Genomic DNA, 72,089 nt, shown 5'->3' with positions numbered 1-72,089 from the left:
AAATTGCTGCAGTAGAAGTCAAAGTATTCCTCTAAAGGTAGCAGATGAGTTTCTGCCAAAATTATGATAAACTTTGTTTCAGATATAATTGCATGTGAATTCCACCTCGTTATCTGTATATGTAGATAAAGTATGATTACAAACCATCCTACTATTTCTGGTAAATCTATCAATGGAAGCATTGTTTTGGGAAGGTAAAACATTCTCAGAACCTATGAAAAGGCTTTGGGTTCTCTGCTAAGTGCAGAACTAGAAAACATGAGTCATTACTCAGTTCAGTCACAGAGAGTTCTGTGGATCTGTTCCAAAGTTGGTTAGGTCAAAATTCAGTCCTTTTAACGTTTATTGCACAAGTACAAACCAATCAGAATAGTTACAATATTGCTGGAATCTACCACACAGTAATTGTGAGTTAATAGTAAGATTAAAACCAACCCCAACAACATAAACATTAAGAGTACAACACCCAAAAGCCCCAGTATTGTCATCAAAAGCATTAAATGAATATAGGGACAGATTGGGTGTGGTGGCACTAACAGGCACCATCTGCTACCGCTGAGAGTAGGTCAGACCCTGCCTCTCCTGAGTCACCAACCACTCTTTCTCCCGAGGGGACAACTGGCCAGTTATTCTTTGCAGCCCCCCACTGTTCTCAGGAGAGCGCACTGTCGGTCAAGGGCTGTGCTGTCTCTGTTGTGTGCAACCTGGTCTTTAAACCGGCTTTAACCTCCACCTTTCACACCCCAAGACACACAGGTTTAAACAAGGTAAAGTTTTTATTAAGGCTTCAAACAAGAATCACAGAATGGAAAAAAGAGTCAGTTTCTAAGCAGATAGTTACCAGCAATTCATAGTTGCAATTTCAGCAGCAAATGTCCAAGAAAGCAAAAACACACCTTTATACCATCCTTTGTTAAGCTGCCTACCTGCATCTGTGGGGAAAAGTAGTCCCCGTGGTGCAGAAGAAACCTCTGATGGACTCTGGCTGACTCTCCTCCTTATCAGCCTTCTCTGGCTCAGAGGCAGCTCCTCCAGGATCCCTCATTGTTTGGGCTCCTGGCTGACTGACCCAGTTAATGGGTTTGAGAGCTCTCCAAAGGGTGGGTGTGCGGGTGTTTGGTGCCTGACCCTGAGTGCACCACAGCCCGGGTGTTTGCATTTCAGCCCCACCATCTGTGGCTTTTAGCAGAGCCTGACAACTGATTGCAAAATGAAGGCTTCTTGCACTTGGATCCATGTAAAATCAAGTCAGGATCCACTGGCTGAGTGGGCAACTCCCTCCCTCCCTCAGATCACTGCATCTTAAGGAGTGCTTAACATCAGTTGATTGTGTGCTTAGATTCTTTTATAGTATTAAAGGGTGGTTCACATGGTCAGCTAAACAGTGATATTGCATGCAATATGTTTCCATGCAATTAATTTTATTCATATTTATTATATTTTAATCAGCCCATTTATTTATTTAAAGTTTTTATATACTGTTCTATAGCAGGCACTCTCAGAACAGTGTACAATTATTCAAAACTATATCAAACATAAAGCCATTAGCATGTTCACAATAATCATAACAATTCAAGTATAACAACAACAATTAAACAGGTAAGTAAGAATAATACACAACACCATAACAACTGATCCACAGCAGGCAAATAATAATGTTCTCTGTACAATATATACAATGGTTATGTGATATGTTTTTGCAACATGCCCAGATTCTGTTCCCATCCAGATTTGGGGGTTCAGGGCATCAGTGAAATTGGGTGTGCATGCAGTGACAGATCCAGGGAACTACTGTTACCACTTCACTCCTCATACAGTATTTTATTATGGATCTACCTGTGTCCCTGCTCCACTAAAAATATGAAATTATTCCTTGGCTGATGGTATGTATCATCACACAAGTCAGGTGTGTAAGATTTATGACTATGAATATTGAGTGAGTCTAGTGTTAATTAGTTTCACATTAGCCAGTAAGGAGAAATGAAATGGATCCATTATATCAGAGACAGGGAAACTGTCATCCTCCAGGTGTTGCTGAATTGCCATTCCCACCATCCCTTACTATTAACTATGCAGGCAGTTCTAGAACACCTGGAGGGTTGCATATCCCCCATCTTGGCATTAGACATTCCTTTGCTTTTAAATCTTATGCAAAGTAAGTGTTATGGCAAATTCATCACCAAACAAAACAGCTTTTCTGATCATCAGATTTTAGGTGCTGAACTCCAGCACCGATGTTGGTAGACAAAGTAAAAAAAGTCCTTATGCTACTGTATATAATTAAGAATACATTTACCGTGGTCTCTGTTTTTGTGGATTAAAGTCTGAGTTGTCACTTACATGAAATGGTCCCCTAGTTGACGGGTTTTCATAAACAAATTTACAAAAAACAATTTTGTACAACTGAGTCAAGAGAGCAAGAATGTATAAGCAAGAGCTTAATTGGGCTAGTTTTTGAAAAGCTGATTAAAAAGTCAAGGGAAGAAGAGTGTCTTCCTTAATTAGACATTGATCCAAAGGGAGCACCATGCAATTAGTCATTCTAAGATCAAAGCTGGGCAATTAGGAGGATGATCTTTCTTGAGGTATATGCATATATATATATATATATATATATATATATATATATATATATATATTTATTCAGTGAGTTTGCTGGAATTCTCTCCCATGGGTTGGAAAACTCATTTGGCTTTTCTACTCAGTTTGCTTACTTAGTAGGAATCAAAGTGATGGAGACTGGATGGAATAGGAAAGCCAGGCTTCACACACCAGCTGCACCTGGTTTGTAGGGAGAGATGCTGTTGTCACCTGTAGTTTCAATCCTCACAGTAGCTGGGCAGAGATGGGATGAATTTGCTAACAGTATTTTCACTTGTGAGACATTACTGTTGCAACGCAAACTATTCTGGGGCAGCCTGATCTTGAATGAGCAATTCAGATCCCGTGACTGGATTCAGACAACTGAGCCATACCAAAAGGATGGAAGCTCCAGGTTCTAGTCCTCAATCAGCCATACAGCTGCCCAGGTGGCTTTGGCCCAGTTGTTGACTCCCAGCCTAACCTACCTCTCCGTGTTGTTGTGGTGGTGAGGAGAAAGAGGAGGAGAAGGATTAAGTAAGCCACCTTCGGCTCTTTACAAGAGGACAAAATTCCTCACAAAATTCAGGATGTGAAGGTAATGTTGATAATAATATGAAATAAATAGATGCATTGCTGTTTTTAAAGGGGGCCAGCAAACAGGAAAAGCCTGCTGAAGGCTGACTCACTTGACACAATGCACATCTGTCATGCAAACATCAAGGAGCTGTAGCCGTCACTTGCTGCCTGCAGTAGGTCGCTGTTCAGCCTCTGGTATCCCAGGTCTGCTTGGCAAAGGTCTTGCCTGAAAGAAAAAGCTACTGCCGGTCAGAGTCAGCAATACTGAAGCAGACAGACCAAGGGTCTGATATGACATAAGGTGTAGTCCTACAAACACGGGGACTTCCACAGTTCCTGTGCCCTGTTGGGCTGAAGCTGGCAGGGCAAACAGAACAGAGGAGGGGACCATTGCCTCCCCACCCTTCATTCTTGGCATTTTCATTCAATGGGCATTTCAGTCTGTCTAGCAAGGGGGGAGGGTTCTAACAGGGTGGGGAAGGAGAGAATGCGGGATAAATGGTATCCTGGCACCTCCGGTCTCTTCCTAGTCCCACCTAGTCTTGTTCTCTGCTTGTACCAGCTGCAAGGGGGTGGGCTCTGGCGTTGGATCACCAACTTGTGAGGCTGGAGTGCTGCTACCAACCTCGTAAAGGGAAATTTGAACTATTCTATGGTTCCTAGCTTGTTTGCCCAGAGACCACAGCATGTAAATGTTTTAGCAATGATTGCAATGAATGAGACTTCCCTTGAAATAAATATGCTTAATATTCGTCTGTATGGTTGAATGGTTGTGCATTCAACATAGCTAGCCAAGGAGGAATTTGAACTTTCATCTACAGATCACATTGACTCTCTAAATGAAGGTTTATTAGAGACAGCTCTAGTGTGGATATTCTATGTCTGAACTTTGAACTATGACTGCAGAAAAGCAATACACACGCAGTGTGGGGTTTCATCTGGCTTCACATAGTCCCTTCAGTGTGCTAGGTAATATGCACTAGGCTATTGGAAAAGGTGAGGGGATACTTTAAGACAACATCCACCAAATCTGGAAACTATCATAATAATGAATGTAGAGAGAGGGAGAGATCTGAGTAACAGCCTGATTTTATTGTTTCAAAAGTAGGGGGAGTGGTCAACCATCATTGGTTGATTTCTTCATCCCAGCCCTCCCATGGGCAGGTGCAGGTGCAATATGAGCCCATCACATCTCCTTGTGAAGCTTAATTTGCATGCCTACAACCATCTCCCGGATTTTATCTTCCCCTTTCCCCACAACTTCTTCACAGCATCTTTTCTGATAAAGAGCTCTGCAATTCTCAGAATCTTGCATCTTTTTGACCTCTGAGTTAACCTAATAAAGCTATTATCCTAATAGGGAATTAGATATATATATAATGCCCACACTCATATATTAAGCTGACTGAAATCCTGTATATCCATCCACATGAAAAATCTCCACTGAACTCAATGAGACTTATGAGTCATTGATTTATTTATTAAAAGCTTTTGTATACCGTCCTATTATACAAGATCTCAGGATGGCTTACAATATTTAAAAAGACAATTAAAACAACATTTTCAATAAATAAACCAGAACAAAACAGTAAAAAACAACAGAGCAACTAAGCTTAAACTACTAAAGTTTAAAATACTGTTTGAATAAAAGGGTTTTGGCGTTGTGTTGTGTTAGTCATGAAGTCATGCCTGACCCATCGTGACCCCATGGACAACATTCCTCCAGGCCTTCCTGTCCTCCACCATCCCCTGGAGTCCACTCAAGCTCACACCAACTGCCTCAGTGACTCCATCTAGCCACCTCATCCTCTGCCATCCCCTTCTTCTTTTGCCATCTATTGTTCCCAGCATTAGGCTCTTCTCCAGTGAGCCCTTCCTTCTCATTAGGTGGCCAAAGTATTTGAGTTTCATCTTCAGTATCTGGCCTTCTAAAGATCAGTCAGGGTTGATCTAAGACTGACTGGTTTGTTCTCCTTGTGGTCCCCAATTGTGTGGGTCCGCCCCGGAGCCGGATGGATCCGGATGGATTCCTGAAGGCCCTGGGGGAGTTTCCGGCTGACAAGACTGGTGCTCCTGTCAAGGTTCTGGTCGAACTATGGAATGGGGAGATGACCAGGGCTGTGGACACGATTGCTCCTAAGCGCCCTCTCCCACTGGGCAGAGCCCGCTCTTCCCCTTGGTATACACCTGAATTGCGGGAGATGAAGCAGGTTGGGAGATGGCTAGAGCGTAGGTGGAGGAGATCACGGGATGAATCTGACCGAACACACTTGAGAGCCCATTATCGGGCCTATGCTGTGGCGGTGAGGGCGGCGAAAAAGAGGTTTTTTCCCGCTTCCATTGCCTCCTCACAATGCCGTCCGGTGGAGCTTTTTCGAGTGGTGCAAGGTCTGGTTCATCCAGGTCCTAGGGAAGATCGGGTTCCACCCTCAAAGGCCCGCTGTGACGACTTTGCCATGCATTTCAGGGAGAAAATCGCTCAGATTCGTCACGAGCTGGACACCACTAGTGATTCAGAGGGTTCTGGGGAGACACCAATGCTGCCATCTGGTCCAGAATTATTGGATGAATTTCAGTTATTGCGGCCCGATGATGTGGACAAGGTGCTTGGATGAGTACGTCCCACCACTTGCCTATTGGACCCTTGCCCGTCTTGGTTAATAAATAACTCCAAGCACGGGATTGGGATCTGGATCTTGGAAGTGGTTAACGCTTTTCTGAGGGAGGGTCGGGTGCCTCCCCTTTAAAGGAGGCGGTAGTCCGACCGGTCCTGAAGAAAGTGTCACTGGATCCAGAGATGGCCACTAGCTATAGACCAGTGGCCAACATCCCGTTTCTGGGCAAGGTGTTAGAGCGGGTGGTGGCGGGACAACTCCAAGCACTCTTGGATGAAACTGATTATCTAGACCCATTTCAGTCCGGCTTCAGACCCGGGTACGGTACTGAATCTGCCTTGGTCGCCCTGTACGATGACCTGTGCAGGGAGAAGGACAGGGGGAGTGCGTCCCTGTTGGTTCTCCTGGACCTCTCAGCGGCTTTCTATACCATCAACCATGGTATCCTTCTGGATAGGCGAGCGGGATTGGGGGTCGGAGGCACTGCTTTGCAGGTAGGTTCCGCTCCTATCTCAATGGCCAATTCCAGAAGGTGGTGCTGGGGGACTATGGCTCTGCACCATGGCAGCTATGCCATGCAGTTTCACAGGGATCCATTTTGTCCCCCTTGCTATTTAACATCTACATGAAACCTCTGGGAGAGGTCATCAGGAGGTGTGGGCTGCCGAATCATCAGTACGCTGATGATACCCAGCTCTACCTCTCATTTTCCACCAGTCCAGGTGAGGCAGTGGCTGTACTGAACCGGTGCTTGGCCGAGGTAATGGGCTGGATGAGGGCCAATAAACTGAAGGTCAATCCAGACAAGACGGAGGTCCTGTTGGTTGGCGGATCGGGCTTTGGAGAGGGTGGATTTAACCTAGTCCTGAATGGGATTGCACTCCCTCTTAGGGAGAAGGTCCGCAGCTTGGGAGTGTTCCTCGATCCGGAGCTTTCATTGGAAGCTCAGGTAACAGCGGTGGCAAGGAGCGCTTTCCTTCAGCTTCGGCTGATTCATCAGCTGCGCCCCTACCTGGAGTACAACTGCCTCGCAACAGTGACACATGCGCTGGTGACTTCCCGTCTTGACTTCTGTAACGCGCTTTACGTGGGGCTACCCTTGAAGACGGTCCGGATACTTCAATTGGTTCAAAATAGAGCTGCCAGGCTGCTGACAGGGACTGGATGTTATGTTCACCTGACTCCAGTTCTCTGTCAGCTTCACTGGCTTCCCATTGAAGTCCGGGCCCAATTCAAGGTGTTGGTGATGACCTATAAAGCCCTAAACGGCTTGGGTCCTGGTTACCTGAAGGAGCGCTTACATCCATATATGCCCGCCCACCCCTTGAGATCTGCGGGAGAGGCCCTTCTCCGGGAACCCTCTGTGAAAGAAATTAGGAGGGTAGGTACTCGGAGGAGGGCTTTCTCTGCGGTGGCGCCCAATCTATGGAATGCGCTCCCCAGAGAGGTTCGCCTGGCACTGTCGTTATTTGTTTTTTGGCGCCAGGCGAAGACCTTTTTATTTAAGCATCATTTTAATTGTTAACAGTATTTGCTTATTTTATCTGGCCAGGGCGACTTATTTTATATTGTTATTTATTTATATTGTTATTTTTATATTGTTATTTTTGTATTTTACTTCATGTTGTGAGCCGCCCCGAGGCTTCAGCGAATGGGCGGCATAGAAATGTTTTAATAAATAAATAAATAAATAAATAAATAAATAAATAAATAAATAAATAAATAAATAAGGGACTCGCAGGAGTCTTCTCCAGCACAATGAGATTTACTTCTAAGTAAATACCGACAGAACTGCACAGTGAATTCCTGGGATGATATGGCTGGTGCTCTTATTTAGAACAGATCCACTGAAATGAATGGGACTTAAGTGAGGGCAGGGTTTTTGTCCCGTGGGCATATTTGGCGATTAGGAAACTGTCACAGCCACCACCACAAAATGGTTGCTTTGAGAGGCATGGCTAATCACAAAGAAGAGACAACCTTCCCAAAAGACTTAGAGCAAGGCACAGGTGGGGCCTAAGCCCCAACCCACAAATCAACTTCTTAGACCCCATAGTTTTCAAGGCCAATAAAAATCTATAGCACAGAAGACAAACTCATTTTGTCCCCATCCCCTCTGCCTGCAAACACAATCCCCCGCTCCAGTCTTTTTCGCTCTTGCTCTAGGTCATCATCCATGTATTCTGTCTCACCCTCACATGCAGGCGTACATCACTCTGTCTTTTATTCAAATGCATGTGCACACACCCACATGCATACAGATCTCCAGCCACCTTAGCACATGTCAAAAAAGGTATCTGGACATGCATTTTTGCCTGCAGGTTGCCTACCTTTGAGTTAAAACATAGGAGACAAACTAATGGCTGACAAACTGGTAGGCATTCCCAATGTCAAAGATTCAGCAGTGAAGATCGAAAGCCAGCTAGATGTGATTGTCAACATACACTTGCATACAAACCTTCAGCTGAGCTTGGATATTTACTGTAACACAATGCCTCTGCAGGCCAAACGATTTGTTTAAGACTCCCTGTTCCATTGCATTTAACCACCAGTTAGACAACCCTATTGGCTGGCTCGGTGCTGAAAATTGTGTTTAAACAGCTGAACAAGCTGGGGAAGCACACCTGTTTCATCACAAAGGAGAAACAGAAAACTCTGAAAATGGTTCAATATGATTTCATCTCTGAAACTGTGACAGACTTCATAATTCAGCCTAATACTTCATGCTACACAGGAAACCTGCCTTTATTTCTATAGTGACTTCCCCTCAAATATTTGGTCAGATATTATCAGTGTATATTAAACAGTAAAATTACTCAGTGGTGAAAACGTCCCTACATATGAAATTGTCTTTCAGCATTTCAGTACTGTTTAGACATTCAATGAAATTGAGATAAGTTTCATTTTCTGCATGACAGTGACAAGTAAAGGAACCATTGTAGAAGGTGAAATAACAATAATCATAATAATATAGAAGGATATTGTGAAATTTCCTGAAGTGTATGCTTTCATTTTTTACAGAAATATTAGGTCAGGTGATTTGTTTGCTAGTGGAATGACTTCACTACAGGTGAATTTTTTGGTGGGAGTCTGTGGCCAAATCTATTACTTTTAGTGCAATCATTCTTGATCAGGCAAGTTCGGTGCACATCTGTTCACTGCTATCCACATTTAACCCTATCCACACCCACCCACAACAGCTGGAGGGCTACACATTCCCCATCGCTGGCATAAAGGAAGTTAGAAGATTAGGAAAATAATTCAGCAGTGGCTGGATATTTATTTCCTTTCCTTTGATGGGCTTCCTGCTTCACGCTGCTAGCTGAAGAAGCAACACTTCTTGGCAAGACGATTTGCATTTCTAACCAAAACTTACAGATTGCACCGTAGGTGACTGAAGATCTTTTGCGGAGGGCAGAGCAAGTTAAACCAGTGTGAGCAGAAGCAAGCACCACTGACCTCAGTGAAGCCAAACTCACACCATTCTGCAGAAGATTGTGATAAGAATGGTCCCAATGAACATGGTGTTGTGCGAAGCACTGCTGTGATGAATGCCTACACGTCCATATACAGAGCTATTCTTCTCTGAACGCTGTTTAGTTGTTCTTGTTCTTCATTTTTTTCTTAAAATGTTTGTATTTTGATAAGGCTTTATAACATTTTATTGTTTTATGTTGTACTGCTATTATGAGCTACTGTAAACTGCTCAGAAAGCTGCAGCTATTGGGCAGTATAAACATTAATTAACTAATAATAGTAGTAGTAATATGAACCACTCCATCCCTGCAATGCTTAAATGGGACATTGTTATTAGGAAGCTTCTTATGGAAGCATTCAGAAAGTGGAAAGCAGACTCGCTTCACTCCCTTCTCACCCTCAGTGAGATAATATGGTGTGAACTAATCTTTTTGCCACATCCAGTGTTGTTTTGAGTGAAGGTTACCTTTGGGTACTTCTCGCAGATGATTTTGATCATGGGTAGGCAGCCTTCAGGTTTGGAAGATCTACTTAATTACACAGGAAAGCCACCAACCAGAGCTTTGTGCAAAAGACATACTATTAGGGCATGATCTGATGTATGTTGAGACAGAAAAAGTCCTTAGAGTTCCCAGCAAGACTGGCTGAAAGCATACTCAGAGCTGTAGTTTTGTTTTGTTTTTAAAATAACAAAACATAATGAAGATCACAGTCCCCCACTCACCCAAAAATATCAAGGCTGGTTCCTCCAGGCTTTCTTCATTTCTTCTCCTAATCGTGGTGTGTATTGTCATTTTAACATGCTACTGGCAAACAACTGGCAGTCAGAAATCCTTATCAATTACCTGCATATCACCCGGATACCTATCAGGAGATCCAAGGCTAGCTTCTGACCACTTTGGATTTAGCTACCTTCCACTTCCCTGCTGGCCAATGCCATGCAACAGGAGCATTAGCACAGAGAAGGACAACAGTTTTGCTTTGGTTTTGCAGGGATGGAGTGGTACTAAAGGTCAGTAGCCTGGAAATTAGCTGTAATCTGTCTGCCCTGCCCTTCTACAATGCAGGGAACACAACTAACATGGGAAGTTCATGGGGCCGCACAGTCTCTACAGCACCAGTGGGGTAGAGGTGTATGTCATCCTTTGAGAGGTCCTGAGCTTGGGAGTCCTTTTTCCATTGGCCCACTTCTCACAGAACAGTGTCATTTCTGTTAAGGCATTTGCTAAATTCAAATAAATTGTCTATCTGGAAAAGTTTTTTAGCTTGCAAAAAGAAAAGCAGAGAACACCAAGCCTTGATTTTAAAGTTAATTGTGCTGGCTTTGAGAAGTGGCTATATATATATAAATCAAGAATGGTAAACCCTTTTTGGAACTGTGGCCAGATTCCAAACTGAGAAGTGTCTCAAGAGGTTGGATTCCAGCAGCTGGCTGAGCTAAGGTCACTGGAGAGGAGGCTATGGGACACAGCAGGTCGTGCACTCAAAGTGGAGTTGGCGGGACTGGGAGAATTCATACCTATCTGAAGATTTCCCCACCAAACACATGTGCCACTGGGAAAGACTAGACTCAGCTCTGAGCCCCACAACCACAGGCCAAAGAAAATAAAAAGGATTTGTCAGTCCTTTGCGCTATTTTTGGCTAGTGCGTTTTATCTCTGTTCTTCTCCTGCTGCATGGAGCTACCGCCGCCTTTCTGTTGCTATCCTTGGAAAAATGCCTCATTCTTAACAATACAAGGCAGATTACTGAATGATGACATTGCTATTTTGCTGCCTGATATAATCCCAGCAATGCACTTTGATTTTATTTTGGAAAGGGAGCTGGATTTGGTCTGTGAGCTGAATGTGGCTACATGCATATGAATGGTGTTGGACTGGGGTCCGGCCAAGCATGGCGGGGGGACATGTGCATAGTGAGATGAGCCATGCATGTACTGATGGTGCACAGCTCCCAGCAAACCTTTTTGGGCACTGTTTGGCCGGTGAACCAAAAAAGAGTTGCATGCCCCCTGATGCAGAGAGAGATACTCACAACAGCGTGTCCCAAACCTACAGAATCCGCACCCACCAGCAGAACCTGCCCCCCTTCCCACTGTCACAATGCTGCACTACACATGGTGAATGGCTGCAGTGTTTCACCCTGGATGCGGGGAACATTCTATGTTCAAATTTTAGCCATGAAACTCAGTGTGTGCTCAATTATCTTGTATCCTAAATTAGATTAAATAACAGTGCATGCTCCTTTGTCCTCTTGGGGGAGGGAAGAGTGAGAAACAACAACAAATTAGCTAAAGTTGGTTTACACATGATACATATTTCCTTGGTGGAACTGCAGCTTTCTTGCTTGTATTGGATCTAGTTCTCCCCCCCACCCCCGCCCCCCCACCCAAATTCATGCTTCTAAGCCATGCGAAGCTGAATGACTGACTAGGGCTCAGTTATCTGCAGCACAATCCTATGTATGTCTACTGAGAAATAAGTTCCACTGAGTTCAACAGGCCTGACCTTTCGTTGGGTAGGTTAGCTCCGGTGAACCCAATTATTTTGCAGCAGACATGTGGAAGATCGTTTTGCAACCTAATGCAATCCCAAGGCTATTGTGGCTATTTTCTTGCTTATGAGTTCTAATAAAGAGCCTCCATAAATACCCTCTGAATAAATGGAGAAAGCTTATCCAGAAAACATGTGGTGTATTTCTAGTGAAAGTGAAAAGCACTGTTTTAGGGACCTTGACTTTTTATTAAATTGCCTTCATTTAGGTACTTAAGAACATTTGAGCAGAGCATTAGGTTAGGGGAGACCACATCTCATTCATCACCTCATGGCCAACCAGATGCCCATGGACAACCAGCAGGTGGAACACGATTGCAGCAGTTCCACACCAGTAGCCATTTTTAAAGATTCAATAAATTAGATGTGCAGAAAAATGCCAACATTCCCCCAGCCCTCTAAAGGGGCTTGGTTTCCATGAATGGGAAAAGCTGTGGGGCTTCTTTATTTATTTTATTTTTATTTTTTTGATTTATATCCTGCCTTTTTCCTACAAAGGGCTCAAGGCAGCTTACATTATCTCTCCTCCTCCATCTTATCCCCACAACAACAACCCTGTGAGGCAGGTTGGGCTGAGAGACTGTGACTGGCCCAAAGTCACCCAGTTGGCTCCATGGCCGAGCGGGGACTCGAACCCAGATCCTCTGAGTCCCAGTCCCATAGTAACCACTACACCACACTGGCTCTGCCAGGTGTGCTAATAGGATTCACATCATTATCCTTGGCAGCACAACTTGCTGTGTCATGTGAACCTGGTCAGGGTGGTTTGTTGCTGTGTCTAACAAGCCACCTCAGAACCCTACAACAGCCCAGGATTATGGGTGGCTTGTTAGCTACGGCAACAGGCCATCTTTGCTGGGCTCACACCATGTGACAAGCCATGTTGTTGGCGGCAGTTATGCTAATCCTGCTGGCGCCCAGCTGGCACTTACAGAGTGCTTAACAAGACATTGTGGATATCAACCATCCTGTTACCATGCAAACGAGGTCACATGCTCCCTTCCAAGACACCAGAGAGCAACCTTCTCTCTTTTTCTTCAGATAAGTTCTGCTGCTCTGAGTTGGTGTACATGTAAGGTGGGATAGGGATCATTTGGCAGTAAGTTCTCTGGCCAGCTGGATCAGGCAGCAATTGGAATACTCAGCAGTATTCCCAGCTAACATGGCCTCCTGGGGGAACCAGCTTGGGGAAGGCTGCAGCTTCCCATCTATTGTCAAGAAAGGTCCTATCCTGACAGATGCCATTACAAGCTATAAGCAGTTGCTTGCAAACAGCGATCTTTTCAACACAGTTAATGTCATTCCTAAAGCTTGGGCAGAGATTCAATAGAGATATCTCGAGGTTTATTTTCTGAGTTGAAAATACACATGTTGGTAACTTATAATGCTTACCTCAAGCTCAGGGTAAGCACCACAGTCCCCAAAGTATAAAGTTTCAGATTTTAATCCAATCAGGAGATGAGGTTAAGGTTCCCTCCTACTTACCATCCTTGTTGCACCAGTAACAGTTGAAGGTTTGGATCTTGTCCTGCTCAAGCACCTGGTACACTCTCACAGCTGTGAGCCAGGTACACCAGGATGCATAGCTTTCCCAACAGCACTAAATCTGCTGGTGTGGAGTGGAGGGGGAAAGACTACACTGCACTGCAGCCAGTACACCAAGGCAAGTAAATGTGCAACCACACGCAAGTCTGGACAGAAAAAAGCCCAGAATTCGCAACATGTAACATGCCTTTTTGTCTAATTTGCATAGGATTGTGCCCTAAGCAGGTGTGCTGCAAAGGTAGCTCAGTGAACACGTGTGTGGTATGTGCATCTATCTACGTGTGCAACCCCACTCTGCCAGCACCAGCCAGAGCATGGGGTGGGAGGACAGATAACTGCTGGTGAAACAGCCCATTCTGGCACAGTCAGTGCTCCTGCGGTGTTCCCTGGAATACTGGTGGCTGGGCCAAGAGGGAAAGAGTCCAGGCAGTGTCTCGGGATCCACACTGTGCCCTGGCACAGCAAGCCCTCCAGGCAACTTTCAGCCCAGGATAGCTATTTATTAATAGATTACATTAACACTCCTTTTTTGTTGAAAGAACTCCAAGCAGCTTACATCATTCTGCTCCTCCTGCACTCAATCTTATCCTCACAGAAACAACCCTCTGAGGTAGGTTGGGCTGAGAGCCTGTGACTGGCTCAAAGTCACCTGGTTGGCTCCATGACTGAACCAGGACTAGAACCCAAATTGCCTAAGTCCCAGTCTCATGCTCTTAACCATTACACTGTACTGGCGAGCTCTTTCCATCCATCCATCCATCCATCCATCCATCCATCCATCCTAGGCTTAAAATATCATCTGAACTTCTGAACTTACCCTCTGAGCCTCTCTTCCCAGGGAAAAGACTCAAGCCTTTCAAGTCTGAATTGAAACCACTCAAAGAAAACTGCAATCACTAGGCTCTTGCTTGCCAGAGCAGGTGCCGAACTTGGGTACCTGGTCTCCCATAGCCAAGGTTCCTTGCTTTCCTTGAGACCAGGAGTTGCCACATTCACTAGTTCTTCTCTGCAGGAAAGGGCTTCAGCCCAGGTAAGGGTGTCCACTTTAGGTTCTTAGTGCAGACTGAACCCTCCAACCTTTCTTCAGCCTCTCCTTCCCATGGTCTTGAAGATCACTTTTAGGCCTGGAGTCCAGCTTTGCAAAGAATGCAGCTAATTTCCTCCATCAAAGCATAAGTCAGGGAAGGCTAGAGCCTTTCTAAATGGTGTGTTAACAAATGTAGTTTTTAATCTAATTCCCCCCAAAATGAGCTTTGCATTTGAACTGTGTAAACCTCCAGAAACGTGCCAAGGTGGTATTACCTTCTTCAACAGTGTCTGTGTGTAGATCAGTTTGGATGGGAATTGCCTTCTTAGCCATGAATGTTCTATGTGCAAATGTCTTCAAATTCCTTATAAGCAGGTGTGTGTGTCTTCGTGGAACATGCACTAGTTTGAAGATGAGTCTCTTGAGAGCCCATCATATAACACTCCTCACTGACCGACAAGGGCTCTTCAGGGTTTCCAGCTGTTTTCCTACCGACTGCAGATGCTAAAATCAGTTCTGGAACCACCTGCAGCATGCAAAGCATGGACTCTAGCATCAAACCATCTTGTTTCTGCAATCCAGGGTGCAATCCTATCCATGTTTACAAAGGAAAAAAAAAATCCTGCAATGCCTGGCTGGGAATTCCTGGGCAGTGTAGGACTTGTACCTGTCAAAATGCACACAGGATTGCACTCCAATACACAAGAAGGACTTTAGAAAACCATTAACTGTGGGAGGAATCACAAAATTGGAAAAGAAAGGTGACTACAGAATGATACCAGCACTGTTCTGTTTCTGGTTAAAGAGGTGTGGGTGGATTGGAACTGGCAAAAATGCTTTTGGCAGATAGGGCAGAAGGACCACTGTGCCGACCACAGGCAATAATGCTACCATCAGCACATGAATCCCCACCCCCCGCACACACATAAAATAGTGTCTTCCTCCCGCTGCTGAATAACTGTTTCAAAGTATTTCAAAAAGTTTGCTATGATTGGAACATCCGAACAACAGTACAAAACGGCTCCCTCAGAAGAACAATTACTGGAAAAGGACCTATATTGGGCCATTTTCTCACGAACTCTGTTTTGCATAAGTAGCAAAAAAAATAGAACTCTCTGAACAAAAATATGTTCTGCAATTTGGCTGCCAATGCTCAGAAACGCAACAAGGGCCACCGCCCCCATAGCCCGCGTTGAAGCGATAGAGCCACCGTTTACTCATCCTTCCAGGAATGAAAGTGGGGGGGGCTCCCACGGGTTCTGTGTACGTGTTCCAAAAGGCGGGGCCATTCTTTTGCGTCTTGCATGCTGGGAGTGGTAGTTGTCGAACCGTGCTTTAGCCTGGTGAGTCGATGAGTACGAGAACTACGAGTTCCAAAGGCGTTAGAGGTGTTATCTGGGGCAGATTTCTCGGCGCTTGGATTTTAATCACACGTGGGAGTGGTGAAGGCAGGAGGGTTGGGGTGTGACAGAGAAGCAATTCCTGGCACCACAGGCTTGTAACTAGTTCATCTGGGCTTTTATCCAGTGAAGTCTAGGGGCGGCCAAGCGGAAAAACCTCTGATACCTAGGAGGAAAGTCCCAGCTGATCTTAAGGGGAGGGGGAGATACTTAGAGACCTTGCATAGAACAACGATAGTTAACAATATAAACGCATCTCTCAGTTGATTACTTATACTGAGTAAATACCTCTCCCTCCCCACCCCAGCATTTTTATCTGCAGCTTCCAATCTCTGATGCTAAAGTTTCAGATCGCTTAGAACCATGGGGAATGGGATGAACAAGGTAAACGCTGCTTATTCTACTTTTCCTTAAAGATTGTGTTGTGCTCCCGTGTAAGGTCTTACGAGTGACCCACAAGAGTCGTGATGATCGCCCACCTTTTCGGTCGGTAGAAATGGGTGTGTTAAGGCACATTGGCTCCGGGAACTTTCTAGAGACTTAGAGATTTTAAAAGCGAACAAGCGTTGGCTGGGAAACGAGGGCGTTAGAAGAAATAGGGGAATGTACGCGAGATGCCTCCCTGAGCAAATATCCTGCGCACGTGTAGCCTAATCCCGTGTATGTCTGCTGAATTCGGAAGTAACTCAGACTGAGTTCAGTTAGGGTTCAGTGCGATCTGCTGCTCATGCACAGCGCTATTCTATGTATGCTTAGTGAGAAACAATGATCCCCACTAAGTTGAATTGGACTTACTCCCAGGTAAGAGGGTGCAGGATTGCAACTCAATCTCCTCCGCTAGAATTCTCGTCTTGGCTCTTGGAGGATCGTTACCCTAAAAAAATATGGGGCGGGGGGATCAATCGCCTGTCATATCGATCTGTGTAGTTGGCCCCGCCACAGCTAAATTAATCAACAGCATTATGTAAGTACGCATCTCCACGGCTAGTTTCCTTTCTTTGAGGATTTGCGTCTTGCTCATTTGCATATGCAGACGGAAACGCTTCAGCTGGTCGAAGAACTTGCAGCTGGTAATATTTCAGCAAGCGGACGGCTGGTGCCTTTAAATCCTTTAAATCGCTCAAAAAGAAATAGGAACCTCCGCTTTCTTCTAAAATACGTTGTTATTTCCAGTGCTGATACGGTACGAGAAGGGGGGGCCACCGCTTGCTTCTTTCGAGCTGTTTCGCATATTTCCTTTATTCTGCATCCCCGCCCACACAGGCAGCGTTCACCGGTGATGCGTGGACACGGCTTGAAGGTGTGAACTGCCCCTCCTTAAGAAGTATTGCGTTGAAGTTCGTGTGAATTCAGAGGTGTTTAAACCGTGACGGCTCGTGGTGGTGCCGTTATCAGGTGATGATATGCACAACCCAAAGTTGAAGAAGGACAAAGAAAGGAAGTTGGATGAACTCCAGTTCAAGCACTGGTGACATAATTGCATGTGTGAAATGTGCCTTAATGTCACCCTTGTGATATCTTATCCAAGAATGCATGCTCTGGGTACCCCAGTTAGCCACATCCCTTTCCCCTCAACCACCAATAGTTTTCTGACTTTTGTGCAGTTTCCCCCATCTGAGAAGATTGACATCTCTCTCCTAAGGCTTGACTTCCAGCAGCAAGAGCCTCAAGTCAAGATATTTATGTGATTGGCTTTTGTCTTCTGATCTATCCACTGTTGGGCAATGAGCCCCAAGAGCTTTTCTGAAATGCAGTTCTACCCTCAGACTGAAAGAAATTTATGCATGCCTGTAACTGTGTGCCTTGGTCCATGGCATAAATAGAAGCAATAAATACTTTGCACTTCATTGTTGTTAATTTCCTGAACCTCATTTGAAGAAAAGTAATTTAATTATTTTAATCAGTATGACCTGTCTTAGTTACCAATAGCTTGCAGCTAATAAATAGCTGTTTGAAGGGCCTTCACTATCTGAATGGTTGGTTAGAACTCCAATCACTAACATATCCTGGAAACGGGACTTGTATTCATTGCAACAAAATTTCCATGTAAATGGGTTTACTGCTGTGACCCACCTTTAATTCAATTTATGATCAAAAATGCTTATACCTTTCTTCAGAAAGTGACTGCAGGGTGGCTTACATAAAAGCACTTCATACAAGAAATAAGAATACTGTGTAAAAGTACAAGTAAATCAGAATCAAATAAAATATTGGACATAAGAAGACAAGCCTGATCCATCAGATCCAAGGCTTATCTCGGCCAGCATTCTGTTTCAACAGTGGCCAAGCGGATACCCACAAGCAGAATACGAGCGCAACTGAACTTATGTTCAGCAAGTGTCCTATGGAGGCATGTGGCCCTAATGACTAGGAGCTATTTACAAAGCCAGGAGAGAGCCAGTATGGAATAGGGTTAGGGATATAAATATAATAAATACACAAAGAAACACGCAATTCAAAAGTTTCTGGGACAAGCAAATGTCTAACAGACATTTAGACATGTCTGTGTGACAAACCTCCCTGGGGAGGCTATTCCAGAGGGCAGGTGCCACCCCCACAAAGGCCCTGCTCCTAGTGGCTGCCTATGGTGTCTCATTCAGCTGTGATACTTGGCGCAAGGCCTTCCATTGAAATAGATTACTGATCAGTGCAAGTCAAGCAAGGTGTAATATGCTCTGAATGGATAACACCAACTGAAAGTCTGGCAGCAGCATTTTGTAAGCAAATGAAGTGTCTGAAACTTCTGTGAGGATACTCTCCAGTGAGCCATGACAAGGCTTGACTTTGTCAGGAAGGATTGCAGTTTGTCAAAAATGGGATAAGACACTCCACTGGGTCATTGAGCAACCCACAGTCTAACTGGTGGGCTGAGGCCCCTTTCCTTGGCTTGTCGTAGTCAGGATGGACTGCTGTGTTATCCTTGTAACAGTCAGTTACAAGGATAGTCGGTCCTTTAGCCAGTTGTGTTAACAGTCAGTCCTTTATCCTTTAAAACTCAACCAATTACTTGTTATTACCTTTCTTGCTTATTTCAGTATGTGTACAATCATGGTTCACCTCATCTCAACAATATCACAAATGTGATCATTTATAACCTTATTAATTTTCTCATTAAATAAGCAGACATAAATATGCACCTGAAAAGTTGGCATGTTTCACAGTGCCCTTGAACTTGGGATCCCTGACCAGGTGCTTAGTTACCAGATGTTTGCTTGCTCCTTTCTTAACTAATAAAATAACTGGCCAGGAGCCAACCTTGACCATAGAACAACTAGTGGGGGGGGGGTTAATGTTGTGGGGAAACATTCACAATCAAGTAACTCTTCTGCAGAACCTGAGATGGCGTAAGTATGTTTAAAAGCATACTTGCTACTCTTGCAGTGGTACCTTTGCTGGCCTGCAAGTTTCCAAGCAAGGAGTTTATTAGGTGGGTGGGAACACACAGCACCTTCAGTACCTGGCCAACACAGGTCGGGCTTCACAGGGGAGGGGATACATTTCCATGGACCGACTTGGTACAAGCAGCCAGGGTCAGGGTCAGCAGCTGCCCTGCTGTGGCAAGGGTCATAAGGGTGCGCTTAGGAAGTGGCAGCTGAGTGCGTGGGCTGGTGAGCTGGGCTTTGGCTCTATCTTTCTTCAATGAGTTACAGTGATGCTATGCTGAGTGCCGTAATGCCATACTAATGTCCTATGGAGATCAGAGGCTGAACTGCAAAACCAGGTTCCCCTGGAGATGACCTGGCTTATCAGTATAAATGACCTTAGTTGGTAAATTGAGCGTCTCCTCTGGCCATAGCCGTGTATGGTGTGGGCAAGCGAAATCCGCCAGTGGTGGATTACTTCAATTTTTAGCACTCCCTTTGTTCTGAAGCCAGAGAGGCTTACTTGCTTCCCCTTAAAGTTTCTGATGAGGACAACCCCCAGAGACTGCGAGCACCTGCTGTTGCCACAATTGGTGCTTGGATCATCTGGCTGCTCTCTGCCCTTACTCTGTGTCCAACCGACTGGGGACGCTGCATGCAGTAGCCTGTCTGGCCTTGAATCCTTCCTGTTGCGAAGTTAATGACATTTGCTCACATTCTTCTCCCCATGCTCCTTTATCTCTTCTGCCCTTGTTCACTCCCTTATTTCATCTGGACAGTTCCTTGGGAGCAGGGACCTGGCTTGGTCATTTTGCAGGACATTATTCTAGGTTAGGTAGACCAGTGGACTATCTCGATCCTGGCCTGATGGGCAGCAACTCCCCTGACATTGAGGCAGGATGGTGCTGTGGACTGAATCAGGGACGCCTTTGTGTGCAGAACTTATGTTCTGCCCCTGAGTCACAGCCTCTCCTCTGGGTCATCACATACAGTGGTGGTGTAGTTTCAGTGAGTAATTATCCATAATCATACCTCCAGGAATTTGGTGCTCTTCTACCTCATGTATAAATCCTCAAGGCCGATCTTGCACACTGAGAATCATGGTATCCCCTAGATGTGTTGAATGTCAGACCCCGCTACTGCAAGCCACTGGTCATGCTGCCTGGAGTTGATAGCAGTTGTAGTCCCAAAAATTGAGAGGGTGCCAGGTCAGCGAAGGCTATGTTAGGATATGGGTTGCTTCTGGCCTGTGGGGAGAGATAAGGAGAGAGGAGATAGTGGGGGTGTGAGGGTTGATGAACTTAATCACATGTGTTGAACAAGTCTAAATATGGGCTTCAGTTCTTCCTTGATTTTGGTCCCTTTTGTTGCTTGACCCCATGCTTAAATCCACTCCTAAATGCCTTTTATCAGCTGTCAGTTCCATGGATTTCAATGTGGCTTATTTCTATGTACTCTTAGGATTTGGGATTATAATGATTGATGTGAGTGGTGCTTTATCTTTCCATTTTACCTTAAAAAGTTTGGGTGATGGATGTGACATCCACCATTACCCACATTAATGTACTTTTGTGTTCTTCCTGCCCCACATCCCCAACCCTAGTTTGTGGGAGCTACATTTAAAAGCTGATTTGGGAATAGCTTGTAAGTATAATAGTGGATGAAGACTTGCAGTTCTGAAGCAGACTTTCTCCTTTCCTTTATCCAGTCACAGAGGAGGAGGAAAAGACCTCCTCTCACTCATCTCAGAGGGTAGGGCATGGAACAATGAACTTAAACTGCAGTACACCAGGTGCAGGCTAGACACAAGGAAGAACTTCCTCACTGTCAAAGCAGCACAACAGCAGAACCAGTTGCCAAGAGAGATTGTGTGCTCTTCCACTAGAGGTCCACTAGAGACCTTCAAGAAGAAGTTAGACAGTTATCTGAGTGGGATGGTGTAACTGGCATCCTGCACCAGCAGGGGGTTGGACTCAATGCTTTCTTGCCCCTTCCAACCCTACTATTCTATGATCTTTTGCCTTAAAAGTGACAATTTGTTCAAGGAGAGGTTCAGTTGAATTGTAGTATCAGCCTCTCTCCAGTACAGTTTCCTAATGCCAGTGTTGATGCTTTAGTAGATATTGAAGTTATCCAGTAGTCCACGGTGTGGTTACCCTACTGCGCCAAAGGGTAAACAATCCAGGACACACTTACCTAAAAGTATGTCCCGTTGATATTAGTGGGTGTTTCCTCTGAGTCAGCATAAGTTGAATTGTTTGTCGCTGAGGGCATGGATGTATTGGCAATGGAGTCCTCTACATGTCTACTCAAAAGGAAGCCTTACTGATTTTGATAAGATTTTCTCCCAGTAAGGGTGTGTTTGCTCCCAGTCCTGCAGTGGGGAAGGCTGCTGAGTATAACTGTGTAGTGTTGCTTTTTTTAGTACATTCTGGCTAAGACAGTGAACTGGATTTGGGCCGTTTTAGGGGACTGTGGCATCCTGAAATCTAAGGCTGCTATCCTTTACCCACTTCCTTGGAAGGAAGCACCATTGAAATCAGTGAGACTTACTTCTGAGTAGAAATTATAGGATTGTGCTGAATTGCTCCTGTTCAGACAAGAACACCTGGTAATATTCTGAAATACACTGTGCTGCCTTGCTTAAGAGTATTTGAATTAAAGGGATGATCCCATGCTTGTTTAGGCAGAAAAAGCCCTACAGTTCCCAGCAGTCAAGAGTATTGCTTTCTGAAGGAAGGCTGTACAAACCCTAGACACTACAGTAATTGTTTTTAAAATGCGTTTACAGTTTGTTAAGTAGCATACAATAAAAAGATCTTGCTTGATGCCTGATCACAGTGATAATGGAAAAAGAGAGAGATGAATGAGAAGGAAAGGTTGGGTGGGGGGGGGGGATAGAGAACAAAACAGAATTGCAGAGTGCTCTAATGAAATCAAGTATTTGTTACCAAAACAGTTAGAAAATTTGCTTTCGAATCTAAAGTGTGAATATACATGATACACTGAAAGGAACCTCATAAGTGTCTGTCTGTAATCACCTCAAATAGTCCCATCCCCAGACTCATAGAAGACGAATCAAAAGCAGTTTGCATTTTGACATATTTAGGACCTGCACCCTTCTCATTGGATCCTTTAGTCTAGAGATGAATGTGTTAAAAGTATCGTTTACATCAGCCTTCCTCAACCAGGTGTCCTCCTGAGGCGATACTGGTTGAAGAATGCTGGGAGTTGTACTTCAGCACCACAGGGGGACACCTGGTTGAGGAAGGCTAATGTACACATTGCTGCCTCTAGCCTCAGAGCAAAGGGGAGCAAACAAAGTCTTTCTTAATGATGGACTGGCCAAATGGGTGGTCTTGGACCTTTAGGGTGTATTTTTTGGATTCTTTCTCTTTGGTAGTCTACCAACACATAATAAAGCAAGAAATCTACCCAAGTCCTGGAAGAGTGTTGTTCACATTGTGCAATAACTGCAGACTTTTTATGACCTACATATATACTGTTACATGATTTGTGGTCTTCCTCTTGGATTTGATGAGCTTTATAAGTATTCTTTTGACTAGCTATTTCAACAATGTTTATTAATTTATTCTAGTTAAGGTGGTTCTGTTCTTGAACTTAACTGGACTATATTTGTGCAGCCATAAAAAGACCCTTGGTTGCCCATTTCTCTGCTTTCCAGAGTCATTAGCCACCTAAATTAATTGTAGGATCACCATGTAACTATTTAGGGAAGGGAAGGTCACTTTGGAACTTCAGCATCTGAAATATGTGGGTCATCTGTTATTTTGGTGAATATAGGATGTATAGGAATAAGGATCCAAATATGAGATGGATTGACTCTGTAAAGGAAGCCACAGCCTGGAATTTATAAAAGCTGAGCAGGGCAGTCATGAATAGGTCATTTTAGAGGACTTTCATTCATAGGGTTACCATAAGTTGGAGACAACTAGATGGCACATTACAGCAGCAGAGATAAGGGATGCTTATGATATGGAACTCTGGTGTTCTGAAATGGGAGTATCTGGCAGACCTGCTGTTAATGAATTGAGACAGTCCATGACTTCATTTGGTAGAGCTTTAGAATTCAGTGAGCTTTGATGGTTATTTTTATAGCTGTCAGAAGGAACAGCTACTTGTATTGTGTAGACTGCTCAGAGAGCTTTGGGTGTGGAGCAGTATAGAAATGCAATTCATCATCATATTTTGGGACTAGTCGAATGCTTGCTGAGTTGCTTTCTGCTACTGTACAATGCAGCTGATCCAACTTTCTCCTTGAAACGAGGGCCTCATATTTCCATGCCAGCCTCTTCCAAGGAATATGTTTGACTGATGTGAAGGAATGTTATGTAGTGAGGATGCCTGGGACCATCTGTAAAGTATAGGCTAAATTAAGAGGAGAAGGGTGCAGAGTTGCAATAAGGAAGCTGAGCATTGGCTAAAATCAGGCAAAATGTGTCAAGGGCCTTCAAACAGGCGGCAACCTTTGTGGATTGTCCCTGTGTTTTAGCAGGGCTACATGTTAATGGAAATGACGAGGCAGCCTCAGTCCTGCACTAAGATCTGTGTTAAGTGCTCTGCAACCATGCTGGGTAAAGCTTAAATGGGGCTAGACTGTAATTTAGATACATTTTTTGTGGACAAATAGGTCCTGTACCTGGAAAAGCAAAAGCAAAGAAAATGAATGAAATGGGGTAGGGGTTGGAAATAAAAATGTGCGGGACATCACACATATGCTGCAGTTGTTATCAGGATCCCCTGGTGGAATATGACATATAAAAGCTCCTGCTACTTTAATAGGCATCCGCCTCTTGCAACTAGCCTATCTTAAAAAATTGTAAAGCATGTATTCCTTGCAAATGTCATGCCTCTGATGCCAGCATGCGTGCATTCCTGAAATGATGAACAAGTTTCCTGCCCCCTTCAGTCTCATTGTCAAAGGAGCCGATCTGGTAAAGATCATGAGAGGCAGGCTAAAATCTTGGGCACATTTTTATTCAGACTGACTGGCTTTTTAGAATGCGCCTTGTTGTTTATTAAATGTCAGTCCTGCTGGATTTCTTTCTTTCTTTACTTTAAGTCCTGCCTTTGCTCAGCAGTCAGCCATGATAAAACAGAGGTCCTGATTGGCTCCATGCATCAAGTGGTTTAAGTGCCCATTCAGTCTTGTGGTGGTGCTGTTGGCGCCAGGGGTAGCTTGAGTATGTGTTGAAGGGCCATCCAGACAACACACTCTGGACCAGTTCCCCCTCCTGGTGACCATTATTTAAATTAAAAATAGATGGTCTTTTTCAGACCTAGGAACTGCTATTCTGTGCATAAGGAGGAGGAGGTGGTGGTGGTGGTGGTGCTGGTCTGTGTGTGTGTGTGTGTGTGTGTGTGTGTGTGTACACGTGTATAGAGACTGGTTACTTCTAGCATTGCCTGGTGTCAAGGGAGGCATCATTCAGTATCCAGTTGGGTACTGATCAGAGTCCCTGGGCTTGCTCTTTCTTTTCACCATTGCAATGTGCTTGGTGAAAAGCACCTGACTTTTGTCCTGGTCAGTCAAACAAGCAAAGAAGAACAAAGATTACCAAAGATGAAAAAGGAGAGCAAGAACAACTGGTGACAATGGCAGTGAGAAGGTATCTCATGGAGGGAGAGGCCCCAATGAGGAAATCTTGCTCAAGAGTCATCAAACACCGACTTCCGGTGTCCTTTGCTTCACCAGTGCTGTGATGACTGAAAATTCTGTGGGGAGTGCCGTTGAACAAATTCATCTTCCTGCTGTCATGTGGAGTTTATTTTAACATGGACAAACCCTGCAGCTTGTTTATTTTGAATCCACCAAATGCAAAAGCAATGATTCAAACATTTTCTAGGCAACATATAGGGTAATTTAGGCAACATAAAACTGATGTAAGGTACTCTTATTATGGGGTAGAAAATAAATAGAAAAAGTAACTTATCCTCAACTCCTTCATTCTTGATTTGTTTAGATGTTTGTTTGTTTGCTTGCTTATTTCTTTTAGAAAATGGGTGTCCTCCTTTCTATACCCCCCACTCCCACCCCTGAAGTGGCTTCCAGAGTGAAAACACAGAAATGGGAGAAAAAGAACAAGAAAAACCCAGGTGCAATGCATCTATGTAAAGCATTAAATTACCAGAGCAAGAAGGGTATAATTAGGGTATAAACAACTGGATTGATTTGTAAATGCATTGTTATGGCAGGAGGTTAAAAAAGATTTCACACAGTGTGGAATAAGAAAATTCTTAGGTGCCTCCATTAGAATCAGAACAGCAGGGTCCAGCCAAGCCTCATATAGTAGGGAATTCCACAATCCTGTTGCCCTTCCCAAGAAAGCCCTTTTTTGTGTCTCCACTGAGTGACTCTCAAGGAAGTGAAACATGAAACAGGGCTACAGATGCTGCTTCTTATGGGGGGAGGTAGTCCTTCAGATTTATCTTTTTTTTCTACTCATTACTCTTTTAAGTGTTGTTTTTAAAGCCCTTTGCATCCCTCTCTCCATCTTTCACAAATAAAGATAACTGTTCTCAGATTGCTGTTTTTCTGTCTTGGATTCTAAAGAAAGAGTTCAGAGCGGGCATGGGGTTGACGCACACATTTTGAAATCTTACCCTCAACATGGAAACACTGCCCTGGACAGTAGATGGATTTATGAGGTGGCCCTTTTGAGGAGAGGGCATAAAGTCGTGTGCCAAGCATGGCCTCCCATATCCAGCAATCCTGTTTCCAGTGATTGCTGGACCACCAGCAGTAATTTCCTTGTTGCATCTGCTTGGTATCTTGAATGACCGGTTGCTCATCCTTTTTATCTTTGATGATTCTTACGTTAATCCAAGATGTGTAAAGGAGAGATTGCAGTAATGGGGAAGTGGTGTTGGCACACACTCAGGGACACATAGAAATGGCCGACCTTACAATTACCAGTTTTTGTTTCAGAAAAAGCTGTAAGGGCATTGGGTCTTGGACAATATTCGTTATTGACAGCTGGCTTGAGAAGGCTTGGACTTCTAAAATTGGCCTACAAATCTTTTCAATAAAATAAAATAACTAGTTGTCTAGGTTTAGTTTTTCCTTTTACTTGTTGTTGATATCTATCCATGGCCTCAAATAGCCAAATTAATGTCTTTCTTTTGTAACGTATATGATAGGCTATCAAATTAGAGTGTCATTTATTTTATTTTTATCCTATTATGTCACGGGACGTTGAAGCTGAAACGAAAAAGTTTCACAGCAAAGTGTTAAACAGTGGGCAACATTACAAGGAAAAACATGTTCACTTGACTGTTCTTTCAGACTTGTTAGATTTAAACACTGCTATGTTCCATCCTGTATGCAAATGAACTGCGTCAGATCACATTACCACAAGAGATCTACATTTGATATTATATTTCTTTCTCACAGATACTTCCTGGCTTGTTCCTTGGAAATTTTAAAGGTAAGATTAGTTTCATTAGCAGCAATGGTCTAGCACTATGTGTTGGTGGTTAACTGGGGTGTTACAGCCAGGGTCCTCTGGAGTGGTTGAGGGTTATCCTTGGCTTACCGTTGCATGTGTGAAGAAAATATGAATCCCCATCTGAACCAGTCTAGCTCTGTGCGCATTTCACTCAGACTGTCAAGTAATGTGTTTGCCCACCCTGTTTCCACTCCATGTGGCGCATCCTGTGCTGCAGAACCTTGCCTTTCAAGATGGCACCTGGACCCAATGGGCATATTCCAAAATCTGAAGAAGGCAGAATAGCGGCAGGGGTTGGCCAACCTGGTACCTTCCAGATGCTTGGGATGACAACTCCAAGAATAGTTAACCATTGGCTGTATGGGCTGGGGATTAGGGGAGGTGGAGTACAAAATACCTGGGTTGCAGCAGGTTGCTCAGCATTGTTTAATAGGATGTCAACGAACCTGATTTGGCAAATTTTAAAAGGGTGTGTGCCATGGGATGGAGCCCAGCAAGGGTATGCAGAACAATATGCGGGGACTGCCCAAGAAGCAGTACCTATCGCTCTGCCCCACTATCAGTTCGATGGTCATAGCAAACACTCTTTTCCAACAACCCAAGAGACGACTCTACACACGGACATCACCAGACGGTCAGCACAGAAATCAGATTGACTATGTGCTCTGCAGCCCAAGATGGAGAAGCTCTATACAGTCAGTAAAAACTAGACCAGGAGCTGACCATGGCTCAGATCATGAGCTTCTCATTGCAAAATTTAGGCTTAAATTGAAGAAAGTAGGGAAAAGCACTAGGCCACTCAGGTATGACCTAAATCATATCCCTGATGAATATACAGGAGGTGACAAATAGATTTAAGGAATTAGATCTGATAGACAGAGTGCCTGAAGAACCATGGATGGAGGCTCGCAACATTGTACAAGAGGTAGCAACTAAAACCATCCCAAAGAAAAAGAAATGCAAGAAAGCAAAATGGCTGTCTGAGGAAGCTTTACAAATAGCTGAGGAAAGAAGGGAAGCGAAAGGCAAGGGAGAAAAAGAAAGATACACCCAATTGAATGCAGAATTCCAGTGAATAGCTGGAAGGGATAAGAAGGCCTTCGTAAATGAACAGTGCAAAGAAATAGAAGAAAACAATAGAATAGAGAGGACCAGAGATCTCTTCAAGAAAACTGGAGATATGAAGGGAAAATTTCATGCAAAGATGGCCATGATAAAGGACCAAAATGGCAGGGACCTAACAGAGGCAGAAGAGATTAAGAAGAGATGGCAAGATTACACAGAGGAACTATGCAAGAAAGATCTTAACATCCCTGATAACCATCATGGGGTGGTCACTGACCTTGAGCCAGACATCCTGGAATGTGAAGTCAAATGGGCCTTAGGAAGTCTGAGCAACAACAAAACTAGTGGAGGTGACAGTATTCCAGCTGAGCTATTCAAAATCTTAAAAGAAGATGCAGTAAAAGTGCTACACTCAATATGCCAGCAAATCTGGAAAACTCAACAGTGGCCACAGGACTGAAAAAGGTCAATTTACATTTCCATCCCAAAGAAGGGCAATGCCAAAGAATGTTCAAACTACCGCACCATTGCACTCACGCCACATGCTAGCAAAGTGATGCTCAAAATCCTACAAGCTAGGCTCCAGCAGTATATGGACCGAGAACTACCAGAAGTACAGGCAGGGTTTCGAAGAGGAAGAGGAACTAGAGATCAAATTGCCAACATACACTGGATCATGGAGAAAGCTAGGGAGTTCCGGAAAAACATCTACTTCTGCTTCATTGACTATGCTAAAGCCTTTGATTGTGTGGATCACAACAAATTGTGGCAAGTTCTTAAAGAGATGGGAGTACCTGAGCATCTTATTTGTCTCTTGAGAAACCTACATGTGGGTCAAGAAGCAACAGTGAGAGCTGGACACGGAACCACTGATTGGCTCAAAATTGAGAAAGGAGTTTGGCAAGGCTGTATACTGTCGCCCTGCCTGTTTAACTTATATGCAGAGCACATCATGAGAAAGGCAGGCCTAGATGAATTACCAGTTGGAATTAAGACTGCTGGGAGAAATATCAACACTTTCAGATATGCAGGTGATACCACTCTCATGGCAGAAAGTGAAGAGGAACTAAAGAGCCTCTTGATGCGGGTGAAGGAGGAGAGTGCAAATGTTGGCTTGAAACTCAACATTAAGAAAACTAAGATCATGGCATCCGGTCCTCTCACTTCCTGGCAAATAGATGGGGATGAAATGGAGGTAGTGACAGATTTTATTTTCCTGGGCTCCAATATCACTGCAGATGGGGACTGCAGCCAAGAAATCAAAAGACGCTTGCTCCTGGGGAGGAAAGCTATGGCAAATCTAGACAGCATACTAAAAAGCAGAGACATCACCCTGCCAACAAAAGTGCGTATAGTCAAGGCTATGGTTTTCCCAGTTGCAATGTATGGCTGAGTGCTGAAGAATTGAGGCCTTTGAATTGTGGTGCTGGCAGAGATTCCTGCAAGTCCCTTGGACAGCAAGGCGATCAAACCGGTCAGTCCTAGAGGAGATCAACCCTGACTGCTCTTTAGAAGGCCAGATCCTGAAGATGAAACTCAAATACTTTGGCCACCTCATGGGAAGGGAGGACTCCCTGGAGAAGAGCCTAATGCTGGGAACAATAGATGTCAAAAGAAGGGGAAGGCAGAGGATGAGGTGGCTGGATGGAGTCACTGAAGCAGTTGGTGTGAGCTTGAGTGGACTCCAGGGGATGGTGGAGGACAGGAAGGCCTGGAGGAATGTTGTCCATGGGGTCGCGATGGGTTGGACATGACTTCATGACTAACAACAACAACAACTATCAGTTTCTCCTGTTTGGTCTTTTGTTATCCTCAGCTATTGGGTGTTATATAAATTAAAACAAACATCAAACAAACAAACAAAACAAATGCTTTACTTTCCTTAACAGAGCAGAGCTTGTGTGCACAGCCATAAAGGAATGGATGAACAATGTGCATGCTTTAGACTTTCTCTTGGGAATATGATTTCGTATTGCTGTAGGAATGTGTTCAACATCTGATGCCACTGGACATGTGTGTGGACCGTGCAATTCAAGCATGTTCACCAGCTGGAAATATTCTTGCTGTCTTTTTCACATATAAAGTCTGTCTTTGCTCAAATCCTTTTGGCAAATGACTCCCAAATCTCAAAACTGGCAATTTGACCTACAGTAAGGAGGTTGTATTGGTCTTCTGCATTGCATCCAAATAATAGATCAGGTAAGGACCAGATGGTGTTTTACTGTAATTCTCATCTTGCCTCAGATGCACAGTGTCCTTTTTTATTCTGTTGGAAGCAGCTGGGAGGCCTACTCTGAGTCAGGACCATCATTCATGAATGGGAGAGGCACCCCCCCCCCCACTGCTTCCCCTTCCTTAAGATTTATCCAGTCCTCAGGGGCTAATGAAAGGGGGAAAGCTTCATTGGAACAAGTGACTTCCTCCCTGGTGAGTTCAGGGGAAATTTGTAGGGAAAACCTTTCAGTAGGAAGGTAAGAACATTCGAGCCATGCTGCATTGGGTTAAAGGCCTATCTAGTCCAGTCTTGTTCGCACAGTGGCCATCCAGCTGCTTACAGGAAGCCCACAAGCTGCACACAAGCACAGCATCTTCTTGCTAATATTTCCTGGTTGCTGGTATACTTAGGCAAGGGCAAAAGCTTTTCATTAGCATATGGTGGTCCCCATCCTGTTTTGGACCTCCACTTATTTACACTAGAATAAAAAAATTAGGATGACCTACACTATGCATTTAATGTAGCATCTAGTTTAGCTCTCAGAAGTAATCTTAAACTATGGTTTAATGTTACTTGAATGAGACCACTTGAGCTGCGGGCTTACTTGCTCACCCATCCTTTTTTTTCTCCATAACGATTTTGAAGAGAGAGGGTTCCATTTTAACTAAAGTTTATTATTATGTCCAAACCCAGACAAAGTATAGGTGGTCTTAACTATGCTTTACTGAATCAAGCCTGATTCAAAATAAGGTTTATGGAGCTGACTTGTTTTAATAAACTGTAGTTAAGATTAACCATAGTATAGGTTGCAGATGAAATGTTAAACTGTAGTTAAAACTGAAGCAGAAGAGTTTTATCTCCTCATTGTAGTCACACTGGAGGAGGAGAGGAGGAGAACAAATGCAAGTCTGCATAACAAGCCTGGCTGAACCTCAGGGTCAACACAATACCAACACACCCTTCCCCAGTGCGATTCCCCAAATATTGCATGCTAAAATTCTGATTGGCACTAGCCAGGATAATGGTTACACATGGTGGGAACTATAGTCTAAAATATACAAAGCTCACCAGGTTGGTGAAAGCTGAACTGACTGAGGCCAGCTGTGTTTACATCAGCACTGAAGTGAAACTGTACATCAGTTCATATTTTAATTTTACAGTGTGAAATTTAGGAGCTTTTCCCATTCATTTCTGCTGTTACCCAATTTTGAGGGATGGCATTTTAGAACAGGCAAACAGTGGAGATACACCTGGGTCGTTAAGGAAAAGCAGAGTTATGAACTGTTACCAGATTGCTAGCCATTCCTCCAGACCAGGTAGCAGTACATCAGTTCAAACCTGAAATGAGGGCCACCACAATGACACCTGGAGAAACTGGTAAGCATACTGTAGCATCTGAGTGTGTAATTGCTATTTCCTTGTGGTTTGGGGGACTTGGATAAGTTCAGTGTCTTATTTGGTAGGCTGATTTTATTAGAATGTAAAAGTTAAACTGTATTGCAAATGCAGAATAAAATGGTGGGTAAAATAGCACTATAAATATAATTGAATAATGAACCTGGATCAATTAACATAGGATATCTGGTTCTATGTTTATAAGGCAGAAACACAGATAGGGACAGGCACAATCTGGTTGGTAGTATAAAGGATGCAACTTGCAATTCTGAACCAATCTGCTCTGTGGCACCAGCCCTTGGCGGCAGAAGTCGGATATTCGATGAAACTGAAATCTTGTCTCTGTTTCCCGATTTGGTTCATTTTAATTTCTCTCTGTAATTGAGCTGAGACAAAATGTTGGCTGAGATAACCAAGTGAGTCAGCACTTCAGCATTGATTATAACTCTGTAGCCTTCCTGCTTGGGAGCCTGTGCTGGGTTTTGCACAAGTTGGTTTATGAAGTATCATCAGCTGTTCATGCAGAGGTGAGCTATAAATGGGCTGATGGCAAAGCTGCAGTATTTTAATCCTTCAAAAGGCTGTCAGATTAGTTTGCCAGGAAAGCTGTTAGGAAATATCAACATTAAAATAGGATCTTCAGCTGATTAATTTAGATACCTCCCAATAGCTGAGGCACTCTGTTTCTGTATATTAACTGAAATGTAATAGACTAATTTTTTAAAGTTAGTTGTCATTGCTATGGACTAAAAATGAAAGTTCATTCTATTTTATAAGTGTATTTTAATGGTTATGATTTCTAGCATCCTCATATTTGTAAAAAGAATGACTCATGATTTTGAGATGTAGTATTTTTCTGTTGGCAAAAAAAACTACTACTGATTGTGATCATAATACTTGTCTTTAGACAGTGTCAGATAAACTTGAAGAAAAGTTGAATGAACAAATATTTTATACTTTATTTTATGCAATATGAGCATTAATTATAAATGTTAAAAAAATTGGTACCAGTGGATGTTAGAAAAGGTCCTTTGTTGCCTTCCACACTGTTGCCTTCTACAAAGTTGTCTTGAAATGCATTGGGAGGTTTGTACAGTTGGAGGTGGTACTTTGTTCCCCTGTTTTGGCACCAATGTGGAAGGTGCCATGATCTCTCTGGGATGGGTCCAGCATTCAACGGCAGCCGTCTATGTGCAATGTCTCCTTTTGTGGAAATTGTGAATTATGCAAAGGCTGCAACAACTGAATTCTTCCAGGCTCTTCTCTAATAGAATTGCAGGTTCTTCAGCTATGCTGCTTTTCACCCACCTGTACATCACTTAAAAGCAAATGGAATATACCAAAATATGCCTTAGTATATACTGAGTCAGACTTACAAACATAGAAACAGAGCGAGTCAGAAGGAGCCTCCTGGACCATCTAGACTGACCCCTGGCTCCAGCCGGCTCCACTCATGACATGCCTACCATGTGCATGTCCAGCCTGTCTTTAATCATCCTCACTGATGGGGCTTCAACCACCTCCCATGAAAGTCCATTTCACACCCTAGTGGTCTTAACCATCAGGAAGTACTTCCTGGCATCCACCTTGAATCTTGGTTCCCTGAACTTTGCTCCACTGGAACACATCCTACCCTCCACTGCAAGGGGAAAAAGGTCACATCCTGGCCCATCTTACTCAGTATTTCCTACAGCAGACCAGCAGCAGGAGGGTACCAGACTGGGAAGGCCTTGTCTAACCTGATTTGGCACCTCTCTACGGTTTCAGGTATGAGTATTTCCTTACCCAGCCTGGAAAAGTTGGGGATAGAACCATCCGCATATGGAACAGGTGCTCCATCACCAAGCCAGAGCCCTTTCTCCAACAATCGAGGTTGTCAATCTACACTTTCCACAAATCGAAAACTGAATCATGTGTGGCAAGAGACAAGCAGCTGCAGACTCTCAAGTACCAAAATGCAGTTGCTTAAAACATAAAATTTAAAAAGTTGTTAGAGCCTGAGAGAGATTTGCAGACGATAAAATGGATCTCTAGTGCAAGCATTTGAAAACAGTTGAACAATTTGAAGGGCTAGGATTGCCTCTCTCTTTCTACAGAAAGGAAAAAGAGGATAGTAACATGATACCTACATCACAATCATATAAAACATAACATCATATAAAAATAAAGAATTGCACCAGGAAAAGGTTTTGCAATAACTCTGCTACATTGCAAAGAGCAGTGATATTCAGATTAGCCTGTAGCTTATCCTATAGATAATTGAAGAACAGAAAATCAAATGGAGAGCCTGCTAGTAGCAAATCTCATGCTGGTTGTTACACCTGCTGGCGTAGTTGTTCAATTCCTTCCCTGAATAAGTAATGAAGAATTGATGAGAAAGAGTTGCTGCGATCTAATGACATGACTGTAGACCAGTAAGAGTGGACAAATTCAGGAGTATAGTTCAGTGCAGATATACAGAAGATTTCAAGGTTATGGGCATGTTATTACCTGTTTACTCTCAGTAAGAACAGAGTGAACTTGACAAAAATCAGCATGAGCTTCCCTCTGTACAGGTTGTACCTCATACCTAAAATATGAGGTCCAGGATCATGGAACAGAAGCTGTCTCTAAGCCTGTCCCTTCTGCCAAGTAAAAAGAAAAGACTGGCCCTGAGGCACTTAAATAACTTGGGATCCAGACCTACAGGGTACAAACTGCATAACAGTTTGCAAATGTTAATTTATACTGATCAATGCAAATTTAGACATAATTAATGGAGTTTATTCTAATTACACAGAAGGCAAAGCCAGCCAATTAACTTCTTATCCAAGTCATCTCAAATAAATTCTTTAATTTTCATCCCACGCAGGCCATCTGGGCTCTGTTTCTTGCTGCCCTGACTTCTTTCCCTTTGCCCTGTAGGAAAATTGTCCCTCAGTTAAGGTTGAAAGAAGATCTTTTCCTGGCATCAACAGAAACTTGGTGGATAGATCCAGAGTCCCATGGACCTGGGCCTAGGAAGACCCTATCTTCAATAATTCCTTAAAATGGAATGTCCCTATTTTAAAAATGAAAAAAAAATCCTCCACCATCTTATTTATAAAGAGGGATTACATCCCATTTTTTCAGACAACTGCCTCTCAGTACATCTAACAAAGCTTCTGAAAAATTAAAAATCCAAATGGCAAATGTACAAAGCGCACCATGAAAGCAGCTGTGGTCACAGCAGGAAAATTTGGTTTTTACATTCTGTATATATGCCAAGATAGAATGTTGCATAAAAATCGAAAGATCAGAAGTCTTTTCTGGTGCTGCAAAGTTATCATAGTCAGCAACGTGCAGGCATCTCTGGGAGGCAAATCCCAAAAGTTGGGGCAACAGTCAAAGTGCGCTCTTTTTCCTGTTACCTTCAGTCTTGCTTCTGTAGGCCTTTCATGGGACAATCCATGTGAATGATCCAAGTATTTTATGCAAAGAAGTGGAGAGGGAAACATTTTCAGCACCATTACTGAACCGCACCATTTTCAGCACTTGCCTGTCATGTATCTTGCAGTCATATTTCATCTAAGAGAGCTTCAGATGTGGGATGGCATAGAAATGAAAATAATAACTGAACGGCTTAGAGCGCTTTCCCGATAGGAAAAGTGCACTGGTCCCTTAGTTGTTTTGGCTGTTCTTCCGAGTATCCTTCTGGCCTGTATGATATCCCTTCTGAGCAGAGGTGACCAGAATAGTTTTCAGAGTTCCAAATGTCGTGCTCCATAGAAAATATTTATGAGGTTCGGCTTTAAAGCCTTAAAGTTTTGAGGACCAAACTGTGAAGGACCACTTTTCCCTATAGCTGCATGCCTGCGCTGCAGCAAAGGTCCTTCTCACTTGCCCTCATTTTGAGGGCAGTTGGGAGGATAAGTACGGAGCCAGTGTGGTGTAGTGGCTAAGAGCCTGGGACTGGGACTCAGATGATCTGGGTTCGAGTCCCCGCTCAGCCATGGAGCCAACTGGGTGACTTTGGGCCAGTCACAGACTCTCAGCCCAACCTACCTCACAGGGTGGTTGTTGTGGGGATAAGATGGAGGAGGAGAATGATGTAAGCTGCCTTGAGCCCTTTGTAGGAAAAAGGCAGGATATAAATTGAAAAATAAATAAATAATAAAATAAGCAGGCGCCTTTTCTGCCATGGCCCGATGCTTCTGCAATGGTTTGCTCTGCACCAAACTCTAATCTTCAAACTATGCTGTAGGCTCACTATTTTCTTAAATGTGTTTTTTTTCACTGCTACCACACGATGGGTTAATTTATAGTGTGGTTGGCATTGTGTCACTATGTTTCAGCCATTTCCTTGCCTCTTAATTAGTTGCTTCAGATGTAAAAGCAAATTATGGTTTATATTTGCCTTCCTAACAAGGACTGTAAACCACAGATTGAAGCTGTATTGCAATCCTGGTTTGGATGTTTGGTAAGTGCAAACATTGGTCTGCTGGCTCAGTGGAAATAACAAACTATGGTTTGCTTTGACCCAGGAAGTAATCAAACAAAATCCATGAGGAGCCCAGCATGCAAGCTCATTCCCAATCCAGTGTACTATGGTTTGTTATTAAGTATGCACTGACCGTTGAGTTTGCATTTTCACTGAGGTATCTCTTTCCTAAACAGTCAGTCTAGTGACAGTGTTGCACTTTTCCAAGTAGATTTAAGATCCATTTTGGTTTCTTTCAGCAATACATTTTGAAACGAAGGAACAGTCCATTTAAAATATATTTATTTAATCATTTTTCTGATGAAGAAATTTGTGGGGTGGGGGGAAACAAAGCAAGAGTTTGCTGAGAGATCAGGAATGCTTTTTCCATCAACACTTCCTTCTTGAAATTTTTCAAAATTTCCCTCAGAAATCATCCTGTCTTCCATATAAGCCTGAAGTATTTTAGGGGAACACTCCAAACTTTCCACCTTGCTTAGAATCAAACATTATCGTTTCCTTTTGCTCTACTAGAGGAAGACTTTAAGGTAATAAGTTAGTCATAAACTAGATTCTCTCCCATTTCATATTTCCCTTTGAAAAAGAACAGCCACACCTTTTAATAGAAAACAAATTAAAATCAGATTAACTATGCAGTTGCAGATAATATTTTACCATACTGAATTGCTTTTCTGCTTATAGTGGAAGAAACTGGGGGGGGGGGTTTCCCTTGTAAAAAAATAGTTTCCTCTACTTTATATATTCAGAAGCTTTTTTTCTGCAGTAGAAGTACTGTAATTAGAGAAAGCCTAAGCTTTCAGATTTTGGCATCTCAGGCAACTTGAAAAACAGGGGTGGGCAGCTTTTGGGCGCCTGGATAGTTTGGTTGTCAACTCTCAGCACCCCTTACCATTAGCTCTGCTGGCTCTGGAGACATTTAGCTTACAAGTTCTCCACCTCCCATTTTAAAGGCACCTGAGCTCACGCACACTACGGTGGCAAACCCAGAGGTCATATAAAGTGTTGTGTAGTGGTTAAGAGTGCAGGCCTGGGACTCAGGCGATCTGGGTGCTAGTCCCCACTCAGCCACGGAACCAGCTGGGAGACTTTGGGCTAGTCACAGACTCTCAGCCCAACCTACCTCACAGGGTTGTTGTTGCAGGGGTATGACTGAAAGCAGGAGGAGGGGAATTAATGTAAGCTGCTCTGCGCTCTTTAAAAAAAGGGAAGAGGCAAGATATAAATCAAATAAACAAAGCAACTAGTGCTATTGCCTTTACAAAAAAGAGCAACCTAGAACAATTTTTCCTCATTTCCATTTATCTTCCACCATCCTCCCAAGGACTTCAAAGTAGTAAACATGGTTCCTTTATATTTTACCCATACAACAACCATTGTTTGTTTCTGAGGTAGGTTAGGGTGGGAGAATAGACTCACCTATTGTTACCCGGAGAGCTTCATGGCAGAGGGGGGCTTGAACCAGGCTTTCTTGAGCCCTGGTTCTGCAGTCTAGCAAGGCTTCCTCAGCCTGATGTCCCCAAGATATGTTGGGTTGCAACTCAGAAATGCTGCAACCATTGGTGAGGGTGTTCAAGGATAGGCTGGACATGCACATAGTAGGCATGTCATGAGTGGAGCTGGCTGGAGCCGGGGGTCAGACTAGATGGCCAAGGAGACCCCTTCTTACTTGCTCTGTTTCTATGTTTCTAACTCCCACCAAGGATGACACTGGCTGGGAATGACGGAAGCGGGAAGTGTAAATATATGGTGGGCACCAGATTGGAGAAGCCTGCTTTCTTTTAAATATATTGTCATTGTTGAAATAAGGTCAGGGCAGCTGAACATCTTCCTGGCTGTGGGCCTAATTCCATTTCAGACAAGCTCTGGGGACAGGCCTTCTGATGCTGGGCATGGCTGACACAGTGGGGTCAAAATACCCAAAATCACAGTACAGTTTACCCTCCTGAAGTCGCGGTTCAGCATTCGTGGCTTCAGTCTTTCGCGGGATTTTTCTCCAAGCGAGTCCAAGCTGATCTCCTTGTGAGCTGGTGCCTCACTGTGCGGTGGCTTACTCGCAAGGAGATTGTTTCCTCCAAGTTTGGACTTGCTCAGAGAAAACGATCTCTGCGCGCGTGCCCCTGCCTCGCCATACGCGTGCACCCGCCCCCCAGCCTGGCCCGGCCTGGCCCACGTCTCCCGTCCGCACCACCTTTGTGGCTGGTGCCCACCGCTAGCACCAAATTCATGGTTTTTCACAATTAACGGGTGCTTTAGGAACGTAATGAATTTTGGGGGACTACTGTGTATTTTATATTAAAACTGTAGTGGCTAAGTTAAGGCTTAGCTGAGACCTTTTAGAATGAGAGAAGAACTGCACAAAAGCTGGAAACATCAAATCAGTGTTGGTCAAATAAAAGCAGTGAGGCCATCTGGGGCCCTGGGGGGCTGGATTTGGCCCCAGGGCCTTAAATTCTGCAGCCCTGGCTAACAGTCACTGGAATGGTGGTGCTATCCTGTGTGGCGACTGGGATGCATTCAAGAGGCTTGTTCCATCTCCCCAGCCCTCTTGTAACTCAGCCATGCACAGCGGGTAAGGAATGAGGATACTTCGAAGGCCTGCTTTAGGCAGGGAGGTTAGATACAGATGACGAGGCTAATGATTTTCTTGCTGACCTCCTGTTGCTACAGATGCGCGTGACACAGAACAACTGAAACGGAATAACATAACGCACATCCTTTCAATCCATGACAGCGCTCGGCCCATGCTCGAGGTAAGAGAGGAAACAAGCTAGTGCAGGTTCCCTGGTTCTTCACTAGTTTGTTAGGTGCGTGTCAATCACACTGCATGTGTTAATTGGCTTAGCTAATGCCACAGTATTTGTGTAATAAGCAGTGACTAATATGATTATCGCTGATGGTACTCTTGACATTTAATTTCCTTCTGACTTCAGTTCTTGCCATTCTCTGTCCTCCACCTCCGCTATATGTGCTATGCATATACTTGGGACTCTTGTTGACTCTCCATGCATCTGATGGAGTGGGCTATAATTCACAAAAGTTTATGCCAGAATGCGCCTGTTGATCTTCAAGGGGTGACAAGATTCTTTGGGCACTGCCCAGTTGGACAGTAGTGCCAACATAAATGATGCTATGCTAGCACGAGAGATTTCTAGCAAAGCACCAGTATTGCTAACTTGTGCAATGGGTTTTCTGTAGGATCCTGTTGTGTTCGCACTGGCACCAAATTAGAAACCTTCCTTTGTTTGTGCTGCAACAAATGAATGCATTTACCCATCTGGAAATTGTAACTTAAATTCTAATTGTGTTTCTCCATTAGTTTGTTTTGGACTAGCGCAATAGAACGGTTAATGCATCATATGGTATGACATTGACTTTCTTAGGATGTTTCCTGTGCCAATTGCCTTCAGACCTTGTTTACAGTCTTCCCAGGATCACCTGTGGGAAACGGGATTCTGGACTAAATGTGCTCAGGTCTGAACCTCTAGGAAAACCTTCTGTATCTTACTACTGGACTGTTAGTCATAAAAACAACCATACATATCGTAGCATCTGCACTCACATGTCCAGGTTGTTCTGTAGGCCCTTTTTAATTTACATTAAAGGCTTTTGTTGTTTATATTAATGCAATCAAAAAGTGGGAGCAGTACTCCATTGTTACTCTTTTTCTGAAAATTATATGTTGCCCTGATCTGATTCCTATTAATATAAGATTTTATATTATACAAGAGTACAATCAAAATTGTCACACAAATACAGTGAAAAGGATTAAAACATAAAACTAAGAAGCAGCAGATACCATAAACCAATCAAATCTACCAGTGCAAACACCAGGCAAACAAACAGTTTTGAGCTGGCACTGAGAAGATTGCAATGTTGGGATCAATTGTTCTTCCAAGAAAAGAGCATTCTGTACTTGGGGAGCAACAAAATAAAAGGTTATCCCCCTTGTTGGGGCATTATGTATGCAGGATACTTGAAGACACATGGTCCCTGATGTTCCTTAGAAGCGTGGGCAGCCTAAGGGAGAGGGAATCCTGTAGGTCAGGGGTCCTCAAATTTTTTGAGTAGGGGGCCAGTTGAAAGGGTGCAGTGACCGTCGTGGGCCAGTGAGGTAGGGGTGCCTGGGGGCGCGGGCCGGTGAGGTGCCATCAGGCACACACAAGGCAGCACTGGGTGTATGCGGCGGTGGCTCTCTCGCTCGGAGATCTCCCAGCGAGTCCAACATCATCTCCGAGTGAGCGAGCTAGAGGCAGCGGCGAGTGCGCGTGTACAGGAGGCGGGCAGCAGCTTGCTCGTGCGGAGACCATCTCTGAGCAAGCGAGCCACCACCTCCCCTGCCCATGCACCATGCGTCTGCGTGGGTGGTGAACAGCGGCATGGGCCAGATGGATGGCCATGGCAGGCAGGAACCGTCGCCCGGGCCGTAGTTTGAGGACCACGCTGTAGGTATTTGGATCCAAAGCAGTTTAGGACCTCAGAAATAAGCACCAGTAACTTGAACGGGAAAGCCTCCTTTGAAATTGGTATGATATGATTCTGCCTGGTTGTAGAATTCTGAGTGCCATATTCTGCGCTAGTTCTTGACAAAAAAGTAGCCAGGATATTCAGGGTTGCTCCCCAAATGAGATGCCTGGAAATCAGGCTTACTTGCAATCTGATTACAATTCAACCTGATCACAAATGAGGCAGACCCCCATTCAGTGAACCAGCAATTTTGTGAATGGCATTTCAGGAGTCGGACCTAGGAGCCTCTAGTCGGGGTCCCCATAACTGCTATACACTTAACAGATATGTAGAGTCTTCACTTAAGGCAATTGTTAATGGCTTAAATTGTATAGGCCTTAGTGTATAATGTGCAGTCTTCAGGCAGCTCTGTGGCATTGCGCTTGCCAGTCTTGCCCTGCATTTAGCAAGTGTGGCTAAAGTAAGAGGTGGTGGGAAACAAAATCCGACTTACACTTCCCAGTACTTGGAATTAACTCAGGAGCAGCTCTGTCATCAAGGCAGACTGGAAGGGGCATTGCTAAAAGCATGGCATTTGTGGGAAACAATTCCAGAAATGACATGGAATTTTCCTTTGCTCTAATTTATATGTTGATGGCATGTTATTCTGGTTAAAACAAGCTAATGCAAACACAACAAGCAGGACTGGCCCAAGAACTTTTGCTGCCTGAGATGAAGGGAGAAAGATGCCTTCTATTCAGCCTGCAGAGGCCAACCTGGAGGCTACACTGTAGTTCAGTCTGCTGCATGAGAGAGTGCCCTCTTTTACACCTGAGAACAACAAGCTAGTTTTGGAGGTGCAGGAAGACCCCCATAGTATGTGCAGCTCTGTCTTCCAACACCTCGCTGCCACCACCACTTGCTGCTGCCTGAGGTGGCACTGTCACTCTGCTTAGTGAGAAGAAGGGAATGAATGAGAGCCCTGATAGTCAAGGTGAACCCTATTTAAAGCAGGCAGCTAAGCATGTAGATCCATATATGTAGTTCAGAAGTCCAAATAACTCATGGATCATAAGTTGTATGTTCATGCATGAAGAGCTCAGTACAGTTCCATGTCTGCTGAAGGGCCCATGGTACGACTTGTTCTTTCCGTGTTGAGGTGCAAATCTTTATGTGTCATTAGGGCTGGCAGAATCCATTTGAGTTGGGCTGTCTAACCATTCCCGAAGAGCAGGAATATAGGTGAATTTCCATGAACTTCTTTGATGTCTCGGACTTGAAGGTTGTGCAGGCAGCCTCCTGCTGTGCAAAAGGGAGCCCTGTGCCAGGTCAGACTTCTAGCAGAAGAGCAGGGTTTTTGTTTTCTGCATGGAGAGGGGACATGGCATGCACAGAATTTTGAAATGATAATTTCTGTTGAATTAACATTGATTTCTGGTCAAAGAAAATGAGACTTATGGAGCAAACAGACCACACTGCTACTGTTTGTATACAGGGGACTCTGGTCCTGTTCTGTTCTCCTCTGATAGCCTGCATATCTCTGTATTGTTTGCATTGTATGTATTTGCCAAAATATGGAAGAGTGATCAAGTCTTCCATGATTTTCTGTGTGTGCACATGTGTGCGCTGAAGCTCTAAAAACTGGCAGGCGATACAGAGATGCTAAACTGTGTTTTAATTGTCAATATTGTCAACTGACTCTAGTTAACTTATATTTGTATACTAACTTGGAGAAAGGCAGAAATTCCTTTTCCTGTCTACAGGCTGTTCAATAGTGTGCCTTCAGTCCATTTTTCCCAAAAGGAAAATATTTTTATATACTTTATTTCTCTTTAGGCCACCTAATAACAAAAATATTTCTTAGTGGCTTACAATAAAAGTCCAAAGCAGAAAATATGCAAACAGGATCATAAAACCGTAAAGACTCACAGTGTAAAAGCAGCAACATATGATCAAATCCATACAGCAAATCCAGGAGCACCAAACATCTCCCAGCTCAATATCCATCTGTGGCCACCAAGGCTTTTGTAAGATTAAGGTACAATTTTATGCAGAAATTTAGGCAGAAAAGGAGCCCACAGCTTCCAGGATGCTTTTTTCTCTATCTGACCATGGATTGGATTGCACCATTAGAAGGCTTTAAAAGCTGAGGAAAATACAGTTGCAGATACTGGTTGATGTAGAAACAGAATTAATACTTACACAACACGGATCTTCACTTGGTACCCGAAACCCCACAAAACAGGTATCATATGTGCCACTCTGGGGAGAGCTACAGGGAGGTGCCACCAATCCCTGCAGCCGCCCTACTCATTTCCCCTGAAGCAGCAGGTTCACAGCTTGGATACCCTCCTTTGATCCATCTCTGAGGCTCCGGTGACCTCAGTGGCTCAGAGTACCTTCAACCAGATTTGGCTACTGGCCTAGCTGTGCCACTATCTGGACAGGGTTAGCCTGGCTTCAGTAATCTGCACTCTAGGAATCTCGATTATTGCAATGCATTTTATGTGGGGCTGCCCTTGAAGACAATTCAGAAGTTGCAGCTGGTGCTGAAGGTGGCAGCCAGATTTATAATTAGGACCCACAGGTTACATAATAAGACTGGTACTGGCCTACTTGCATTGTCTGCCTTTATGCTTCCAGCCCCACTTCAAGGTGCTGGCTTTAACCTATAAAGCCTTACACCTTATATTGAGGATTGCAATATCTGCCGGAGTGCCTCTTCCAATTGCAAGCTACTCAGACATCATACTCAACCTCTGGGGACTTCCTCCAGGTCCCAACTCCGAGGAGAATGTGGTGGCCCTCCCCTTATGGAACCACCTGCCACTGTGGCCTGGCAATTTGGAAAGTCACCCTGACTTTTCTGTAGCAGTCAGCGACACGGTCCCTTTGAAGCTAGTGGGGTAGAAATCAGTGCAAGTTTGGGCCCTTCTGTTAAATGTGGATCTTGGATGTTCAAGTATTTTGCTCCCTGAAATTGCAGAACCATTTGGTATGCTGTGTTTTAAAGGCATGGCTTCCTATGAATAGCACTTGCATGTGAACCTGCATTTCTGGCTAAATCATGCATAATTTCATGTTTTACAAAGTTCTTGGGGGAAATTCTGTGCTAAGCAGAAAATAAGTTTCCATTGCTCCTAAAAATAATCTGTGTGCAGCTGGCAGGATCGTCCTGCAGGCATGTAGTCCCACATCGATATATGCATTCAGAAAATAGTGACATAATGGAATGGGTTTAATATAATCTTGATATGCCTACTCCAGATTATAATAGGAATACATTTCTACCCTTAAATGCCCTCAATGGAACTTCAGAGAATACCTGCAATTTAAATCTAGACATGAAGAGTCCTATGGTGAATACCACTGCAAATGTCACCCTGATCTGACTGTATTTATCAATTTGTTATATTTCTGTTCTCTGAAATTCAAAGATAGCACAGTATAGGTGAATACACCTGAACTAATGTTTTCCCGTTTGTATTTGAGACTTTTCTCCATAGGATCTCTTAATTTTCCTGGTGTCAGTGCTTATATTCTCTAAATCATTTGAATTTTTATCCCTTTCTCCATGCAGGCTGCAGTTTCTCCACTTTTTTATCTTCCGTGCACTGAACATATCAAAGAATCAAACTTAGTCAAAATATGAAAGCAGTTTTTGAAACCTGTGTTAAAGCCTGGCTCTGTTGATCTTTACAGAAATGTGTCAAGGTTCAGAGAAATGAACATTTTGACTTCTGTCTCATCTTGTTTGTTGTTCAGGATCTCATGCTGATAATGACTTTGGTTCTGGGCACCTTGACTTCAATAAAATTCTTTGAGTGTATATTTCTGTAAAGCAATTTCAGTATGAACAACCCTAGTAAATCCAGGTAGCAAAGTATTTGAAGTAAAGACTTAAGAGCACAATTCAGTGACCACTTTGTTAATGTCAAGAAAAACATATTTCATCATTTTTTTAGAATTCAAAAATATTGCCTATCCTTTAACCTTTGTTTTTTTGCTAATTTGTACAATCTGTTTCTTTCGGGTAGACTGTGCCTTGTAAATGATGAAATAACGGTACTTGGCTTTACTTATTGGTGAAGCGTTTGAATATTTTCAATAATAAAATGAGTCATGAACATATGTACTGTAGTGGGTGACTGCTCCTTAAAGTAACTGAAAGGACAAAGAAAGAAATTAGTGGCTTTCTTCTCCCCCTCCCACTTGGCCCTCTGCCCCCAGTTTGGTTCAATAGCTGCACTGGCCAGAACTCTGGATAACCTCTTGTTGTGTTAAGCTTGAGAAAACCTTGAGAAACCAACTGTTTCCTACTCAAGCCGTTTTGATGACATGTACCTTATCTGAAAAGAACACATCAATCCCTCATCTGTTGATGTGGCAAGTCAAAATAACACAGGAGGGGTTTTTTTTGGCTAACCTGAAAGAACTTGCCAGGTGTTCGAGGTTTTCTATTTGCATCTGGCATCAGAATGATGTACCCTGAGGTTTTGTTTTTGGTTCTTGAAAAAAATATTTCTTGGAAGACGTTGTTAAAGATTTACATAAATTTAAATACTGAGAAGTTTAATGCCAAAAATAAGGCTTATTGTCTTTCTTTTTTAAAAAAAGCCTCAATTTCGGTCTAGAAATTTGTGATGCGCTTCGGACAGCTTAAAAATCCTGGTTTTTGTCTTTCGGTCAAAAAAGGACCATTCATGTGTCTGAATAAATAAGCATTTAAAGTCTTAAAGTTATTGAAGTATCTAAGATAATGTACAAAAAGAACATCAAGGTTATTAATGAATAGGTTATCTCTTAGAATTAATTCCCCGAGTCTAATGCTGGTTATATGGAATGATAGAATAGCTGTAAAAATTGATTGATACATCTTTCTTTCAGCATAGGTTTTTACTAGTTTAATGAAACTGAATAGTATTGTTTGAGTTGAGAAAATGTATCTAAGAATGAAACAACTTACTGAAAGTTTTTTGATGTGGTACATTCATTCCATATGTGATCATTTGAAAGTGAAGAAATTAAAATGGGTATTGGCTTGGCTTCATGATGTTTAAATATCCGCTGTTTTGGTTAGCCTTTATAAAGACTGTTCTGTGAATTATTTTAACTGTGCAGAGTATGAATGCATCAAATTGCTGCAACACATCTATGACATTTGATTTTCTTATTCTGTTTTTTCCCTTTGTGTTTTAAAAAAAAATAGGGCTAGAGTAAAATAATAGAGAGGTGATTCTTTTAGAATAGTAAAGATAAATGTGCAAGTTAATAAAACTGTGGAACTGAATTTCCAAAATGCTGTGAATGGTCTAGGGCTTTTAAATTATTATTATTATTTAAACAAAGCTGAATAAAATACCCCTTTTAAATTGCATTTAGGTATTTACATTTATGCACTGGGAAATGTTAATCTTTAACTGTACATTTTGTACTAGTATTTTCTGGATAAATATTTGCTTATTAGAGCCTATATAAGCAATAAATAAACCAATTTAACCTATTTCACTATCACAATTATGCAATAGTGATGTAATAATAGTCATACTGTTAAGCAAAAATGAATCAATATGTTCTGAAAATCTGGGACATATGTGAAAGTCTGATTATATAATTTCTAAACAAAACTTCAACAGCTGTGGAGGAGGAGCTTCTTTTGGGTCAAATCCTCAGTAGACAGTATACCTGGATTAGGTTTATCAAGTATTTCAAGCTGGTCCCAACACAATGGTTCTTTGAGCAGGAAGAGCGAATACTTGAAATGCTGCTTTTGAGCTGACTTTTGCTTCTTTCAGCTTTGACAATCTTGAAATCAGAATACTTGCGCTAGTTTTGTTAACTCTCCCTTTGTATCGGTTTAACTGTTCTGTTGACTTTCAGGGCCTAAGAGAAATAAAAGACTTGTCTTTGTGGTTACTCTTGTCTGATGAAATAGAAAACTGAGAGGAAAATGAACTTCTGGTAGACATCTTCTGTTGCGTTGGAATTGTGGAGGAATGAACCTAGAAACTTAGTGTTGCCAAGGTTTCCATTAATTGTCTCAGTTCAGATATCATATGGCATATTACGCCATCCCATGTAATACGTTTTGGGGCATTACTCTGTCACAAAGGCCAGCAGGACCTATCATAAGTTTGAGCTCCTCTCTTGCCACTTTACAGGTTAAAAAATTAGTATATTGAAATACCTGTATTGGAGAACTTAGTATGAAGCAGCTGATTCCTGGTGATTGAGTATGTAGGCTTGTCTGCTGGTACTTCCTAGAGTTTATGCTCTGTGCTGTTTATTAGATATTATATGTCCTTAGCTATTATGGTATTATATGCCCTCTGTTCTTTCTATCCTGTCCTTCCTTTTGTAAGCTCAAAGCAATTTAGATGAAGCTCTCACTATGCTTCCTATCCCGGCATTTGTAGCCAGACCCACTTAGCTTCCATGATGCTACAGCATCAGATGGTGCCATAATGTTCCCTGTGTATCTGAAGTGAATGCTATCTTGGTAAACGCAGGTTTCTCAAACATAAGACTGTTGGTGGATGTATCCTTGCAATGGAGACCTGGGTAGGTGTGGGTTACATGCCCCATAATGGGTGTTTCTAACTGCGGCTTAACTGGGGAAGGAACACAATCAATTACAAAGAATTTCTGTGCAGCATGCTTTGCAAGTGAGGAAGGGTTTGAGCATCTCTTTTGCATCAACTAATTTGCCCTTGCCTTATGGTAGCTTCAGAATGTGATTTGTACATGGATTTCCTCAGTAATTCCTACATGGAATGGAATTATAGCACTATTCTTTATCATTTGACCTTTGGGTTGCAGTTGTTAAGATGGTTTCTTTGGAAGGGTTCCATATAATTTATTTAAATAACATATTATTAAACATTTATTATATGTAATGTGTTATGTACACAGGCCCTTCATTATTGTATAACAGGTCTATGTACAAAGTGCATTAAAACAGCCATTAAAATATATAAAAAAATTTTTTTTGGCTTAAGTGGGAATACTTCTGGGGCACTAGCTTGAAGATTGCAACCAGAAATGTTATTTTAAAAACCACATTTTAAGTGGTGGGAAACCATGTTTTAAAATGAATAGTCCAAGCAGAAGCATTTTCTGAAGGATTTTGTTGAAAGGGGAGAAGAGGACAGTGAAACTAGAATCATGTATGTGAAGAAGTTCACCACCACAAAGATGCTCTGCAGATAGGATGGTCAGGGCAAAGGGAAAGCGGGGAGGGGGGATGCAGGTCATTGAGCAGTTAATGGAAGATGTGGTGCTATTGGTAGTCCAGAGGGAGTTCCTCAGAAGGCTTTGATGGAGAGGATTCTACAGAGAGATTTAGGGGAATCTCTAAATCCCATGGCTTGAAGAGTGTCCTGGGAGGATGCATCGTATATTGTAGCAGGAGACAGGGGACAATGGGGAAAGATACGTTGTGAGCCGCCCCGAGGCTTTGGCGAATGGGGCGGCATAGAAATGTAATAATAATAATAATAATAATAATAATAATAATAATAATAATAATAAGTGACAATGGAGGGGACAAGCGGGGTGGGGGAGGCAACTGTAGATGGCAAGCCAAAAAAAAAACAATGGCGATAAGAGGAGGTTAAGAGAAGTGGAGGTGGGGAACAGTAAGTATATGGATAGATGCAGTGCAGCAGCCTTCCCCAATTTGGTAAGGCTGATTCCCATCAGCTCTAGCCAGGATGGGCAAGGGCCAGATATTCTGAGAGTTATGGTTTGAAACCTCTGGAGGGCACCAGGTTGGGGCAGGTTGCAGTACAAGTATCAGTGAAGCATTTGGGCCCGTGGCTAGAATTTTTGCCCCAGGCTTGAGAAGTGGAATGCCTGATAATTCTTTCCCCTTCTCCATTTTGAATATTACAGTGGTGTTGCTTCATGGGCAACTTTCCAGGATCAGGAAGATAAATATGTAATTTTAATTACATTAAATATGCTTGTTTGGGTTATTCTATAAAAAGATTTGCTTTTAAGGTGATAAGATGTGATATATGAGAGAATTATAGCTTCCATATAGTCTGAAGTACCTTCTACCTAATCCTGGAAGCTAAGCAGGATTGGCCTGGTTGAAATTTGGATGGGGGACTTAATGTTGTGAACTCTGCAAAGAGCTTCAGCTATGGGCAGTATATAAATGTAATTAATAATAATAATTCTTACTAGAATAATCTAGACATTGGATTCTCTCTTCTGTCAAGTAAATTATGTGGACAATTCATAACAGTTTATTTGGAACTCTTGAGATCTGTCCAAATCTTTTACTAAGTAGTGAATTTCCACAGTGGCTTGTATAATTTTTGTGTGCTTATTGGACAAAGAAAACCAGCAACAAAGAGCAGCATTTATACATTGTTTATAAGCATAGGTCAAAATGCAGCTAAAGGTCATACGAAGAGAATAAACTTTATTAACTGGAAAACTTAGTCTGTGATCTGATATTACTAGGTAATATCAATTAAGAGTTGTCCTCCACCAAAAAAGAAAGAGAAGACCTTGTATAAATTTTATCTAATTTAATTTACATATAAACACAATTACAGATTGGAAGCAGGGGTGGTTTATTTTTAGATGATAAGCATGCAAGCAAACTAGTGCTGTTTAGAAGAAGAATTGAGAAGTGCACCTCCAAAAGAATATTGTTGGGCTAGAAAAGGTACAGAAAAGGGCATTCCAAAAGATCAATTTACCTGGAGCAACTTGCCTGTAAGTGAAGGGTACCCTGTTTGGGGCTGTTTAGAAAAAGTGTAAGGAAGGGGAAACATGATAAAGTTGTGCATAGCATAGAGAAAATAAGGTATGCCTCTTCCGTGCCCCCACTCCATGTAATGTTAGAGTCAGGAATCATCAGTGTGGCCAAGTAGTGGAGAAGCAGGATAGATACAGGGAAGTCCATCACAACACATAGGTAGACCCTGAAACTCTGTTCCTCAAGCTTAGATTGGGCAAATTCGTGGATCATAAGGCTATCAAGGGCTGCTAGTCATAATTGCTAGTCATGGGAGGCACATGCCTATGAAGGCTGGTACCTGAAGAACAGTAAAGGAATGGGCCGCTGTCCTGTCTTGTGTGGGGACTTGCCATAGGCATCTGATTGGCTGCCGTGGGAAGCAGAATCCTAATAAGCCTGTGATCTGATACAGTGGGCGCTTAAGTTATTAGAATATCATTGCACTTGCCAGGAGTCACTGAGGGTCGTTCACTGCCTTCCTTTTTATGCTATCTGTGCCAGCAATCAGTAGGTTGAGGTTGTTCCTCCTTTGATTGCTTCCCTGACTTGCAAAATCTCATTTGATTTCCTCCTCAGATTTTCCACACTTACCCACTAAAGCTCCTGATAAATGTTTTTTTCTAACTCTCCTCTCTCTGTTTCTCTGTGCGGGTGCTTGTATCACCCTTGGGGAGGCAGGGTAAGCTAGTCTAGTAGCTTGTTGATAAAGATCCTTCTGCTTTGGTTAGAGGTCACACTGGGACAATTCTTAGATGCCTGCATGTGGCTGTACTCACAGGAAGGATGCCTCTCTTGCTCGGCTGCAACTGTAGAAGGAACACTACAATACTGAGTGTGTTGTTTATTTTTAATTAACCACGTTCAACACTGAATCTGTTCCTATGTACTGCTATTTTATTTCATGTTTTAATCCTGTTTTTAAGCAATAAGCATTTAGATTAATGCAAAGTCAGTAAGGTACATAAGGTATTTGTAAGTCAAATACATGCTGCCTTAGGTAATTAGCTTAGTCGTGCTTTAAAAAGGCTGGAGATTTCCTTTGCTTGTAAGAATTACTTCCTGGGTGCATCACAGACGGGTGGTAACTCTGTTCAGAAGCTGTGAACTGCAGTCTCAATTGCTGAGGACAGCAAGGGGAAGGGCAGTAGTTGCACAGCAGAACACATGCTTTGCACGCAAAGATGCCCCGGTTCAATCCTGCCTTTCTGGGTAGGGCTGGGAAAGACTCCTGTGTGGAACCTTGGAGAGCTGCGGCCAGTCCCTGGACGTCATGCTAAGCTAGAACAACTGATGGTCTGACTTGCAGCTTCCTGTGTTCTTATGAAGCAGTATCGCCTTTGTCTCCAGCTTTTGGGGTTTCCAAAGTGCCTCTCCAGGTATTGGGCTGGACTGCTGGATGGATGTTGATACTGAAATCCTGCCCTTCCTTGCAAAGCATCCAGGGCAACCCCTATAAAAGCAATAGGACAAACACTGTTGAAATCATAACTAAAATTACCAGTATGTAAAACAGTCATCACTGCAACATGAAAAAACAGATAAAACACCTTCCTGTACTGCCTTGTACAAATAAATATGGTTGTAATTTAAAGACAACGGTGTGGGGAAACAGCCACATTTACAGTTAGGAGGAAGTTCTGCAGTTGGGGTGCCACCACTCAGAAGGCTCTCCAAGAAAACACAGCCTAAGAATTCCACAAGCAAAACCTACTGGATGAGCTCCTCTTGAGCATTGGGTCCATGAAGGGGATCCTTGCACAGAAAAAGACAGTAAAGATACCCTAATGGCCCTATATCCAGCGGGAAAGGGAAACTAATGCCCATACTAATGCCCTGAGCAGGGTGTGACATTCCACAGTTGAGCATTCTTGGATGCATAGCATTCTACAGGTGTGGACCTCTACCTAACATCCATGCTCAATGTATAGACATGGTAGGGTGGGAGACACGTCCCTCCCTGCCTCCCAGTATGTGCCCCCCTGCCGACAGATATAACTCTTGGAAGAGGCTGTGGATGTTAGTGTGATCCAGGGAGGTGATTCTTAGGCTGTGTTTTCTTCTTGTCTTTTTCTTAATTCCTCCCAGCAGTCCCCTGTTCTAAGTCTTTCTGTGCCTAAATTATTTTGAGTAAGGGCTGACTAAGAAAGTGAACATGTGTCTTTGAAAGGTGGCATGCCTAGTAATGTAACGTTCTTCAGAATGAAAATGCCTGTTAAAAAAAAAATAACCCCTGCTCCATTTTGTTTGGCTAAATAAGTAATGGAAAGCACTTAAATATAGCTCTCAAAAATAATAGCTTCCTATTTGACATGCATACACACATTAATTTTCTATATTCATTTTAAGAAAGCAAGAAGCACATATGAACTAACACCTTCGCAATTTATAGTAAGGACAAGACATTTGAAATGACAAATATAACCCCGAATCCGAGCACAATGTTTCCATTGCAAAGGTTCAGTTTGGCAGATTTGCAGCTGCCTAGAAGAAAACAGGATCCTTAAAATGGAGCCAGTGGAACCGAGTCTTTAAATCCTGAAACATTATTGATTCCCTCATGCTAGAAGAGAAGAATGTTCCAGTTGTGGAATATGTTTTAATTATAACCTTTCCTCCTTTATAGTTTAACTTTTTATTTATTTTTTAATGCAGGGAATGAAATATCTCTGCATCCCTGCTGCAGATTCGCCCTCTCAGAATTTGTAAGTATTTAAAAACAAGGACCACTCTTCACAGATGGATGACAAACCCCAGTCCTGTTTGGTGACAGGAGAAGGTCTCTGAACTGAGTATGCAGATGCATTTGATTCCTTGACTATATGAATTTGCTTCTTACAAACTACAGATACCCATGCCAGACAGCCGTGTTGACGGCTGTAGGTTGGTAGAACCAGTGTGGTGTAGCTGCTTAGAGTAGGACCTGGGAGCTTCTAGTCCCCTCTTAGCCATGAGGCTCAGGGCATGATTTGGGGTCAATAACTATCTCACAGAGTTGTTGTGAGGATAAAATGGAGAGGAGGAGGGTCATGCAAGATACCTTGGGTTCATTGCAGGGAAAAGGCAGGTTATAAATATAATAAATACAAATAGTGCATAATAAGAAAACGTCCAGCTCAAACCATGAAGATCTGGGTTCAAATCTCTTGTCCTTGCCACCAGCCTTCCTGGGTAGCCTCAGACATGTTGATTTTTAATTGCCCAATCTCGTAAGAAGGTTGTTGTGGGAGAAAAAATGAAGAAATCCCATGTAACAGAGATGTTAAAGCCCTTTCTGCTCAAGGGCTGAAGTCTTATTCAAAGAAACCCTTGGAGGCCACTTTCCAATAATGAGTATGGCTGAAGACAAAAGAGGCAGTGCAGGATAAGCATATCTTAGGAATACTTCGGCTTAAAGCTCAGATTTAACAGATATATAATGGATTTAGGAGAAGCATTTCAAACTTTTAGTATGATAAGAAAAGCTGCCCAAAAAGTGGAAAACCACCAAACAATTAGCAGATGGATGTCACAGGAAGAGCTAGAGGCCAGATCAGAACTCAAGATGGGCCAGGCTTGGCTGAGGTTCTCATATAAACTACCCTAGTCTTCTTGAGGTAAGCATGATGAATCCACAAATAAGATTTGTGAGCCCTGGAGATGGCTACAGTAGTGCTTGAGCACAAATGGTGACCTGCAAGCCAAATGTAACCATATAAGTTGGGTCTGCCAAATGTTCAGTAACCAACCAACCAGCCAGCCAGTGAAGACTAGGATGCAATGTGAGTAGATGGGGGAAAAGGCAGTAGCTTTAAAGGAGGCATGGTTAGACACTTGCCAAGGGCTCCACCGCAGCAGGAACCCACTGAAATTACTCCTCTGCTTCTCCCTTGTAACCTGCTTGTTCATCCACAGCTCACTCTAGCCCAGATAATGAGAAGGAGAAGCAGTTGATGTTGCTGCCTGCTTGCTCAGTGGCTCTTGTCCTGTCAAGCATGTAAGTGGTAGAAGGATGCGAAAGAGAAGGACTAATAGCAGGTGGTGAAACCTTCAGGAGAAGGTAAACTCGCTGTGGGAGGCTGTTTGTTGAGGGTATCTTGTCCCTCAAGCTTAGATGCAGCACAAGGTTGGGGTGGTCAGAATCCTAGTAGACCCCAGTATATCTGGCTAGTGGCTCCTCACTTGGGTAGGCCTATCCAGGAAGGCCTTTTGCTGAATCCTTCAAGGCAAGAGTGTTCACGCTCTCTTGCATCTGAAAGGCAACTGCATCAACTTTGCAAGAATACTTGGACGGGAGCCCAGTTTTTCTTCTAGGCTTCACTGTTTGTAGTTACCAGAGTTGCAGAGGGAGGAAGGGGGGTGGGATTCAGCCACTTCCTGATAATTTGTTTTACAGAGAAACAAAAGTAGTTTCAAAGGGCCTGCCTGGTGTCTATGGAAGGAAACAGCACAGCCTTTTCTTTCAGGTCAGAGCACTGCCTCTTTGGCCTGATGCTTTCGAGAGATATTTTTAGTATATTTGCTTCTCTCGGAGTGCAGAAAGTTCCCAGCATTGTACAAATGAATCAGTTGATTACTTCGGTTGGTTCAGAATATTGCTCTGCAGTGGTCTTTTACCTCCTTCTTTTCCCCATCAGGTTTGTGTACAAGGCTTTCTAAAGTATTAACAGAACTGGAGTAGCAAGAAAGGAATATACTTGCTATACCCTGTGGGTAAATGCCTGCATCCAAAGATATTTACTTATTATTACATGTTGGTCTTCCCCTTTTCTGTCCTACAAAGGGAACCCAAGATGATTTGCATGGTTATCCTTATTAGAAGCCTGTTTGGTAGGTTAGGCTGAGAGTTGGTGACAGGCCCGAAGTCATCCAGTGAGCTCTATGGTTGAATGGGAACTATAACCTGTATGCCCCAGATCCCAGTCCAACCATTTTTATTTATTTATTAAAACATTTTTATGCCGCCCCATTCGCTGAAGCCTCGGGGCGGCTTACAATAATGGGCTTAACCATCACACCATCCATATGCACATGGAACCCTTTTCTTTTGTCTCTGCTTGTAGTTTTCAAGGGTCTATAGTACTTGTACAGTACAGTCCTGACAGCAGGGCACATTACACCATAAACCTCGCAGTCAATACTCTGCTGCAGGGTGTCGGGAACATCTTGCATAGCACCCTGAGACCATTGGCAAGAAAGTCTTACCTAGCCAGAAGGCAGGCACTCACCACCTTTGTGCCACAGGATGATGTGTCTTGACCCACAAGACACAGTCATTGAGCACATCCTCCAATTTCTATTCACGCTCTTCCAAAAAGGGGCCAAAGCCCTCCCCTCTCTGCTCAGGGCCTAGCAGCCTGGGTCACAAACACCATCTCCCCAGCCTATGAACTGGCCAGTCTATAAGCCTTGGCCCATCCAAGAGCCCATTCCACATGAACAATGGCAACATCCATGACCCTCCTCATCAGAATTCCTTTGCAGGGCAGCTACATGGGCCACATCTTCGACATTTATCAAGTCCTACAGGCTAGATGTCCGGACAATGGCAGACTGCCCATTTGGCAAAGCAGTCCTCTCCATAACTTTCTGGTGACAGCACCATCTCACCTTCCGCCCCAGGGTGAGCTTGGTAGTTGCTCATATGTGTGATGCATAGAAACCACAAAGATGAAAGTAAAGTTGCTTACCTGTAACTCATTCTTTGAGAGGTCATCTGTGCATTCACACAAGCCACCCACTGGTCCCACTTGGTACTGTACTGTACTGTACTATAGAATTGAGTGAACAGGTGGGAGCCCCTCCCATGGATTGAAGGAACAGGAAGGGAAGGGGCTTCTGTCCAAACTGGCACTTAGCTTGTCGAATCCTCCCAACAACAGGCTTCACGCAGGCGCAGAGCCTATGTGTGTGATTGCACAGATGGCCACCTGAAGAATGACAGTTCCAAGTAAGTACTGACCTTTTCAAGAATTCAGACGATGCACAGCCCTGATGTTGTGTGTCTTGGTTACTAAGGAAATAGTTATGTGTATTTATAAGACAATATCTGGAATGTCTTTTCAAACCTCTAAATTTCAAAAGACAAATTAAGTAATTTCTTAATCCACAATCCTGTCACCTTGTATTTTACTATACTGGAGCTCTCCTTTCTCTTTTCTTTTTTCAGGGCCAGGCACTTCAAAGAAAGCATTGAATTTATCCATGAGTGCCGGCTTAGAGGTGAGAGCTGTCTTGTTCACTGGTACGTATTCTAAATTGGAATACTCCTATTTTCTTTATGGAAATTATTGGTCTAAAGGAAGGAACTGTGACAAAACACTAGACTCTCAAATGGGCCTGTTGAGGGTTCCTCAACAATCAGACATGTCCTTTTCTGGAATGCTCTGGCTCATTTCCCCCACTCTAGTATTGTTCTTTTAAAGCTTCTGCAAGCCTTGGGCTTCTCCACAGCCTGCTGATAATTTCCCTTTTGTGGGTAGATGGCTATGTTAGCAATCCACAGCCCTTCTAAAGTTCAGGAATAGAGGGAAAGCAATGAGATGAGATGGAGGGAAACATCCCTCTCCCTTAGCCTGTGCTCATGAGCCAAGCACAGGCCAGAACACAGAAAAGTTGTGCCTGAATAGGTTGCTGTGCAACCGGGAAATAAATGCTTGTTTCTTCCTTGCTACTCCCAGCCATGAGCTTGCCTCCATGTGAAGGTGCTCTGTGCAGCCTGGAAGTTTAGCTGCACATGGTTCCACATCTTAAGGAGCACATGTGCCACTGTACAGGCCCACTGTGCACCAGTGAAGAGTGCTAGCAGGAATAGTCGCACTTTACTCTCCACATGTTTAAGCACAGAAGGAAATTCCACATGGCCTAGTTACCCCTTAAAAGCTCATCGCGTTATGTGTGTGTTCTGGGAATTTTACCAGACATTTTCCTAATTTGCAAAGTAGGTTAAGAGTAGTTTAAGTTTAAATTGGATAATTTTTGATGTTTCACAATTGTTTGGTTAGCATTTTATTTTACTTTTTTGTATACAACAAAGCTTTTAATAAGCATTTGACCTGAAACATTGAGAGTGGGATTAAATTATAAAAGTTAATTTACATTTAATGTGATTTCAATGTTATATAGACCTTTTATCAAATAATTCTAAAAATTATGATAACATATAATTCCCAGATGTACAACAAATGTACTGAAACTGTTGACAGTCTCATAAATGTTATGAATCCAAAGAACTGCATAACAATTTGACAACTTGAAACTGCAAGTTGCATAATACTGTATCTGCAATTGGCATTGTTGCTAATGGAGTTGTGAAATGGACAGTTTCCCTTGGAGAAATGTATATTATGAGCAGGATCCAATGAGGTGCTATAACCCCCACCACTTCCTTTCGAATAGAAGTTGGGTTGTAAGGGGTCTGTAGGGCCATGAAGTCCAACCCCCTGCTCCATTTCCACATGTGGTCACCCATCAGGCTTCAGGCTCACCCCTTTCCAGCTTTGCAAAGGTGACTGAACATGCTCACTCGATGCTTTCCAACCTACCAATTCCCTTCTGTAAGCTGTAGGTCCCACCAATTCGGTTGCACAAGCAGGACACACTATTTACAGAAGGGCTATGATACTATGAACAGAAATTCATCTTTAACTTAACTCTGAATCTCCAATGCAGTTTATAACAATTTTGTCCAATTCTCTCTTCTGGATCTTTTTTGCTGCCAAAGCAAATAAAGTAACTTTATGTGTCACATATCTATTAATATCACTTAAAAGGAAAATATCTGTTTCTGGCAAGACATTCTTGTGTCCATATGATAGCAAGGGTTTCAAGAATCTCTCGAGTTAGTGTATACAGGACAGATTAACATGTAATGAATGATGTCTTCAACTGGATATAAATCACAAACACATTATCTGCATTCAAAAGACACCTTGTTATATCACCCATTAAAAACTGTGGTTAGTATAACTTAAAATCACAGCTCAAGAAAGGTGTTTTTTTTAAAGAGGATGGTCTCAGTCTGGACAGATAGCTAGCTCCATAATGTTCTGTTTTCAAAAGGGAAATCCACTGAGCGTTTTTAATCAATTCCAGGTCCTTTCCAGAATCTATCCAAAGTAACTAATCTCTTAATTGTCTCTTCTCCAGAGGAAAGATGGTATTCAAATCAGAAATATATTAGCTATATGCCAAATTATGGAGCATTGACTTCCAGATATAGTTTTCATTCATTTCCAAATGGCCCAAAGCTGAGAAGAAGAGCAACTGGTTTATGATACTGCAATTGAGCACAGTCTATTCTTGGCCTGAAGTTTTCAAAAGAAGCTGTTTTGTACTATTTCCAAAAGATGTTTGGTAGTGCTGTCAGTCCCCCAAATTTCAGTCCTATGAATAATTTGTATGATCATTTTGTATAACCTTCAGGGTAGGTTCAATCAGCTGCCCACCTTCGCTATAACAAAACTTATTAATGCTGCAATGATTTTCTGTGCCTTCAATTTTACACCCATCCTATGCTCTTTCCATGAGACCGACTCATTAAAAAGGATGCCTAAACATCTAAATGAATGAGTTGTTCAATAACATGTTGGCCCAGGTGCCATCTGCACCTAGGTCTATGACTGCCAAAAACAATAATGTGAGCCGTCCCGAGGCTATGTAGCAAGGGGACGGCTTATAAAAACTTTAAATAAATAAATAAATAAATAAAATAATCTTAGTCTTACAGTAATTTATTGACAAGTCATGTTTACCTCTTAGAAGATTCCTCAAGCCCAAGAGAAGAGAATTAATACTAAATCATCAGCATACATCAATATATATTTTTTCTGTTTATAATTCCTGGAAAAGGAGAATTTACTTGTGCTAGGCATGGCACCAATTATTGACATAAATATTAAAAAGAGTGGGGGCTAAGAGACACCCTTGTTTTATTTCCTGAGTTGCTACAGCATGTAAAATAGCAGAAGAGCCCTACTGGATCACACCAAGGACTGCCTAGTCCAGCATTCCATTCATTCAGTGGCCAGCCAGTTGCCCCCAGAATACCCCCCAGCAGGGCATGAGTCCAACAGCACCATTCCAGCCAGGTTCTTCAGCAGCTGATGCATGCTGTTGTTGGAGTAAGCGTGGAACCATCAGAACTATAGTCTTATCCAACCCAGTTGTAACAAAATTAGCATTTACTAATAAAGTTAGGTGCAGAAGCAAAGAGCATTATTCCTATTTGAGAGACCATGATAAGAAATGGATGAGTCTGGATTCTAATTACCTGGTAAATCTGTAAATCATGAATTCCGGTCCCTGTGCTTTAGCAATTTGTCAGAGCCAAAAGCATTACATTCCTTTCCTGTGACTGACGTCTTGGCATACTTTGAAATGGTTGCATTCCTAATTCATTACACTCCTGGATATTATAGTAGACAGATGTTATTCTCCATCTGGATTACCGTCATCTTTTATATAAGAACCTGGACCATTACAGAGAGTAGAGTTTAATCTAAGAACTGGTATTTCAGTAACTGCCTCTGGCTAGCAGGTAGCATCCATGAGTAGAATTCCTGGCTTTGAAACTTGCAGATTCTTGCATTATATTTTGTGTTGTTTGTTTTTTTGCTTTTTCCCTGCTAAATAGAAGTGTTTGGGGTAGCTTGCAACTAATTGTGACCTTTCTGCTTGCCTTTGGGTGGTGATGTAGCCTTGCTGGAGTTTCCAGGAGTGCAACTTTGGTTGTGGCCTATGTAATGACAATCACTGCATTTGGCTGGGAGGATGCACTCTCTGTGGTGCGAGCATCGCGATCATGTGCCAATCCGAATGCAGGCTTCCAGCGGCAGCTAGAAGAGTTTGAGAAAAATGATGTTGCTCATGTAAGTTCCTTGATGTCTCCAAGCTGTGCAATGAATTCTTACTTCTGTGAGGTTTGCTTTTGCTTGCTTTGAAGTAGAAACAGTTCTGCATGAAAGGAAATGGGAGCTTTAAACCCCAGGTCAAGCAGCAGATTGATGCCTTCAAGCTACATGATAAAGTTAAATATGTAGCATTGAGCTTAACCTCTCTTTTTATTTGCAAGTAAACACACAGGGCCTGATCCTGATTGAGACCACCATGACATGAGTTAGGGAAGTCTGTCGGTCTGTCTGTCAAACACACTCTCTCACACACACCCCTCAGCTGCTTTCAGTCTAAACTTGTATCCTCTCAGCAGGGGCTAAAATAAGAACTGAAGATACTCTGGAGCAGGTGTCCCCAATCTTTTTGTGTCAGTAACTAACTACATTTGGAATTTTCCAGGAGTACTGTGGACACTGTTACAAAATGGCTACAATAGTTGGTGCTTGTCTGTTCAGAAAATGGCTGCCACAGTGAGCATGGCCAGCCACATTCATTTCCCAGGAGACAAAAAGAGATACCTTGTGCAAAGACAATGCAGAGGCAGTGTTTTGGGCTCCAAGTAAAAATGAGGTTGGAGGTCAGGATTTCACTTTGCTGCAGGTCAATCTCCCAGTTATTTCAATTTTTTAAACAATCCAATTTTCAAAAAGGTCAGAAGGAGTCTGGTGAATACCTAGTGATGTGTCTGCAGCACATCATGGTGGTGACTCCAGCCCAGGAGATTTCTGTTAACTGCAATACTTTTCCTGAGTTGAAGTGCTCACAGCATTTAAAAAAGAACCGAAGGCATCAATGTATCCCTTTCAGCAACCTTTGTGAGAAGCCAGTATATATGAATGAATTTTCTTTATCAGAATTTTCTGTTTCTTCCCTGGTCATTCTGTGCCTCTTATTAGCCTCCTGCACTGCCACTTTGCCAAGCTTTTCAGCATCTGAACTTTGAATGTTCTTGAAACCATATTTTGAAAGTGAAGCTGTGAAGTATATAGTTTCTTTTCCATTCATCAGTACATTTTGAGTAGCTCGATATATCTGGGCTGAGCTCAACACTGGACCGAGACTAAGTCATTCTTTAAGGAGACTTATTGACATCCAATGGGACTTAAGTTAATCATAACTTATTTTAAGTCCCACTGATATTAGTGGGTCTACTCTAAGTATGACTAAATCTTGGATCTGTTCTAATGTTTATTCCTTGGTCTTGCTTGTTTGAAAAAGAGAAAAAATGGGTTTTGTTAGGATTTGCTTAGGATTTGCTGAAGCCCCTGCTGTAATTTTCAATCCTAATTATTTATTTCTCAAAAGCTTACTATTCCTCAGCTTAATGCAACCAAAGGCAAATGGGAATATAACTGACTTTACTTAATAGAGAATGGGGGGAATTTCCAGTCTGGTTGTCTCCTTTCTTAATTTGAACCCCAACAGTCATTTCAGATCTGACTGGTCTGAGTTAAAACAGCAGATTGTCTTTATTTCAATGCAAATGGTTTTTAGGAAGAACATTGTGTGTGTGTGTGTGTGTGTGTGTGTGTGTGTGTGTGTTGGGGGGTGGTCGATTAATTCCTTGTGGAAGGACAGTCTTTGCAGCTTTCATAGAAAGGCATTTATTAACTTTTGAAAGGATACTTTAGCACAGCCTTCCCCAACCTGGTACCCTCCACTTGTGTTGAACTGTACTTCCCATTATCTTCAGTCTGCATGGCCAGTGGCTTGGGATAGTAGTAGTTGTAGTCCAAAACATCTGGAGGGCCTTTAGGTTGGGAGAGACTGAACCAGATGGATACACAGTCTAGCTGCCATCCTCAGCCACTGCAGATTTGAGCAGCTGCATAAAAGTTTCTTTTGCTTGTCATTTGCTTTTCCCTTAGTATTTTCTAGGCTCAGTGCTTTTTTCCTTTACTCCATGAAGTTCTCCTACAGCCCCTGAAAAAGTGGCAAAAGGGAGCCTACTTCAAGCAAAGTGACTTCTCTCTCTCATCTGTATTTAGCTCTTTCAGAAGTAGTTTCCCTTTTATATTATTTTTTTTCCTTCAAAGGATGTGCACTATCCCTTCCTGGTCCCATGAAGGAAGTTATTTCCTGTTAGTTTTATTTAAAGGACATACAGTGAGGCTCGTATCTGCCTCCCACAACAAACAAGCTGCTATTACTGCAGATTGGGGTATTCTTCTAGAGAAACAGCTGTAAGGGAGAAGCTGCTGCCTTCACTCTTAATGCTGACCAGTACAAGCCCTTTCTAGTCAGCACTATACCATTCTGTTAGGATATTTCCATCTAATTTATACTTATATAAAACAGGCTGTAGTCTGTTATTTGTGAGCTAACTGTATGAACCTATAAAGCTGCCCTTGCACCAAATCAGACAGGCTGTTGGTCCATCTGGCTTGGTGGTGCCAGTCCTGAAAGCTCTCCGATGTTCAGGCAGGGGATCTTCTTAGCCCTACCTGCAGTTGCTAGGGATTAAAACCATCAGCAAGAAAGTCTCTGAATTACGCTCTCCTCTGACTGAGTGGGCTCACTTTCAGCGGAACATGTATAGTCAAACAGTGAGCGCTGTGTATTAAATTTTAAACTGCACCTAGTAGACCAGCCTTTTTCACTTAGATGCTTTCTCCGGGCCATAATTGAAGGTTTTCAGGATTGACCTGCTTGAGTGTGGCTCCTCCTCCTCCATTTTGCATTCAAATATGATGTTGCCGTTTCATAATATGCCCTCCAGTTTCACACTGAGTTGGGGTTGGGTAATGTGCAGGCTTAATATGAATAAAGATAAAGCGGAAACAACTGATGAGTTCTTACAATGTTCTTTCAAAACAAGAAACAGAACAAGACCAAGGTTATCAGCTAAGTAAAAAGTTAACAAGTTGATTAGGCATAATTCTAAGAAAGAATGAAAGTACTTTGTATACAAAGTCACTGCGTGTAGTGCTTAGAGTGTTGAACTGAGGCTGGGGAGACCAGTTCAAGTCCTTACTTAGGCATGAAGCTCACTCAGAGAGCTTTGAGCCAGTCACTGGGCCTCTTTGCATAGTCACAGAGAGGAAAATAAGTTCTGACTTAGGGACTGTAGACTATTCACTGACTCTCAGCCTAACCTACCTTACAGGGGTGTTGTAGTGATAAAATAGAGAGAAGCAGGATTTAAGTAAGCTTCCTGGTAAATTTTTCTTGCAGGAAAACAGCAGGACTTAAACATAAGTAAATTAAAATGACCCCTTAATCCCCTGCTGCATGTGTTGGGGTGAATTTCAGAATTACTCGCATTGGCGCAACCTGCTGTGTTGGGTGAACCCACCTTGGGTGGCTTGTTTTCATAATTAACAAGTCACTCAGACCTTGCTCACAATAATCTACCCTGGCTTGCTTGTTTAACAACCCACTTTCCCTGGGTTCACACAATATAGCAACTTGTGTTCCCACCAGCACCCCAAGCATGTGTACCAATGGAAATAAGCCACTGTGGGTTATTTCTCCCTCTGCAGTTGTGTAGTATCTTTCAGCCCGCACAGGCCTGTTGCGAGCATCTATCAGGCCTCTGCGGGAGGAGGAAATGCTAACTGGAGAGAGTATGTGGTATAAACTGAAGAAACAACGAACCAATCTTTATAAGAAGTTATTTAGGATAAGCTCCCAAATTGAATGCTGGAATGGCTATATTTCAGCTGTTAATGTAGGCATTTCCCTGCAGGTAGTTTTTTTTTTTTTTCTTTCTTTCAGACTTTACAGTAGGAAAAAGAAGATTCTCAGTTAAAATCTTAGCATATGTCAATTAATATATTAAGAAAAATCCAAGACTTAAAGAAGCCAAATTATAGTAAGGACTAAAGAGTGGTGACAGTATTACCAAATATTAAGCTTTTTTTACTGTGTGAAGAACATTCAGTAGTTATTATGATAGGTGCATAACTTAAAGAAGATTAGAATGACTGAACAGTCACAAAGTTTCTTTAATTTATAATTTATGGACAAAATTGAAAACAGAGTTTAAACAAGGAAACCAATATCTTGTAGTGATAAAGTTAAGCCTATGGGACAAATATAAAAATTGGAGCAATATTGCAAATTATTTATGATTTTGAATTGAATCCCAGTAGAGCTTTAAGAAAATTAAGAAGATTTATGGAAGAAATGCAGTCTTCATAGAGACGTAGCAAAAACTACAACTGGCTAAATCACTTTGAAATATTTTTTTAATATATTTCAGAAAAAAGCCAATACTGACTTGGTTTTTATATAAAAATATAAATACCATATAAAATACCATTTGAGTTACATGTTCCATCATAAAGCAGAGCAAGTAAAATACGTCATGATGACCTGGGCATAAAAATTAGACTGCCTAATAAATGTTGATGTTGGAAAGGTAGGGGGAAAATATCTGGAAGTACAGTATTGATTTTTCAACCAGTACTGAGAAACCTATTATGAAATCATGACTACATGCTACACAACGGGACATTCGGAAAGGCACCAAAGCAACCTTCACACTAAGCCCTTCAGAGATTAGATGTCCTGCAGCAGTTTAATTCACAAAAATTTAAGACATAGTAAATTTAAGACCTGAAGAATGTGATCCTATGCATCTTTAGACAGATGAAAGTGCTACAGTTTCCATCATTCCCCCACCAGCAACCATCCTGGCTGGAGAATGCTGGAGGTTGTAGGGTGTTTTTCTGCCTATGTATGCATAGGATTGCATTGCAGTTACAAGATACTTTGCTGCTTCAGTCCTTCAGCTTTTCAGAGATTACATTCCATTATCTCTTGTGTTTGTATGAAGACTGGGCCAAGACATTTTGCTGCCTGAGCAAAATGACAGTGACTGGCTACCCCTGTCGCCACACGCCTTTGCATGCACACATATGCAAACACACACATCAAGATACATAGAACGCCAGGGTGGTCACACTATCTTTTTGCACCTAAGACGGAACATTGCAAATAATGCCTCTTATTTTCATAGCAGTAAATACAGAGTGGAGCAACGCGTATGGAATAGGCTTTCCACGGAGGTCTGCCTGGTGCTGGCGTTGCTAGCATTTTGGTGCCAGGCAAAGACTGGTCCAGTTATTTAAGCAATGAATTTTAACGGTTACTGGTTTTAAAACTGACCCCATGATTGCTTTTAGTAGATTCTATTTACATTGTTTTATTTAATGTTTTATATTATATTTTCATTTCGATATATTATCTTTTATATTTGGATTAATATATGTTAATATGTCTTGAATATGTGGATTTAATAATGATTTTAGAATGTTGTGTTGTGTTTATACTGTGAGCTGTGCAGAGAGCCCAGGTATGGGCCATTGTAGTGGCATATACATCCATTAAATAAATAAATTTGTGCTCCAGTATGATAAACTAAACTCTGGTGATGGTGTGATTAAAACTTTTAATTATACTCTAGTTCCTTAAATGTTAATGTCTGAGTATTATTCTGATGTTTGGAAGTCTGTTCTTAGGTTTTACAGTTAAGGAAAAAACCCTTGGATACAGCCTGTCTCTCTCTCTCTCTCTCGCTCTCTTTTGCTAATTTAGAATTAATAAAGGTGAAACTCTATGAAATGTTTAGGAACAAGTTCTAAAACTCCCACCCTTCCCCAGCCAACAAAGAAGGAGATATAAGAGTTTTTAATGTAAATACATGTAGGATTAAACCCCAAGGAAACTTCTGTTTGCGGCCATGACTTTTCTTCCCTCTTTTCTGATTTAAATTACATGGTCTCAATTCCTAGATTTACTTGGTTGATTAGATTTATTGATGTGGCTGTCTGTATTTTGTCTTTTTGAAGCTAGTTCAAAATGGGGTAAAGAGTACGTACAAGAAGGTGGGCCACCTCGATTGTACCATAGGATTTATTTTTTAACCACAGAGAACAAACTGTTTTGTTTTCACTGACATCTCAACTGAATCCCAGGGGATTTCTGAAGTAGCATATTATATAGGGAAAATTGTCACCTTTTTTTATTTTGGGGGCAGGATGCCTGGACCTTTCAGTGGTAACATGACAGACTCTATAAACTCAGGCTGCAATCCTGTACACGCTTATCTGAGAGTAAAACCCACTGAAATCATTGGAACTTGCTTCTGTGCAGACATGCATAAGATTGCACTGTTATTAAACTTATTGTTAAAGATTCAGTAAGTCTGCCAGGAAGAATAAAAGCAAATGAAAAAAGAGGCTATTTCACTGACTTCTTTTCCCGAAGAGTGAGCAGATGCAATGAAGCTCAAGTTTCCTGCAATAGAAGGGGAATATTAATATGTGCCTATTTTCATTCATGCACGAGCAGCATTCATTCCATCTTCTAAACTACTACCAGCAGGGTATGAAGCCTTCCTTCCTTTTATATCTGAATATTGAAAGGTGGGCATCAGCTGCCCATGCCTAAATCTCAGCTCTTCATGCAGGGAATTTTTCAAAGTGTACTGGAGAACATAAATTTAGCAGCCTCACATGTAACACCTGGAGATGCAGAGAGTTAATATTTAGTCAGAAGTAACTATTGAGTTCAGTAATGTTTACTCTTTGATGTGCAAAGGATTGTATCCTAAATCTGCATAAAAGCCACTGCATAGCTCAGCAGAAATTTTACTGAACTGGTTTATTATTTGTCCCCCGCCGTCCAAATTTGTTCCCATTGCAGACCTGTTTAAATACTAGCTTCCAGGGTAAAAGCAAGCAACTAATATACTATTCCCCCCCCCCCCCCCGCTGCTTTGCTGAAAAAGAAAGGCTCCTTTAGTTTTAATGGCAGGAGCAGCAATACAGGCCTCAGAGTAACTTAGACCAGGGCTTTCCCTCTCCTTTCAAATATACCAAATAAGTTTTACTTTCTAGAGCAGCTGTTCTTTTGAACTGCCCCAACTGCTGTTTTTTTTGAGAGCCTGTTCTGATGCAGTAACAGAACAATTGTGAGCATCCAAGGGCTGATCTGCCTGCAGCTCAGATCCATTCCTGGCTCCACTCGTCCAGGAAGAGCTTGGCGGCTCCTGCACCACTACTGGAGCCACGACTTCCCAGGCATCCCTCTCCTCTCCACCGGACAGAAGGAGAAAACAAGGAGCTTGAGTATGGCTTTCTTGACAGCAGACACCTCAGCATAGCACCTGGGCAGCCTGTCTCACTGCACCCAAAGACGGAGCTGGTCCAAGTGTGTGTATGTGAGATGCTGATTTTTATTTGCCAGGACTGTTGCCCTTAAGAAAAAGACAGAAAAACTTAAGGCCCACAATATGCCAATGGAGTAAGCATGCATACATTTGCATTTGCTGAGATTTGTTTTTTTTTTTTAAAGTAACTGGGGTTGAAAGCAACCCCAACATGAAGTTGTTGGGGTGTAACTCACATCCCTGTTAGCATGACCAATGGTCAAGGATGACTGGATTTGTAGTCCAGTGACATCTGGACATTCTACATTCCTCACACACTTTTAAAAATGAACTCACAGGGTGTTGCAGATGGCATCCTGGGGGAAGAGCATTCTCTCACCTCTCCTTGTCACAGGTGATAATTTCTCTCTTAAGATGCTCATTTGCCCTGCAGGTTTTATATGACCAAGGGCTTCATGGCAGAGTCCAGTCTTTGCATGCCAAAGGCTGCAGGTTTCTGGGATTTTCGGATAAATCTGGGAGAACTTCTGCCCCAGTCATGGGGATATGTAGCCAATGGTCTGACTGGGTAGAAGGCAGCTTCCTATGCCAGTTCTGTTGTTGCTGTTTTCATAACACCTGGATTTTTTAAAGAAACCTTTTTTTCTTTCTGGAAATATCTAGCCAGATTGAATGCACGGGGAAAGAGGGGAGCTTTTTAGCCAGTCACACTATTGTTAATAGATTATGAGACAGTGCTCCAAGCTCAGAGCTGGAAATTCCCAATCCATTCTCCCTTAAAAGGATGCACTCAATTGAAATTGAAATTAAAACTGATTTTAATAAGAGTGATTAGAGATTCATTCAACTTAACTCATTGTTGCAGTTTGACTGTATCAACCTTGTTATGTAAACTAGACTTGTCTTGGCTATGACTAAACATTTTGCTTTGTCTTTTCTGCCCTTTTCTTTTAAAAAAAAACTTTTCAGTTCAGAGAGTGGCTTAGAGCAACATATGGAGAAAGCCCTTTGCAAGATGAACAAGAAGCCCAAAATCTTCTGCAGAAGTACAAAGCACATGCAGCAGCTCAGTCGAGTGCTTCAGGAAGGCAGTGGGATGATAACTTTACTTCTGTTGCCTCCCTGTCAATGTCTGCTCCGCCATAAGGATGCACAATGTGGTGTTCCTTTGATGAACACAAGAATATATAACTTTATAGTGGCTGCATTCAGACTTCGTACCATATCATGACTGGGATGTGTCTTGAGGAGCTTATGCTTCCTGTGTTCCTACCCTCCCTGCTGGCAGAGCCATGAAAGATCAATCAAGTATAGTGCCACGACTGATTCCTAAAGTGTGGTTAATCCTAACTATGCTTTGTTTGAACCAATCCAGCTTCACAATTCATGGTTTGAAGCTGGATTATTTCAGACAAACTATGGGCAAGGTTGACCACAGTTTGAGTTGATATAACAAGCCATGGTTAATAAGAGATGGAAGTGGAAGCTTCTGTACTCCTTGTGGCTATGCTGGAGATGGGAACATGTTACCCAAAGACTCATGTAAGCTATTTCCCATCACAATAAGCCTTAGCTTACTGTGATGTCCTAATGCAGCCACTGATTCAGCAGTGCAACTTGCTTTTACCTCCTGCGCATGCACTAAGAGAACATGTTTTGTCTTGTAATGGCTCCATACGGGAATGCCTTGATTCTCTTAGTAAGCATGTCTCTCAGGATTTGAGGAGCAGGACACCAGACTTCTGAACCTAGTGTCATACTCACAGTTACCCAGGCTTTTCTGTGGAGGTACCAAGACCTGCATTCTCTTCCAATTGGTGTGTGAAAAGCATGCCACTTTCTGACTGTTGAGATGCCAAATTATTTTCTACATATGCCTGGTCCTCAGGCTGACCACTTAGCCAGGGTTTGGCACAGCTGCACTTTTCAAAATTTCTGATTTTCAGGGGTGGAGTGGGTGGGCGGGCAGGTGGGTGGGTGGGCATTCAGTTCTGTATAGAAGGGGAATGTGCACACCAAACAGAAAAAACTTGCATTGAGTGGAGCTCTGGTTTCACTGCAGCTAATCATGTATCCAAAGAGGCAAGCTACTGAGCAATGTAAAAAGAAATTTCTCTCTTCAGCAGTAGAAAAACTGTACTTCTCACATGTATGCTCTTCTTTAAATGACTTTTTAAAAACTTTGTTCTTGGAAAGTATGGCTACCATAGTTCTGTATCTTATTCAAGAGTAGACCACAAGTATTACAGATAACTCTATCAGTATTTATTGTACTGGCTTTCATTTCAGAGATGTTGCTCAGTCAGATTATTTTTATGGGTGTGAAATAGAGGGATAACAAGTGTATCATAGAGGTATGTATTTAATGACTAAAATAGTGTTATAATGGATTTTGTGCTATAATGTTAAAAAAGTTACTTTTGCACTACTACTGGGGAAAAATGTTTTCTTGTATGCTAATCATCTTGATGATATTTCACCTTTGATTGGCTTCCCCAGTGGAATAAATTCAATCAAAATTTCAGGTCTTTTTTATAAATAAAAAGTACACTGTTTATGTTGTTGCATTTGCTGATTAAAATAGATGTGATTGACACCCATTGTTTGTGATGTTGTTGAATAATCAACCTGAACAGAATACTTTGAGCCCGCATCCAAGCCTGGATAAATACACATTAGGCAAACTGACCTGTGAGAGGTGCCTTGTGCACTAGGGAACACCTGCCCTCCCGGCTCATCCTGGCAGTTGCAAATGCTCCACTGAAATCCAGGAGGTGGTGGGAGCCCCTTCTAGAGATCAGTAAGACTAGAATTTCTTTGACGTATTTTTGTACATACATCGTCTGGGTTCACATGATGCAGCAACCGTGCTCAGGGAACTGGCCGGGGCGGGATTTGTGCCATTGCCTGAAAAGCGCTTTTCACAAGTAGTTTCCTTTAGGGCAACAAGTCACCCTGACATCCTGTAGCTTCTTCCAGGGGCTCTTGGACCCATCATGTGCTGCCATGTCAGCCAAACCAGCAAAGCAATGGGGTACGGGTATCGTCTACACTTCACTGCTTTCATGGCCTTGCCTGTGCTGCCATAAGTGACAGCCCTTCACGGATGCCCAAGCGGCACTTTGGGGTGATTGTCACTGGTTCACCACCATTAAAGTTTTTTTACTTGTCCCCAGAAATGTCTTTGGGGTTAAGAATTTGTGATAGTTGTTGGGTTTTTTTCTTTTTCTTTTTGCAGTTACACAAATGGAAAGCTATTTAAAAATTATTTTTATTTGTAAAACAAGTTTAGATTCATATATAGCTCAGCATAGACCTCTTTTCTCTATGTATTCAAAAGGAAATTATAACATTTTTGCCATGGAGCAAATATTAGAAGTTCAGTTCACATTGAGAGAGCGAGAGCAAAGTAATCAACAGAAGAAAAGACTCAAACCAGTTTCCCAAAGTCTGCAAGCAAGCCATATAATTCAGTAACTTCAGCATCCTATCCAAGTCTGTTCCTTGTTAGGCCACTGGAGTGTCTTAGCCTGAAACTGAAGGAAGTCTTTTATGTTCATTATATTGGACCACAGACTTTGCACTGAAGTTCCAGTGGCCTAACAGCTGCTGGTGAAAGCTGCATTTTCCACAGGAGCAGGATGAAAGGAATGGGCAAGAATAGGACTGTTGGAGGTTGTTTGAAACCCAAAGAAATAGATGATTTGGCCCAGTCTGGGACAGATTAAGAGCACCCACTGACTGTAGTACAAAACATTTGCCCAACTGCAGGTAACCTGTAAATTCTCCATTGAATCACAACATTCCTGCTAGAAATCCACCTAGCTCATGTACAAGGTTTAAAGTATAAACTAACTGAAAACCTACCAAATCTCCTGCCTCAAAATACAGTCATTGTGCTTGAGGCCATGCTTGCAAAGGGAATGATCAACAGGAGATGGATGTTTTGTGTGCTGCCACTATTAGAGCAGGGTTAAAAGATTGCAAAAGCAGCCTTGGTACTGCTGGAGTTCTGAGAATGGGCACTTTCTGCCCTGTTCCATGTAACATGGGTCTACAAACATTCAAGTGTTGCCATCTCCTCCCTTGCTGGTTATCTGCAGAAAGTTTCTACTTGCCACATAAATAATTTTACCATGACTTGGTGACCGGGAAATGCTTCTGTTGGAGGGTTGCATTGAGATCTGTTGAGCATTTACATTCTCAGACTGACTTTTAAGAGAACAGTTTTTAATCTTCAGGAGTGGGATGTTAAATTTCATGCTGCATTGTTCCAGGGCTGTCACCAGTTGCTGAAGACAAACACAAAGATTAATGTAATCTTTTGTGCAACAAAACATTTGAACTAACTCATCTGGAAATTAGAGCTGTGCAGTCACATGCACAAGGACCATTACATCACAAAAATGTGAAAATTAAATTGAGTCAATAGTCTGTGGCAATAGGTTTTGGTTCAAAGACAAGTGCAAGTTCAAGTAGTAAAAGCACTAAGTAGGAAGCACCACTGAAAAACATGTTCGGGGTGATGAAAAGTTCAAAGAGCTACCTGGCCACACAAACCAGCATGACTTCCTATATATAATCAAGGATTATGTTGCAGCAGCAAAGTGCTTGTGGGCTTGGCAATGAGAGATGCAGAAGATGTCATTTAATTCCTGCAACAGCACAAATGAATTATTCAAGAAAACATCCTCAGGCAAGCAGCCCAACAGTTGCATCATGTTTTGGTAGTGTTTTGTGTAGTTACTGGCTTGGCACAATTCTTCTCTGCCTATTAACTGAAACAACTGGAATGGAGCAAATGTTTGTAGTCCATTTTGATGAAATTAGCAATAAGGTGATTCCAAAGGGTCAAATGATCTAGTAGTTCATTTTGAGGATAAATGCCGCTTGAAAGTTTTTGTGCAATTCCTGATGAGCACATTTTTCCAAGCAGCTATTGTTGAAGGTCTTCAGAAATTTTGAGGTGTGTCTCCTTTTGTTGTTGTTAGTCGCGAAGTCGTGTTCGACCCATTGCAACCCCATGGACAACATTCCTCCAGGCCTTCCTGTCCTCCACCATCCCCCAGAGTCCACTCAAGCTCACACCAACTGCTTCAGTGACTCCATCTAGCCACCTCATTCTCTGCCGTCCCCTTCTTCTTTTGCCATCTGTTGTTCCCAGCACTAGACTCTTCTCCAGGGAATCCTGCCTTCTTATTAGGTGGCCAAAGTATTTGAGTTTCATCTTCAGTATCTGACCTTCTAAAGAGCAGTCAGGGTTGATCTCCTCTAGGACTGACCAGTTTGATTGCCTTGCTGTCCAAGGGACTCGCAGGAGTCTCTGCCAGCAGCACAATTCAAAGGCCTCAATTCTTCAGCGCTCAGCCTTCCTTATGGTCTAGCTTTCACAGCCATACATTGCAACTGGGAAAACAATAGCCTTGATTATACGCATATTTGTTGGCAGGGTGATGTCTCTGCTTTTTAGTATGCTGTCTAGATTTGCCATAGCTTTCCTCCCCAGGATCAAGTGTCTTTTAATTTTTGGCTGCAGTCCCCATCTGCAGTGATCTTGGAGCCCAGGAAAATAAAATCTGTCACTACCTCCATTTCATCCCCATCTATTTGCCAGGAAGTGAAAGGACTGGATGCCATGATCTTAGTTTTCTTAATGTTGCATTGCAAGCCAACTTTTGCACTCTCCTCCTTCACCCACATCAAGAGGCTCTTTAGTTCCTCTTCACTTTCTGCCGTGAGAGTGGTATCATCTGCATATCTGAGGTTATTGATATTTCTCCCAGCAATCTTAATTCCAACTGGTGATTCATCTAGGCTCGCCTTTCTCATGATATGCTCTGCATATAAGTTAAATAGGTAGGGCAACAGTATACAGCCTTGCCAAACTCCTTTCTCAAATTTGAACCAATCAGTGGTTCCGTGTCCAGTTCTCACTGTTGCTTCTTGACCCGCATGTAGGTTTCTCAAGAGACAAATAAGATGGTCAGGTACTCTCATCTCTTTAAGAACTTGCCACAATTGGTTGTGATCCACACAATCAAAGGCTTTAGCATAGTCAATGAAGTAGAAGCAGATGTTTCTCTGGAACTCCCTAGCTTTCTCCATGATCCAGTGCATGTTGGCAATTTGATCTTTAGTTCCTCTCCCTCTTCGAAATCCTGCCT

General features: G+C 42.6%; 1 protein-coding gene across 2 annotated transcripts; it reads left to right on the top strand.

The window, feature by feature from the left end:
* Positions 1-15,867: 15,867 nt before the first annotated feature.
* Positions 15,868-68,514, top strand: DUSP22 (dual specificity phosphatase 22). Of its 2 annotated transcripts, XM_044424545.1 has the most exons (7): positions 15,868-16,159; positions 26,552-26,585; positions 38,408-38,490; positions 51,591-51,640; positions 55,084-55,158; positions 58,612-58,783; positions 66,895-68,514. In XM_044424545.1, the coding sequence occupies exons 1-7, from the start codon at positions 16,139-16,141 to the stop codon at positions 67,069-67,071; spliced, it is 612 nt and encodes a 203-aa protein (XP_044280480.1). In that variant the 5' UTR covers positions 15,868-16,138; the 3' UTR covers positions 67,072-68,514. The 2 variants fall into 2 exon arrangements, with proteins under 2 accessions (XP_044280480.1, XP_044280481.1); XM_044424546.1 differs by lacking the exons at positions 26,552-26,585; positions 38,408-38,490.
* The last annotated feature ends 3,575 nt before the right edge of the window (positions 68,515-72,089 follow it).

The sequence above is a fragment of the Varanus komodoensis genome, unplaced genomic scaffold, assembly GCF_004798865.1.
Source record: "Varanus komodoensis strain SLA01 unplaced genomic scaffold, ASM479886v1 scaffold14_3, whole genome shotgun sequence".
NCBI classification, from domain to species: Eukaryota; Metazoa; Chordata; class Lepidosauria; order Squamata; family Varanidae; genus Varanus; species Varanus komodoensis.
The sequence above is the reverse complement of the archived record's forward strand: the minus strand, read 5'-3'. Positions and strand labels throughout refer to the sequence as shown.

Coding starts and splice junctions, on each gene's coding strand:
- DUSP22 (XM_044424545.1), top strand. CDS start 16,139: ATGGGGAATGGGATGAACAAG. Junction 16,160..26,551: donor TGGGGAATGGGATGAACAAG/GTAAACGCTGCT, acceptor TCTTTCTCACAG/ATACTTCCTGGCTTGTTCCT. Junction 26,586..38,407: donor GTTCCTTGGAAATTTTAAAG/GTAAGATTAGTT, acceptor CTGTTGCTACAG/ATGCGCGTGACACAGAACAA.